We start from the raw sequence: 72,089 nt of genomic DNA on the forward strand, positions 1-72,089 counted from the left end.
TACTAACTTTCTAAAAGTAGTATTTACAAACCCAGGATATTAAAATAAACTTGACTACAAGAAGTATTTTATCATCCTGAGTTCAGGCATACTAAACTTGACACTTCTACCATGCTCTCTGAGTCCACTGGGGTCACAGCGTTGGCGTGATCCCAGCAGCCCATTCTGGCCTATGGAGAGCAGGTAGCCTTCAATAGTGAAGAACGAAAATGGCTGTAATTCACTACTAAGACATGCCACACACATCAGGGCATGTCCTACCTTATGCCTACAATGCACCCTGCCCTTGGGCCTACCAGAGGGGTGGCTAATATGTAGGTAAGGGAAGGTTTAGGGACTGGCAAGTGGGGGCACTTGCGCAGTCAGCGCGACGGTCCCGGACCGCGCACAGGGTCTGCGGTGGCAGGCCCTAGACACACTTTACAAGGCCGCTTCCGTGGGTGGCGCAACCAGCGCTGCAAGCCCACCAGCAGCATTGGCATTCACAAGCCCTGGCACCCCTGGTGCACTTTACTGGGGACTGACAGTGAATCCAATAAACCAATCGTGGACATCAATTACAGGTACACTTTACCTAGGGAGCACTTGCACTGCGGCACGGATTAGCCGTGGCGCAGTGCCCTGAGCGGACAACACCAGCAATACAATCGAGGCACACCATCAAAAAGTGGAAGGGAAACTCACGCCAAGGTGCCAGGTCTAACACGTGTCCCCTCCAGCTGAAATGTGGGGAGAACTACCCTTGCCCAGGGGGTTCCTCGTCACTAAGGCGGAAATACCTGGACAGACCGTCAGCGTTGGCGTGATCTGTACCAGGACGGTGTTCCACCGTAAAGTCCATACCCTGTAGGGAGATGGACCACCTCAACAGCTTCGGGTTTTCACCCCTCATTTGCATCAACCATCTGAGGGGCCTGTGGTCCGTCTGAACCCGGAAGTGAGACCCAAACAAGTAGGGTCTTAGCTTCTTCAGCGCCCAGACCACAGCAAATGCTTCTCGCTCAATTGCACTCCGCCTACTTTCCCGTGGAAGTAACCTCCTACTGATGAAGGCTACGGGTTGGTCCCAGCCCTCCTCAGTCATCTGTGAGAGAACAGCCCCTACACCATGCTCTGAAGCGTCTGTCTGTACTAGGAATTCCTTGGAGAAGTCAGGGGCCAAGAGCACGGGCGCCGTGCACATGGCAGTCCTCAGGGTGTCGAAAGCTTTCTGACAGGTGTCAGTCCAAATCACGTTCCTGGGCTGCTTCTTCGAAGTCAGCTCTGTCAAGGGGGCAACGATCGTTCCATAGCCCTTGACAAACCTCCTGTAGTACCCAGTGAGCCCCAGGAAGGCCCTCACTGCGGTCTGCGTCTTGGGGGGTTCCCAAGCCAGGATGGTCTCAATTTTGGGTTGCAAGGGTGCCACCTTGCCACTCCCCACTTGGTGTCCCAAGTACACCACGGAACCCTGCCCGATCTGGCACTTGCTTGCCTTGATCGTGAGGCCTGCTCGGCGCAGCGCCATCAACACTTCCCAGAGGTGGCGCAGGTGTTCAGGCCAGGTGGCACTGAACACTGCGATGTCATCCAGGTAGGCGGCACTGAACGCATCCAGCCCAACCAGTACCTGGTTGACCAACCTCTGAAAGGTGGCAGGGGCATTCTTCATCCCAAATGGCATGACTCGGAACTGGAAGTGCCCATCTGGTGTAGAGAATGCGGACCTCTCTTTGGCCCCATCGGTCAAGGCGATCTGCCAGTACCCAGACGTTAAATCAAACGTACTGAGGAACCGGGCAGCCCCTAACCGATCGATGAGCTCGTCAGCTCTGGGGATGGGGTGCGCGTCAGTCTTCGTGACTGAATTGAGTCCTCTGTAGTCCACACAGAACCGGAGTTCAGGTGTGGCTCCCGGCGCAGCAGCCTTTGGGACCAAGACCACGGGGCTGGACCAAGGACTGCTGGAGGACTCAACCACCCCTAGCGCAAGCATTTTGGAGACCTCCTCCTTAATGCAAGCTCTGACCCTGTCAGTTACCCGGTAAGCCTTGTGCTTTACAGGTAAGCTGTCTCCTGTGTCCACATCATGGACGCACCAATCTGTGACACCAGGAACCAGGGAGAATCGGTCGGAAAACTGTCCCAGCAAGTGGCGGCAATCTTCCTGTTGTTCGGGCGTCAGGGTGGGTGAGAGGTTAACTCCATCCACTGACCCATCTTTCTCAGAGGCCACTAAGAGGTCAGGAAGAGGCTCGGTCTCCTCTTCCATTCCATCATCAGTGGCCAGCAGCATGCCCACTTCGGTCCTCTCTAAGTGGGGCTTAAGGCGGTTAACATGTAGGACCCTCAAAGGGTTCCTGGGAGTCTGCATGTCCACCAAGTAGGTGATAGGACTTTTGCGCTCCACAACCTCAAATGGACCTGTCCACTTATCCTGAAGTGCACACGGCTCCACTGGGGCCAAGACCCACACCTTTTGTCCAGGTTGAAGCTCTACCAGAGTGGCATTCCGGTCGTACCACCGCTTCATCTCCTCCTGGCTGGCTTCCAGATTTGCCTCAGCAAGTTGCCTGAAACGCCGAGTCTGGTTTCGGAAGGCCAGCATGTAACTATATACATTCTGGGGAGGTTTCCTGGGAGATTGCTCCCAGCCTTCCTTTACCAAACTCAGAGGTCCTCTTACCGGGTGACCATACAGAAGCTCAAAGGGGCTGAACCCTAGAGACTTCTGCGGCACCTCTCGGTAAGCGAAGAGCAGGCATGGCAAGAGGACGTCCCACTTACGCCTCATTGGACCGTCCAGGCCCATGATCATGCCTTTGAGGGTTCGGTTGAATCTCTCAACCAACCCATTTCCTTGGGGGGGGTAAGGAGTGGTGAACTTGTAAGTTACCCCACACTCCTTCCACAGGGATTTCATATACGTGGATATGAAATTGGTCCCCCTGTCGCTCACCACCTCTAGAGGGAATCCCACTCGGGAGAAAATTCCCATCAGTGCCCGTCCCACCACGGGGGCCGTCACTGTCCTCAGAGGGATGGCTTCAGGGTACCGGGTGGCATGGTCCACCAAGACCAGGATGAACCTGTTGCCCAGGGCTGTCTTGGGGTCCAGAGGCCCCACAATATCAATACCCACTCGTTGGAATGGCGTACCGACCACAGGGAAAGGTTGCAGAGGAGCCTTGTGCTTCCCTCCGCTCTTACCACTTGCCTGGCAAGTCTGACAGGTTCTGCAGTAGGAATCGGAATTCTTGTGCATTTGGGGCCAGTAAAAGTGGGTGACAAGCCTGTCATAGGTCTTGTCCATCCCCAAATGTCCTGCTAAAGGCACATCATGAGCCAGCCCCAGTAGGAAGGTTCTGAACTTCTGGGGTACCACCAGCACACGGGCTGACCCAGGTTCAGCAGCCTTAGGCTCGGAATACAGGAGGTCACTCTCCCAGTACACGTAGTGTGTTTTGGCCTGAACACCATTGGCCTGGTCTGCAGCCTGTTGCCGCATACCAATGAGAGAAGGGCATTCTTTCTGCTCCCTGCAGAATTCCTCCCTGGAGGGACCTCCTTCTTGCTGCCAATGGGTCAGCTCAGGCAGATCTCCCAGTTCGGCAATCTGTTCCCCGGTAGGCTCCAGAGCATCCCCCTCAGGGTCTACTTCCTCCTGGGCCGTGGGAACTTCGGGGGCCGGTTTCCCGCGCCTCCTGCGCCTTCTCCCTAAGGCCGGTTCCTGGACCTCTCCCTCAGGCTCCAGGACCCTCTCAACACCCCTACTGGCTGCCATGGACCGGGTGGTCACGCACGCCCAGTCGGGTAGACCCACCATCCTCAGATGCGTGGTCTTCTCCACCTTCTCCCAAGGGGAACTCTCCAGGTCGTTCCCTAGCAGACAGTCTACAGGCATGTCAGTTCTCACAGCGACTTGTAGAGTACCAGAGACCTCCCCCCACTCAAAGGGAACTTGAGCCATTGGACAACGACTCTCTACGTTGTCAGCATTGACAACCCTACAGTAGGCATTGGGTACAATCTGCTCTTGAGACACCAGGTGTTGCCTCACCGAGGTCACGCTGGCTCCTGTATCTCTAAGAGCCTCAACCTTCTTTCCATTGATGGTCACCACCTGCCCATATTTCTTAGTGTTAGAGGGCAGGTAGGTTACAGGGACCATCTCACTGTCTCCTAGCGAGACTAGGGTCATCTGCCCGGGACCCCCACCCTCCTGGACTGCTACCTCCTCCCCAAAGTTAACACTAGCTACTTGCCGGGGTGGAGCACCAGTGGGTGCGGTCTTACCAAACAGGCGACACTTAGGATCAGAGGCAATGTGACCCGGGTCACCACACTTATAACAATTGAAGGGCCCCTTTGGAACAGGTCTACCTGTCGGGGCCCCGTTCTGCTGCGGGGGTGGGGGAGGCTGAGAACCCTTCTGCTGGTTCCCTTGGGAATTACTTTGGGGGCCTTTTTGGAACCCCTTCTGTTTACCCTTGTCCCCCCCACTCTTCTGCTGGGGACCCTGCCCACCTTTGGCGGAGTCTCCCACTTGACCCTTGTGGACCCTGGTGCTGAGCCAGCGGTCCGCCTCCTCAGCAAGCTTCCTCGGGTTGGACAGCTTGCTATCAATCAGGTGCTGGCGTAGCTCAGGAAAACATTGACTGGACAAGTGCTCCCATGCAATTAAATCAAGCAGCCCTTGATAATCACTCACTTTGCTACCCTTCACCCAACCATCCAGCGCTCTGCAGAAAAAGGTCACATATTCCACATACGTACTCTCAGGGATCTTCTTGGTCTCCCTGAACCTCTGTCTATATAGCTCAGGAGTTAACCCATACCTGGTCATTAAAGCTTCCTTCATATGGGGGTATGAGGTTTGGAGATCTAAGGGTAAATCTAACAGTGTGTCACGCCCTTCAGCAAGGAACCTTCCCCACAACCCCGCTCCCCAGTCTTTCTCAGGGACCCGGTGTGAGGACATGGCCACCTCGTAGGCCCTAAACCACTGCCCTATGTCATCCTTTCTGAAATACTCCTTTACTACATCTTTGGGGATGTACACCTTGGACTCTACCTGCGCTGGTGGAGTGCTGCCACCAGAAGGAGCGGTGTCCAAACTTTTCGCCTTCAGCTCCAACTCCTTCAATCTGATATCATGATCCATTTGGCGTTGTTGTGCCTCCAGGGCCAACTTCTGCTTTTCCATTTCCATCTGTCCTGCCAACTTTGCCATCTCCATTGCATGCGCCCTGTCTGCTGCCCTGTCTGCCAGCTCCTCTGGCGACCGGACTCTGCTGGGCTCCTCAAGGTTGTCGGGTGGAACGATGTCCCCCGCATTCCGTAGGTCTCGTGACTCCTTCCAGGCTCTCAACGCCTTGGTGTACTGGGGCTTCCTCTTGCATCCAGCATGGGGGACTCTGAATTGTACACTGTAGCCTTTCAATTGCTCCATCGTGTAGCCTTCCAGTCTCTCCCAATCCACCTCATCTATTCCAGAAATCACAGAGAGCGCTCTTCCAGCAGAGAGTGAGCCAGGCATGGTTGCAGTAATGGCCGATGTCTCAACAAAGTTCAACAATTGAAAACCTGTGGCTGCGTTACTTGGTCTGCTCTCACTATCTGGTGATTAATAACTCACTGTATGCAAATTACAAGTGCAAATCCGAAATCCCAACCGCTGCCAACAATGTTAGAGTCGGGGATCTCTGGTTGGCGCAAGGTTGCCCTTGTGTCAAGCAGGAACCCTCTCCTCCACGTCAGGGCGCAGGATAACCCCTCGCGAATGACCCTTGCTCACCCTCTAGGTGCGTGGCGTGAGCAGCCAAGGCGATTCCTCAGGCGTTGTTGGTTAAGCACTTACAATCGTACACACAGTAAATACATCAATCCCCCCAGAAACGGACACCAGACTTGGATATATATAAAAATACGATTCTTTATGTAAAAATAAGGTATATATATCTCAGCAGACTTATCACAAGACCAATAACGTTTTCGCTAGGCCGCCAGGTTATACAGCAGGCAAATGTTCTGGGTTCGTAGTTTCAAATGGATACTTTGTAGTCTCTTTACTTGTAGTTCCAGTACTCACAGAGATCGGTTCCTGCGAACGGGGGAAATAAGGCGTTGCGGGCCCCGAGCCCGATACTGGAACTTCTTTCGTGATGTGGAGAGTCGGCACAGGTCGGTGCGACTCTCGGCTTAAGAAGTGTTCTTGGGTCCTCAATCAGCAGGTGTGGGCACGTAGGCAGGCGCGGCCAGCGACCCTTTAGCACGGCGGTGCCGGAGGGTCTCCACAGCGGGGGCGGCGCGGCCTGAGATGTCCGGGGATAGCGAAGCGGGGTCGCAGGGCACGGTCAGTGCAGCTGGATGACCCGGCGTAGATCACAGTCGTCGGACGGCTTCCGGCAGGAGGGGTGATAGCGCGTTCAATGCACTCCAGTAGCAGGCGGTGACAGGGATGCAGGCGGCCTGGCCCGGGGACAGAGAGCGGCTCGGAACGGAGCGGGGCTCTCACGGGTTTGAGGCAGGCGAGCTTCTGAGTGTCACGGCCCTAGGAGGGACGATGAGGGGCGCAGTCTCTTTCCAGCGGGATGCACACACGGCTCGAATTGGAGGACGAGCAAAAGCACAGAGAACCCACTGTTCCTGGGGTTCAGTTCAGGGGGCAAGCTCAGATCAAGCCCTTGGAGAATGTTCAAGCACAAAGTAGCAAAGTCTTCTCAGTAAGTCTCTTCCTCTCCTTTCTCAGCAAGGCAAGCAGCAGGCCAGCTCCTCCAGCGTCTTCTTCTCCTTCTAGTCGGGCAGAGGTTCTTTGTGGTAAACAGGATTCTGATTTCTTAGGAGCCAGGCTCCTACTTTTATACCATGATTCTTTTGTTCTTTAGCGCCAGGGGGCCTAGGCCTGGCTCAGTCCAGTTCTGGAGCACTTTGTTATGGTGACTCTGCTCTTTCCTTTCAGCAGCAGGGCAGAGACATCAGCCGCCCCACAGGGGGTGGCGCCGGCTTTGTGGTGGCAGAGCACAGGTCTATTCAAGAGTCAAGGTGTACTCCTCCCACCCATCCAGGTGTAATCTCTCTACCCACCACCTGGCAGCCAACCTGTCTCTGGGGATTCCCCAACCCTGCTCCTTACTGTTGCTGGGCAGAACACACACACATACAGCAGAGGCGGACTGAGATGGTCAGGTCAGTAAATACTAACTTTCTAAAAGTAGTATTTACAAACCCAGGATATTAAAATAAACTTGACTACAAGAAGTATTTTATCATCCTGAGTTCAGGCATACTAAACTTGACACTTCTACCATGCTCTCTGAGTCCACTGGGGTCACAGCGTTGGCGTGATCCCAGCAGCCCATTCTGGCCTATGGAGAGCAGGTAGCCTTCAATAGTGAAGAACGAAAATGGCTGTAATTCACTACTAAGACATGCCACACACATCAGGGCATGTCCTACCTTATGCCTACAATGCACCCTGCCCTTGGGCCTACCAGAGGGGTGGCTAATATGTAGGTAAGGGAAGGTTTAGGGACTGGCAAGTGGGGGCACTTGCGCAGTCAGCGCGACGGTCCCGGACCGCGCACAGGGTCTGCGGTGGCAGGCCCTAGACACACTTTACAAGGCCGCTTCCGTGGGTGGCGCAACCAGCGCTGCAAGCCCACCAGCAGCATTGGCATTCACAAGCCCTGGCACCCCTGGTGCACTTTACTGGGGACTGACAGTGAATCCAATAAACCAATCGTGGACATCAATTACAGGTACACTTTACCTAGGGAGCACTTGCACTGCGGCACGGATTAGCCGTGGCGCAGTGCCCTGAGCGGACAACACCAGCAATACAATCGAGGCACACCATCAAAAAGTGGAAGGGAAACTCACGCCAAGGTGCCAGGTCTAACAGTCCCTGATCTAGTGGTGGCTCTGCTTCTGGTGTGCTGCCCTGTGCCAGAGGTAGTTAGTTAGTTGGGTATGTATGTTGGGATGTCGGTTCGTATGGCCTTGAATTCGATTCAGCTTGTCTTGAAGATTATAGGATCTTGGAGGGAGTGTCAATGTAATTCTTTCAGTGTTTAAGTGATCCCAAAAAATTTTGGGGCCATAATGGGATGTGCCACGGAATGTAAAATGCTTTTTAGTAGTCCCAAGCCAATGAGCAAAGCACTAATTCCATCTAGGTGGTAAAGGACCAAGGCCTCTTCTGTTATTCTGAGGTCAGTTTTGGGGGTTTCTGGAGAGAGAGTTGGTACAATGCTTGTCTTGGTTTTCTTAACAATGCATTCTATGAAGGAGATGTCTGAGATAAGGATAAATCCAGGTTATTTTTTGGGTTGGGTGCCAGTAAATGGGAAAAGCAGCCTAGATTAGTTTCGCAAAGCCAGACAGAATGTGTTGTTTTTGGGTGCTGCTCAATGTCTCTCTTGCTCCATTTTTGTCGCCCTGCTCCTTTTTAGGTCTCGCTGAGACAGCGAAAGCTGTCTCTTTGAGACATGTTGTAAGTCGGTTTTTGAAAGTGCTTCCCCTGGCATAGAGCTACAGTGCACGAGGCGTGCACGCGCAATGCAGCCATATGGCTTTACGTCGCTCTCCCTCGTAGCCCCTCTCCGCCCCCTTCCCTGCTTTTATTTCACACCAGTTTATCAGAACTCGCGCTTCTCTCCCCCACTCCCCCACCATCGCGTTGTTTATGCCTAATTAGCCTGGCCTGGTTTCCTTTCTCAAGTGTCGGAAAATTCACAGCAAAGCACACTTAATCAGACCTTTATTCACAAAACATACGTAGATCTATTACATTATTTTAACCCCATTACAAAAGCAACGTGCAAGGTATTTTCTAAATATTTGTAGCGTATTTTGAAAATTTTGTTTGCTAATATTTAACGCTACTAATTTTGGTTGTGTGTAGTTGCAAACATGTGGCTACAGTTGTTCTGTTCGACTCGTATCTCCTGCCGATAATTAACGGAATGTTTTATTCTTTTGTTTGTTGCGTGTGATTTTGTGGCCGGGGTTTTTATTAGGCGGCTGCTTTCTAAATACAATTTTGGGTGTTAGCCTGCCTAAGAAACAAAATAGAAACTGTATTATTGGGGAGGGCACGTATAAATGCAAAAAATGAGAAATTCAGCACTTGCGGTTAACTAAATTGCAAAAGCAACTTCTTTCTGAATGTACGTGTACTTAGCCAGCTGCAGTTCCTTGTTTTTGTGGGTTTAGCTACAGCCGCTATTACAGTGCTGGTTACAGCTGCTTTTATACAGCTTAATTTGTGACAGGGTACGTGCCGGGGCTCTTCTTAGGCGGCAGATTTTAAAGGGATTTTTTGTGTTAGCCTGCCTAAGAAACAGCCTAGAAACTGTACAAATCTGGAGGGCATGTTCCTTAAAGGCAAAAAAATGAGACACTCAGCACTTGTGTTTATTTTACTTTAAGAGGCAACTTCACTTACAATGCACCTGTGTCCAGCCAGCTGCAGTTCCTTGTTGTTTGTGGCTTTGCTACAGCCGCATTCACAGTGCTGGTTACAGCCGCTTTCCTACAGCTTAATTTGTGATGAAAGAGGTGTCGGGGCTCTTATTAGGCGGCACAGCCGCATTCACAGTGCTGTTACAGCCGCTTTCCTACAGCTTAATTTGTGATGAAAGAGGTGCCGGGTCTCTTATTAGGCGGCACTTTTTCTATTAAAAAAATAGTTGGTGTTAAACTGCTTAAAAATAAGCACAGAAACCGTACAATTTGGGAGTGCATGTTGTATAAAGGCAAACAATGAGAAAATCAGCACTTGCATTTCTATTAATTTTAAAGGGAACTTAACACACAATGTACCTGTGCCCAACTACCTGCAGTTCCTTGTTGTTTGTTAACTGTGAGTGGATGTACATAAAAATATAAGGCATTACATTTATATTAATTTGAACTGCAAATTATCACACAATGCACGTGTTTTACGATTTGAAACAGTATGCATTTTTTCCTTTGTGTTATGTGAGTTAGCTGTTTTATACGAGGAAGGAAATACTGATCTTTTACATAGGCAGCAGGCCTTGAACTATTGGCTCGTTGCACAACCTAGGATTACATTTAAAATCTCACTTTTTACATGAGCTTAGACCACCAGAAAATGTTGGTGTTTGGGGACACGGGGAGGCGAAACATATACTTTTGTTTGCCATATGTGACTTTTATTTTCACAGGTGTCCCTTTGGATCATCATTTGTGGCGAACAAGCGTTTCTTGTGCGGCCTTTGGAATCAGTGCATGTCCTATCCAGGCCACACCAGCCTTTTTTACACACATGTTAGCCTTATCATGTATGCCCAGCCAGCTCTTCCATGTTGCTTTTTGTCTGTGAGTTAAGGTACATAAAAACGTTATACAATCATCACTTGCGTTCAGGATAATTTTAAAATCAACTTATCACCCAATGCACGTGCACATAGCCAGCTGCAGTTCCTTGTTCTTTCCTGCTCCTGGCTTATTTATCTGCCACAAGAACTGAGGCTTTTGCAACCGATGGAAGCTCTCAACAAGGTTAACAAGCATTGGCATAGCCAATAGGTCTCGCCTTTGGGACCTTATAAGTGTTTAGCCATGCAACAGTTTATGTTGCACCAAGGATATTGTGCTGTATAACTAAACACTTATAAGGTCCCAAAAGCGAGACCTATTGGCTATGCCAATGCTTGTTTTGTATTGACAGGAGTCCTCAGGAAACCCAGCAGTGATTAGGTAATTTAATCCTGGTTCCGAAGGCAGATGAGACTATGAGATTTTGAACTGATTTATGTAATTCAGCCAGGCCAGCTAGGCTGATGGACGTTCATGTTTAATAACATCCTGGATAAACCCTGGTTTTCTAACATCATCTCCACTATAGATGTCCCAGGATTTAATGGTGAGTCAAAGAAATGAACAGTTCTCTGGTCAGGTCCATACTCATATTCATCTGCCTCATGACCCCTGTCATTACCAGGTCATGTCCTTTAGCATTAGGAATGGCTTAATGACTTTCCAAACATTGATCAAGCTGAGCAGGGCAGGTTGGAATCACTTACCATAACCTACCTGGATGACAGATAGTTCCACATTGGGCGTGAAAGGATTGTAATGAAAAGAAGAGGTGATGCACTATGCTTGTCAAGGCAGAGGCACCAGTCTGGCCTGTGTAGGCAAAGGGAAAGGTGACCACACTAAAAAATATCTCAGAAACAACGTAATGCTTTTTAGGTTACGCAGCACGCATGCGCTGTTAGGAGACCTTTAGCCATTGTGCAGCTATTTTTTGAAGCACATACTCATGATTCTGGCGGCATACACCTTGCGGGAGCGTGCAGCAGCATGCAGCAGCACGCCACAAGCACAAGTATGTGGTTAGAAAAAGAGCCGACTGCACGCGCACACACGCACGCACACACCACTCCCGGGCTTGATAAGATAAAAGTTTAACGTGTTTTCTCAGGTGCGTTGTAATCCTTACCCTATGTGCTGTCTCTCTATCTTAATTGAATTACTTTAAAATAAAATCGATTAATATAAATTCGCAATGACAAGCACAAGCATGAGTGCTTTAAAACAGCTGCTGCTTGTGCTCTTTTGAAAGATGGGAAATGACAGGTTTTCAGAACATGTGGATTCAAGTCTTCGCTATAATTGTTTCTTTTATTTGTTCTGCATGTATTTATTTGCATATAATAATGTAGTATCCTCAGAGCATTACGAATAGCCACAAATCGTTAAACTCTGCAAACATGTACGGATTTTATATTCGAACCAGGTATTGAGGACTTAGATCATTCCGTCCAAAAGACAGAATCGCGCCTTGATCAAGTTGAAAACTAGGTTGCTGTAATCTCTTACTAGCAGGGTGCACTGGGCCAAAGAGTAGCCACTTTGGAAACTTGTCAGAGGGACCTCATTGACAAGGTGGGTGATATTGAAAATCTTGCTCAAAGAAATACCATTTATATTTGGGGTGTAGCCAACGAGATTCCCAACAAAGACATCAAAAAATAGCCCTGTTCCAGCATCTCCTGCAGAACCCGTTAGCGAACCCACCTCCTCTAGATCAAACGCACAGGGAGTTTTTAGTTTACCAGAAAAGGAATTTGACACCAGGATGCTGATTCCGATCCTGTAAAACCCGGGTACAAATGGTTGTACGGAGCGTTTTCTCCGTACGACTCGTACCCGGGTGTGGGAGCCGGCCTCGTGGCGTGGTCCTATTCCCCCTCGCTAAGCCGCACGAGGTCCCATGCACCTCGGGGCTCCTCCATTTTGGATTATACGTCACTCCACGTGACCACCTGCGTGACCCCGCTTCACCCGGCCTCTGTCCCAGCGAGGCCCGACATCGAGGCGCCAACCCCTGGCCCGGGGGATACCACGTGAACCCTTCCCACTCCTGGCGGAGGACAGTATCGATGGGACCCCCAACCGTCCTTCCCCACCTAGGTGCGATCGCCCCACAGCTCTCTGTGCCTGGCGCCTCTCCTGCTGGGCGTCTGGCCGCTCCCCACCCGGCCTCTCCGCCCCCTCCGGGCGCAAGGGTCCGGACATCAAAGGGCTCCAGTCCTATATCTGGGGCGACCCGACAACAGGACAATAGTTGTATCCCGGAGTCAAGAGCCCTGCTGATCGGATCGCGGCTGACCCTACGGAAGAAGACTCATCCTGAACCCACAATCTGAGCAAAACGTGTCGCGGCTCGACCCAAGCGGAACTACCACCCGAGCCCTGCAGACGCCGTCGCGGCTCCCCACGTCCGAGCCGCTCTGAGACCAGCACTCAAGGTCTGGCGCAGAGCCCTCCCGTACCTGGTTGGTACTAAGACTGTCCCGCTACCCTATCCCTCTAACAGACATTGAGACTCTTACTGGATCCCTCGATCCCGCTGTAAATATTGAACGTACTACTTCTGATAAAGAACCAAGTCAAGCAACTGATATTGAGTCCTGTGTGGTGGTGTTACTGGGCCTAGTACGATTATAGGAGAAGGACCTCCCCGAAGGGGGCTTCTCAGTGGCGCTCGGCTATACCTTTGCGGTAGGAAGGTGCCCCGGAATAGTCTCCCCGACTCCCCGGTGGTCCTCCCTCCAACATTTGGTGGCCAGCGACGGGATCCGAGCCAGACGCAATCGTACAGGCAAGTAACGCACCCACTACCTAACCAGACGGAAAAAGAAAAGGGAACCATGGAAGGCCAAGAGGCAACCGTGGCCGCAACCTTCCAGCCGGAAAGGTTGGAAGAATACACCCACAAAGAACTGAAACAATTCTGCAAGGACAAAGGGATCCCAACCACAGGATTGGGCACCAAGGAAGAAATGCAGAAATCCCTGAAAGCCTGGACAGAACCTGAGACCACTCCACCCCGAGCCGAAGGGACCTCGGGCCGGGACGGAAACCTGCCGACCCCCACCCCGACAGATGGGGGGCGAACCGTCCCAGAAACCAGCCTTTCCCACGAAGAAATGCGAGAACGGGAGAGGGTCCGGACACACGAAATGGACCTCGCCCGACTCCGGCTGGACGGCGAGCTCCTACTGGTGGAGAAGAAAATAGCCTTGGAGCAACTACGGCTGCAAGAGGAAATCGAGGAAAAGAAACGGCATCGGGAACTAGAGGAGAGACGGCTAACCCTCGAGCACGAGAGGAGCCTTAAGGAACTTGAACTAAAAGCTAAAACGGGGGAGACCAGCAACCCCGGAGCCCGGGACGCTCTGCCCCTGACCGAGCCAAAGGTTCACATCCCCAAGGATGTCGTCAAGGAGTACTATAAAAATGACGACATCCAGCAATGGTTCCGAGCGTACGAAGTAGCCATGACCTCCCATCGGGTACCCCGGAAGGATTGGGGTGCCGGCCTATGGGGGAGGTTCCTCAGCGAGGGCCGGGATACCCTGCTGAAACTCCCCGACGCGGTGATGACATCATACGACCACATGAAAGAAGCCCTACTCACACGCTACGGACTATCAGCCGAGATGTACCGGCAGCGCTTCCGGGACTGCAAGAAGCTCCCCGGTACCACATGGGTCGAATACGTGGACTTCTTCAGCCGAGCGTTGGAAGGATGGATAAAAGGAAGCAAGGTCACCTCATACAATGAACTGTTCGACCTCATTGTCTGGGAGCACCTCGCCAACAACTGCTTGTTGAACTAAGGCAACACCTCCTGGACAGTAAACTGACCGAGCCCCGGAAGCTCGCCGCCGAAGCAGACTGATGGGTCAACACCCGGGTCCCCCGGAACCCAGTGGGGGACTACCAACGGAGTACCACGGGACCTCCCCGCCAGCGAGGCGGAGGAGGGGGGTCCCACCGCAGTCGAGAATTCCCGGCCGGGCCGCCCAGAAGCCCGCCACGAGGCCAAGCCACCAACCACACTTCCCCGACCCTGGGCTGAAGGGGGACCCTTATCGCCCGGCCTGGACCACGACCGACAGTGACCTGCTTCGGCTGTCAGCAGACCGGCCACTATGCGAGCGACCCGGCCTGCCCCGTGAACCGACGGAACGGAACCGCTGGGCCCCCTCCCCGACAAATAGCCGCCGCAGCCCTGGGGGAGGGAGAAGACGAGGAGGAAAACCACGACGACGGGTCCCCCGAGTGGGAACCAGCTGCCATGTCGCTTGTATGCCTGGGCTCCCGTGAAATGGTGCCCCGAGCTGCCATCCCAAGCAACACCCAGAAGTACCAACAGTGGGTCACCATCAATGGACGACGGGCCGAGGCCCCGTGGACACTGGGGCCAGTGTGACCGCTGTCCGCTGCCACCTGGTGACCCCCGAACAAATCCTGCCGCATGTCCTATGCCCTGTCCGGACCGCGGACAACACCGAGAGCATGTGCCGGATGGCCAGGATCCCCTTCGAGTGGGGAGGAGTGTCCGGCACCCTAAAAGTAACTGTCCGCGACGACGCCCCAGTGGACTGCCTCCTGGGGAACGACCTAGAGAGCTCACCCTGGGCCCTGGTGGAACGCCGAGAGCATCTGGGGATGCTAGGACTGCCCGAGTGGGCCTGCGCCACCACCCGGTCCATGACCGCCCAACCAGCCGCTGCCACGGCCCCCGACAAGCCGACGGGCCCCGAACTATCACCCTCCTCCGGCACAGAGGAACCTGACGAGGAGGCCGGGCCATCCGAACTTTCTCCCGACGAGGCCGCCTCCCTCAGCGAGATCCCCGAGCTGGCCCAGTGGCGCCACGACGGGGGCCCCACCCACGAACAATTCCAGCAAGAGCAGAAGGCCTGCCCGTCCCTCGAGGGGGCCTGACAGCAAGCGGCCGCCCAGGCTGCGGGGGACCCCACGGGAACCCACTGGGTCTATTGGGACAATGACTTATTGTATAGCGAGCAGAAAGTCGCCGAACTAGGGGCCGGCCGGGTGCTGGTGGTCCCCCTCCGATTTCGAGAGTTCCTCCTGAACCTGGCACATGACGTGCCCCTCGCCGGACACCTCGGGCGGGACAAAACTTACAGCCGCCTAGTGACCCATTTCCATTGGCCCCGAATGAGAAGAGACGTGGACCATCACTGCCGGTCCTGCCCGACCTGCCAAGCTAGCGGGAAGACTGGGGGGCAAGTGAAAGCCCCCCTCCAACCATTTCCAGCCGTCCACACCCCGTTCGAACGAGTGGGAATCGACATCGTGGGGCCCCTCGACCCCCGAACCGCCCTGGGGCACCGCTTCATCCTGGTACTGGTCGACCACGCCACCCGATACCCCGAGGCCATTCCACTCCGCACCGTGACAGCTCCAGTGGTGGGCCGGGCCCTGATGGGCATCTTCTCCAGGGTGGGGTTCCCCAGAGAAGTGGTGAGCGACAGGGGTACGAACTTTATTTCAAAGTACATGAGATCCCTCTGGCAACAATGTGGGGTCACCTATAAATTCACCACCCCTTACCACCCCCAGGGGAACGGACTGGTCGAGCGGTTCAACAGAACCCTGAAGGGGATGATCAAGGGCCTGGAAGAGCCCCTGAGGAGGAGATGGGATGTCCTGCTGCCCTGCCTCCTGTTCGCCTATCGGGAGGTACCACTGAAGTCCCTGGGCTTCAGCCCCTTCGAACTGTTGTATGGGCACCCCGTCCGAGGGCCCCTCAGCCTGGTCAAGGAGGGCTGGGAGGCGCAAGTCCAAGATGCCCCTCCTGACGTCTACCAGTACCTCCTGACCCTGCGGAACCAGACTCGTAAGTTCCGGGCCCTGGCAGAAGCCAACCTCGAAGCCAGCCAAGAGGACATGAAACGCTGGTATGACGAAAATGCCTCAGCCATCGAGTTCGAGCCGGGCCAGCAAGTCTGGGTCATGTCACCCGTGGACCCCTGCGCCCTGCAGGACAAGTTGACCGGGCCCTTCAAGGTAGTGGAGAGGAAGAGCCCCGTCACATACCTGGTCGACATGGAGTCCCCGAGGAACCCCCTCCGGGTCCTACACGCCAACCGGCTCAAGCCCCACTTTGCCCGAACTGAACTAAGCCTACTGCTGGCTACTGACGATGGGGGCGAAAGTGACTCCGAGCCCCTACCAGACCTCCTGGGGTCCTCGGGCCAAGACGGCTCCTTGGAGGGCGTCCGCCTCTCCGCCACCCTGACACCAGAACAGCGCCATGACTGCCAGAAGCTGCTGCAACCCTTCGCTGCCCTCTTCTCTCTCACGCCCGGGGTGACCCCCTGGTGCGTCCACGACGTGGATACTGGGGACAGCCCCCCTGTGCGACACCGCGCTTACAGAGCACCTGACCGAGTCCGAGCCTGCATACAGACCGAGGTCGCCAAGATGCTCGCCCTCGGAGTCATCGAGCCTTCCGACAGCCCGTGGGCCAGCCCGGTAGTCTTGGTGCCGAAGGCCGCCGCCCCCGGCACTGCCCCGGAACTCAGATTTTGTGTCGACTACCGGGGCCTGAACGCAGTCACCAAGACCGATGCCCACCTCTTGCCACGAGCAGACGAGCTGATCGATCGCTTAGGGGCCGCCCGCTACCTAAGCACCTTTGATCTCACCGCTGGGTACTGGCAGATCAAGCTCACTCCCGGCGCCCAGGAACGATCCGCCTTTTCCACCCCCGATGGGCACTACCACTTTCGGGTAATGCCCTTCGGTATGAAGAACGCCCCAGCGACCTTTCAGAGGCTAGTGAACAAGGTCCTGGCCGGACTAGAAGCCTTCAGCGTGGCCTACCTCGACGACATTGCAGTCTTCAGCGACCACTGGGCCGCGCACCTAAGACACCTCGGGGAAGTCCTGGCCGCTCTCCAAAGAACCGGGCTCACCATTAAGGCCAGTAAATGCCAGATCGGTCAAGGATCTGTGACCTATCTGGGCCACCAGGTGGGGAGTGGCCAGGTGGCAACCCTCCAGTTAAAGGTCGACGCCATCCAGGCGTGGGAGCCCCCCGCAACCCAAACCGTTGTCCGGGCCTTCCTAGGCCTCACAGGCTACTACCGACGATTCATCAAGGATTATGGCAGCATTGTGGGCCCCCTTACGGAGCTCACTTCCAAGAAACAGCCCAAGGCGGTGCAATGGACGCCCCGCTGTCAGACCGCTTTTGAGGCCCTCAAGACGGCCATGTGCGCGGCCCCTGTGCTACAGGCCCCTGACTACAGCAAGGAATTTGTAGTCCAGACCGATGCCTCGGAGTACGGGGTCGGGGCGGTCCTCTTCCAGATGGACGCCAAGTGCCTCGACCGACCTGTGGCTTTTATCAGCCGCCGACTGCTGCCGCGAGAACAGAGGTGGAGCACCATCGAGCGGGAGGCCTTCGCCGTGGTATGGGCTCTCAAGAAGCTCCGGCCCTACCTTTTCGGCACCCACTTCAGGGTCCAAACTGACCACCGGCCCTTGCGGTGGCTCATGCAAATGCGGGGCGAGAACCCCAAGTTGTTGCGATGGTCCATCTCGCTGCAAGGGATGGACTTCACTGTGGAACACCAGCCCGGCAGCGACCACGCCAATGCTGACGGCCTGTCCCGATTCTTCCGCCTCGGCGAGGAGAACCCCCAAGGAGATGGGTGACTCTCCCTGCCTTCAGCTGGGGGGGACGCGTGTGGGAGCCGGCCTCGTGGCGTGGTCCTATTCCCCCTCGCTAAGCCGCACGAGGTCCCATGCACCTCGGGGCTCCTCCATTTTGGATTATACGTCACTCCACGTGACCACCTGCGTGACCCCGCTTCACCCGGCCTCTGTCCCAGCAAGGCCCGACATCGAGGCGCCAACCCCTGGCCCGGGGGATACCACGTGAACCCTTCCCACTCCCGGCGGAGGGCAGTATCGATGGGACCCCCAACCGTCCTTCCACACCTAGGTGCGATCGCCCCACAGCTCTCTGGGGCCTGGCACCTCTCCTGCTGGGCGTCTGGCCGCTCCCCACCCGGCCTCTCCGCCCCCTCCGGGCGCAAGGGTCCGGACATCAAAGGGCTCCAGTCCTATATCTGGGGCGACCCGACAACAGGACAATAGTTGTATCCCGGAGTCAAGAGCCCTGCTGATCGGATCGCGGCTGACCCTACGGAAGAAGACTCATCCTGAACCCACAATCTGAGCCCTGCTGACGACGTCGCGGCTCCACCGTGCTTAAAGACCTTCACGAACCTTTGGGGCCCTGCTGACGCCGTCGCGGCCCGACCTTGTTGAACCTTACCATCAGAGCCCAGCTGACCTCGTCGCGGCTCGACCGAAGCGGACCTACCACCGGAGCCCTGCTGACCGTGTCGCGGCTCGACCCAAGCGGAACTACCACCCGAGCCCTGCAGACGCCGTCGCGGCTCCCCACGTCCGAGCCGCTCTGAGACCAGCACTCAAGGTCTGGCGCAGAGCCCTCCCGTACCTGGTTGGTACTAAGACTGTCCCGCTACCCTATCCCTCTAACAGACATTGAGACTCTTACTGGATCCCTCGATCCCGCTGTAAATATTGAACGTACTACTTCTGATAAAGAACCAAGTCAAGCAACTGATATTGAGTCCTGTGTGGTGGTGTTACTGGGCCTAGTACGATTATAGGAGAAGGACCTCACCGAAGGGGGCTTCTCAGCGGCGCTCGGCTATACCTTTGCGGTAGGAAGGTGCCCCGGAATAGTCTCCCCGACTCCACGGTGGTCCTCCCTCCAACACCGGGAATTCCACCGTACAAACCAGCAAGTACGATTCGTACAGAAATACCATTTCCGTACGAATCGTAAAAAACACTGTGCGGCTAAAAAATACATACAATTCCGATCCTGGACAGCGCGTACACGACGTCTGCACGGAGTCAGGCAGCGTTTTACGGAGCAGCAAGTACGATTCGTACCCACAGCAGTCCGCACAGCTATATTTTTACGGGAGCCAAACAGTGCCGGAAAAGCTAAGTACCCTGCGATGCATGAGGAAAAGGGGGCACGGTACGTGCCGTACCCCCACCCCGTATGTACGCGCCGTACCCTCAGCCCCCCCCGCATGTACGCGCAATACCCCCACCCCCGTATGTACGCGCCGTGCCCCCAGCTCCCCCCCTGCATGTACGTGCCGTACCCACATTGGGCGTGAAAGGATTGTAATGAAAAGAAGAGGTGATGCACTATGCTTGTCAAGGCAGAAGCACCAGTCTGGCCTGTGTAGGCAAAGGGAAAGGTGACCACACTAAAAAATATAACTCAGAAACAACGTAATGCTTTTTAGGTTACGCAGCACGCATGCGCTGTTAGGAGACCTTTAGCCATTGTGCAGCTCTTTTTTGAAGCACATACTCATGATTATGGCGGCATACACCTTGCGGGAGCGTGCAGCAGCGTGCAGCAGCACGCCACAAGCACAAGTATGTGCTTAGAAAAAGAGCCGACTGCACGCGCACACACGCGCGCACACACCACTCCCGGGCTTGATAAGATAAGAGTTTAACGTGTTTTCTCAGGTGCGTTGTAATCCTTACCCTATGTGCTGTCTCTCTATCTTAATTGAATTACTTTAAAATAAAATCGATTAATATAAATTAGCAATGACAAGCACAAGCATGAGTGCTTTAAAACAGCTGCTGCTTGTGCTCTTTTGAAAGATGGGAAATGACAGGTTTTCAGAACATGTGGATTCAAGTCTTCGCTATAATTGTTTCTTTTATTTTTTCTGCATGTATTTATTTGCATATAATAAAGTAGTATCCTCAGAGCATTACGAATAGCCACAAATCGTTAAACTCTGCAAACATGTACGGGTTTTATATTCGAACCATCCTCACAATGAAAGTTGAGCTTTAGAGTACTCACCCTAACTGCAAATACATTGCATTAATGGCTGACTCACTCTCACTGACTATCACACTCTCACTGACACTCTCACAGACTCTCACTCTCTCACACTCTCACTGACACTGACACTCTCCCTCACACTCATACTGACTCTCTCACTCTCACTGACTCACTGACTCTCTCATTCACACTGACTCTCACTCTCAATGATAGACTCTCCCACTCTCACTCTCTCAATGACTGACTCTCCCACTCTCTCACTCACTCACTCTCTCTCACTGACAGACTCACTGACAGACTCACTGACAGACTCACTCACTCACTCTCACTGACTCACTCTCACTGACAGACTCTCACTGACTGACTCTCCCACTCTCTCACTAACTGACTCTCCCACTCTCTCTCACTGACTGACTGACTGACTCACTCACTCTCACTGATAGACTCTCACTGACTGACTGACTCTCCCTCTCTCTCTCACTCACTGACTGACTCACTCACTCTCACTGACTGACGCACTCTCACTGACTGACTGACTCTCACTGACTAACTCTCACTGACAGAATCTCACTGACTCTACCCCTCTCTCACTGACTGACTCACTCTCTCTCACTGACAGACTCTCACTGACTGACTCACTCTCACTGACAGACTCTCTCACTGACTGACTCTCCCACTCTCTCACTGACTGACTGACTCACTCACTCACTCTCACTGACAAACTCTCACTGACTGACTCACTCTAACTGAGAGACTCACTGACTGACATACTCCTACTGGCAGACTCACCCACTCTCTCTCACTGACTGACTGACTGACTCACTCTCACTGACTGATAGACTCTCTCCCACTAACTGACAGAATTTCTCTCACTGACTGACAGACTCTCACTGACAGACTCTCCCACTGTCTCTCACTGACTGACTCACTCACTCTCACTGACTGACAGACTCACTCTCACTGACTGACTCACTCATTCTCACTGACTCAATCACTCGCTCTCACTGACAGACTCTCACTGATGGACTCTCACTGACTCACTCTTACTGACTCACTCTCACTGTCTGACTCTCCCACTATCTCACTAACTGACTCTCAAAACTCTCTCTCACTGACTGACTGACTCACTCACTCTCACTGACAGACTCTCAATGATAGACTCTCACTGACAGACTCTCCCACTCTCACTCACTGACTGACTCTCCCACTCTCTCTCACTCACTGACTGACTGACTCACTCTCACTGACTGACTGACTGACTGACAGACTCTGACTGACTCTCTCTCACTGACTGACTCTGCCACTCTCTCTCACTGTCTGACTCACTCTCACTGACAGACTCACTGACTCACTCTAACTGACTCATTCTCACTGACTTAGTCTCACTGACAGACTCTCACTGACTCACTATCACTGACTCACTCTCACTGACAGACTCTCAGTGACAGACTCTCCCACTCTCTCTCACTGACTCTCCCACTCTCTCTCACTGCCATACTCACTCTCACTGACAGACTCACTGACTCACTCTCACTGACAGACTCTCACTCTCACTGACTGACACACTCTCTCTCACTGACTTACTCTTCCACTCTCTCTCACTGACTGACTCTCCCACTCTCTCTCACTGACTGACTGAATCACTCTCACTGACTGACTCTCCAACTCTCTCTCACTGACTGACTCACTCACTCTCACTGGCTGACTGACTCACTCTCACTGACTCACTCTCACTGATAGACTCTCACTGACAGACTCACCCACTCTCTCTCACTGACTGACTGACTCACTCCCTATGACTGACTGACTCACTCACTCTCACTGACAGACTCTCACTGACAGACTCTCTCACTCTCTCACTGACTGACTCTCCCACTCTCTCTCACTGACTGACTGACTCACTCTCACTGACTGATTGACTCTCTCTCACTGATTGACTCTCTCTCACTGACTGACTGAATCTCGCTAAAAGACTGACACTCTCACTGACTGACTATCCCATTGACTCACTCTCTTTCACTCACTGACTAACTGACTCACTCTCTCACTCTCATTCACTCCCACTGACTGACTCTCACTCTCACTGACTGACTCTCTCACTCTCACTGACTGACTGACTCTCTCACTCTCACTGACTGACTCTCTCACTCTCACTGACTGACTGACTCTCTCACTCTCACTGACTGACTGACTCTCTGACTCTCGCTGACTGACTCTCACTCCCTCACTGACTCTCAATCTCTCACTGACTGACTGACTCTCTCACTCTCACTAACTGACTGACTCTCTCACTGACTGACTCTCTCTCACTGACTGACTCTCTCACTCACTCTCACTAACTGACTGACTGACTGACCTTCACCCTCCTGTTATTTATGCCCCCCATAACAAAACAAGCATTGGCATAGCCAATCGGTCTCGCCTTTGGGAGCTTATAAGTGTTTAGCCATGCAACAGTTGATGTTGTTGTACCAATGATATTGTACTGCATAACTAAATACTTATAAGGTCCCAAAGGCGAGACCTATTGGCTATGCCAATGCTTGTTTGGCATTGCCGTTAGTTTCATCCCATGCTTTAACAGTAGGGGCTGAGTGTCTGTAACTTCTTGTGGTTACCCTTGGAGATGCACTGTAGCACTTGCACTGCTTCACAAGGCTAGGAATAAAGAGAGCTCAGTTTAAGAGTCAAGGGATTTTCCACCTTCTCTACTCTGCCTGCGTGAGCTCAGCCAAGTTCAGGTGATGAGTCTAGGATGGAACTCTAAACAGTTCATTTACTTCAGAATGCACTCCTTGTTATCAGAACCCTGGAAGAGCAATACTTGAGAAAAGCTTCATGCTCCCATGCCAGGATCTGCAAATTGACAGATAATAAATAAATAATGACATAGGCAAGTCCTTTTGCTAAACAATTCATGTTTGGTCACTATACGTAAAAACAGCCAGGGATAGGAGTAGAAGGGGTTAGACCACTACAGCAGCCCAAGGAGAACTCCACGTAGCCAGCAAGACAGACCACAAACATGTACAAAAACCTTTCAACCCACCCAAATACCAACCCACCACTCCAGAGAACCACTTCAGGCCTCATACGCAATCTTTAGAGAAAAACATAGGCTCTACTCACTGCTTAACTGCAAAGACACTCTCAGTACAAATCAAAAATGAAATAACAAGGGCTTGGCCAAGGCATGGACCTGTGAAGACGGATCCCGTCTGAGCTCCGCAATTCCAGCTCCTGTAAGGGCGTTCTAACGCTGTGTTGGTGGCTACCGACCATGTTTCTGGATGCAGAGACTCCTGTTAGGTGACTAGAGCCACCCTCAGCATTAAGATGGGCGCCAATAGGCGTATACCCACTGACTGAGATTTCCTTCGGCTCCGCAGAGGCATCCAAGATGGCAGCTGCTATCTTCCCAGCATGAACAACTGACCTGCTGACAACCACTGGCCCAAGGCAGCATTCTAACAAGCAAGTGACTCTCTGCTGGGTAGAAAGAAAATATACTTTGGGCCACAGTCACATCTGCTAGGCGCACAAACCGGAGGCCTCCAACACGACCAGAGCCACAAAGGCTTACTCGGCAGCAATAGCCAAGTCAAATTTCGCACAACCTGGCTGAGTGTTGCCCTGCACTCCCCTTGCTATGATTTCTGGGCTTACATCAGTGTGGTGTCTCCAGTAACCTACCCACAACCACTAGCATCACTTGTATCACTGAAAAGGCTCCAACATGTCATAATACATTGATCAGCTGAGTCTAAGGGTGACTGGTGCACTCCCAACTACTCAGAAACACTATCTAATTCCGCTCTGCGTCACCACCACACTATAGCAGTGACAATAATGAAAGCATCATTGGCGGCAACATGCTACAATCTCAATGCCCTGAAAAGAGTCGGAGTCAGAAGCCCACCGACTTCTAGGACTCCGCTTTGCAATCTTCAGCCACCAAGGTGGATGGCAAGATGCTGTTCACTGAATCCGTAAGGACATGGAGGCCTGGCAACAGGACATTAACAAAGGTATTGAGGACTTAGATCATTCCGTCCAAAAGACAGAATCGCGCCTTGATCAAGTTGAAAACTAGGTTGCTGTAATCTCTTACTAGCAGCGTGCACTGGGCCAAAGAGTAGCCACTTTGGAAACTTGTCAGAGGGACCTCATTGACAAGGTGGGTGATATTGAAAATCTTGCTCAAAGAAATACCATTCATATTTGGGGTGTAGCCAAGGAGATTCCCAACAAAGACATCAAAAAATAGCCCTGTTCCAGCATCTCCTGCAGAACCCGTTAGCGAACCCACCTTCTCTAGATCAAACGCACAGGGAGTTTTTAGTTTACCAGAAAAGGAATTTGACACCAGGGTGCTGATTCCGATCCTGTAAAACCCACCGTACAAACCAGCAAGTACGATTCGTACAGAAATACCATTTCCGTACGAATCGTAAAAAACACTGTGCGGCTAAAAAATACATACAATTCCGATCCTGGACAGCGCGTACACGACGTCCGCACGGAGTCAGGCAGCGTTTTACGGAGCAGCAAGTACGATTCGTACCCACAGCACTCCGCACAGCTATATTTTTACGGGAGCCAAAAAGTGCCGGAAAAGCTAAGTACGCTGCGATGCATGAGGAAAAGGGGGCCCGGTATGTGCCGTACCCCCATCCCGTATGTACGCGCCGTACCCTCAGCCCCCACCGCATGTACGCGCCATACCCCCACCCCCATATGTACGCGCCGTACCCCCAGCTCCCCCCCTGCATGTACGTGCCGTACCCCCAGCCACCCCCGCATGTACGCGCCGTACCCCCACCCCCGTATGTATGCGCTGTACCCCCAGGCCCCCCCGCATGTACGCACCGTACCCCCAGCCACCCCGCATGTACACGCCATACCCCCACCCCCGTATGTACGCGCCATACCCCAGCGCATAGCGCTGGGGGTACGGTGCATACATACGGGGGTGGGGGTACAGCGCATACATACGGGGTGGGGGTACGGCATGTACATACGGGGGTGGGAGTACGGCGCGTACATACGGGGGTGGGGGTACGGCGCGTACATACGGGGTGGGGGTACGGCACGTACATATGGGGGTGGGGGTACGGTGCATACATACGGGGGCCGGGGTACGGCGTGTACATACGGGGTGGGGGTACGGTGCGTACCTACGTGGGTGGGGGTACGGTGCATACATACGGGGGTGGGGGTACGGCGTGTACAGGTGCGGGCTGTGCTACGGTGTTGGGGTACGGTGCGCACAGGTGCGGGGCTGTGCTACGGTGTTGGGGTACGGTGCGGAGGGGGGTACGGTGCTGACATACGGGGGCACGGTGCTGACATGTGCAGGGTAAGGGGGGGCTGTACGACTCGTATCCGGGCACAAGTTTACCCGTGTACATGTGTGCTACAGCGTTCGCTCCGTACGGGGCCTTTTACATGCGGTTGTGTATTCGGACGGGCGGTACGGATCGTACTTGCGCGCTCGGACTTCTGTTTTACGATTTGCACGTAAAAATTTCCGGCTCCCTATCGGACACTTTTCCCGACGCTATTCGGACGTAAAACTTTACGGCTCACTCTCGGACCATTTTCCCGACGCAATTCGTATGTATTTTTTGCGTACGAATCGTACTTCGCAGTTTGTACGGTACTTGTACGATTCGTACATGAAAATATACGGATACGAGTCGTACGCAATTTTTTTTACCCGGATCGGATTCGGCACCCAGATGTACTCACCAAGGTGCATTTTGAATGGATAAGGAAACTTTTCTATGTGCTACCTAGCAGCAGAAGCCTGTGCATTTTTTCGTGACACCTCAGTGTCCGTATTTTAGGACATTTCCCCACTCAAGTTTGCTAGACTCGAAGAGTTTGGATCATCACTTACCTACGGATGAGGATTCCCCTTCTGCTTACTCTTCACCCACAAAGGCACACATCATGGAGCCCAAGAGATTGGGGAGGCACAAAACATCCTTGGCCTGGCAAGCACGAGTGAAACCACCAATGAGGGAGCACCACTCTCCCAAAAAAGATGTCTGAGGAGCCAGGCACACACCTAACACCAACGAAGACTGAGACAACCACCACTTCTAGTGATGACTAATTGAAATTTACAAGCTTAGGGTCTAATACCATAGGAAAGTCCGATATCCAAAAAGATTGTTTACCCATCCACTTGTTCTGATTTGTGCCCTCCTGAAAACTTGTTGCCCTGTAAGCCGGGACTAGCTTTTGCTGCAGCACTAACTACTTTAGTTCAAAGTCAGACGGGGGTTGACGAGTTGTTCTTGGAGCTCCCCCCACATCCCATGAGACCTGTCCTCAAGCTGACGGCCTACAGACATGCTTGTATTTTTTTTTGACAATCAAATGTATTGGTTTCAAGAACAAATCACAAAGAAACATCCCTGGCAGTAAAATCATGCACAATGATTGAAGAGACACAATGGAAAGAAAAAGGGCATGGACTTGTAAGGTACTTGCAAAGAAAAGAACACATTCGCCTACGATCAATCTCAGACAAAAAGCAAGACATGCTTGTATTTAGGAATTTGTTTTAGCATCACAGTTACGTTTTTGTCCTTCCACTGTTCTTTGTTCCTTAATTATTCACTGTAAATACAGCTGCAGACTACACAGTGTTCACCAACAAGCAACATTGGGAGTACCGTGGTGTACTATTTCCTCCCATTAGGGCCATCTTGGGGAGAGGGCTTACTCGCTGACCGAGAAAGTTTGTTCACCGTCACTATAGTAATCACAAGGGGATAATTCCTCCTTCTACAAGACAGTCACAACTGCTGCCACGCTCAACGTACAAGGGCTCAACATCCCAGTCAGAGAAGAGCCTTATTGCAATGATAACAAGGTTGCTATAGCCCTCCTTCAAGAGACTCCCCATCTCCTGAAAGATGGTCTCAGGCTCTGCTCCTACTGGTTCCTCTACCAAAATCACCTCTTCTAAAATGGAGGCTTAGCCATGTTGCTCAGGCGGTACTTACCTTTTGAGTTGGAATCAACATTTGACGAAAAGGGGGAGGGCTGGTTGGGGTCCGGGGTAGATTCTGTGGCATCTCCCTCACTAGTTACCCCCTATAGGCTCCCAATGATGAGAGGGAACAGTTCTACGTAGTCACAATGCCCAAGATAGCAAACTTGTCTAAAGGCCACATCCTCATGGGAGTGGATTTTAATGCTACTCTCGATTCCAAGCTTGACAGATCTCCAGCATGTCTTGGCCAGGCGAGATCACCGCCCTCACTGATTTGGAACCTCTCAGGTCTGAACTTAGAGGACATATGGAAGGTGCAGCAACAGGAGGACAAGGACTTTCTAACGTTCACAGGTCATACACACCTATTCTCGTTTTCCAAATTCCATAGCTCTCCAACCTCTTTCCACAGACACGTGTTCCAAAACGATTTCGGACCATGCATCAGTGTTGCTGAACCTAGACACTATACTGCCCTATCCATCCCTGTCCTTGCATTCCATGGCTCCACAACGAAGTAGCATTTATGAACTCGGCGGTGAGGGACAGCATAAAGGATGAGGTTGAACATCACTTCTGTGAAAACGACAATAATGACGTTAGCCGATGCATCCTCTGAGGCAGCGGTATTAAGAGAGGAGAGTTCATCTCCCACACCACAACCTACGACAGACACAAAGAAAACAAAAGAGGGCCATGTTGGAGGGGGAACTGCATCGTCTAGAGGCCTTGCATAAACACGACAACTCACTACGCACACAAAGAAGTTTCTGCATGGGACGTGGCGAGTTAGAGCATTTCCTAATGCATGACACTACAAGGAAACTTCTTAATCTAAAGCGTACCTATTATGGAAAATGTGACAAAGCAGATAGATTGTTGGCATACAAGCTCGAACAAGCGCACTAGGAACCAAGTCCATAGTATATGCAACGAGTAAGGAACAACTCACACGGGCACTAAGAACATCCTTGCCTGCTTCACCAGATACTAGCATTGGTCTTTGTGGCTAATGGTCTCTCGCCAAATGCCCAAGATGCTTACCTACCCTCCTAATATTGGCTAGTGTGGCGTGCAGAATCTATCTCTATCTCTTGAAAAATAGATATCTGCAGAGGAGGTCAGAGAGACAATTTGCAACTTATCAGCCGGAAGACTTTGGGCCCAGATGGCTACCGGCTTAATTTTATGAGGCTGTCGCCGTTCCTCTGGGGCTGTCTATGCATTGTTACATTCAGCATAGTCACAAATTAGCTTACTAATAAAACCTAAGAAACAGCCTATCGCATGCTCACCTTACCGAGCCACTGTACTTCTCAACTTCGATGCAAAATATTTGCATCCATGTTAGTCACATGTCTGCATTCTATAGGGACAAATCTCATTTCACCACAACAAACGGGTTATTTGTAGCTGCCACGCAAGGGAAAATACCTGGCTAGCAGCCACCATCATTGAAGTGGCTGAAAGAACCAAGACAACAATGGTCCTTTTCTCGCTGTACACGGAAAATGTGCTGCTAAGACAGAATATTGAGTTGGAAATGTCGACTTACACAAATATCAAGTTGGAAATATCATGATTCAGAAATATCGACAGCAATAATATCGTGGTCAAGAATATCGAATTTAAGTTAAGAAATATAGTTTAAAAAAATATAGAAGTCATTAACATTGTTTGCAAAATACAGATGTTTAAAATATCGATTTTCTTAATTAGTGTTATGTTTTCTAATTTCTATTTTAAATGTATGTTTTTTTGTATAAGTATTGTTTTTGTTTTTTAATATATGTGTTAAATTTGTGGCAGTTATGAATTTTATTGTAATTACATTTTGCATTTTTTAGTTCTGTAGCAGGTTGTGGGTTTATAGGGAAATAGGGTGGGAAGTATGTTGTAATTTAACAAGTATGTGGTTGTAATTTAACATGTATATGTTTTCATGCAATGGTTCGATCCGTTCCTCCCTGCCAGTCCCCAGGTATTAGTCCCTCCCTTGAGTTAGAATGTTGGCGTTCCATCCTGTGAGATGGAGAGTGAATGATCAGAAATAAAGACACCTGGACTCACCTGCTCTAGAGTCTGTAATTCTTTCAACTTTATAACACTGGCGACGAGCTGCGGAGGGGGCAGCTGATCATCTCCCCTTTGTTTTCTCTCCATCAATGTGATTGTGATGCTGCACTCCAGGAATTGGATCTGCTTATTGGTGGTCTTTTACAGTGTGGAGGGTGCGCTGTTACCTGCCTACACTTTGGGTCCTGTGAGACACCAGATGCCTGGCGTTCCTGAGGCGAGGCTTGCACCGTGAATACTTTCAGCCGAGTGGAACCACGGGTGAGGAGAGGAGAATCCCTTCAAGGTCCTTACCCTGATTTCTTCCCGGCCGGTGTAAGGTGCGCTCTAGTGGCCGTTCAGTGGGGCCAGGGTGGCGCATGGTCTTCGTTGGTCAAGCCTTCAGGTCACCTTTTTTCTGTCAGAGGCGTCAGTTCAGTAGGTCGCCATCGTGAGCATCAGCTGAGCGTGACCTTCACCGGCTTCTGGGAGCGTTATTAGGAGCAGCTCCGTGGTGTACAGAAAGGCTTCTGGCATCTGTGGTAGCCTCCGTATCGGCTGATGGTGCTGTTCGAGTTGTCTGTGGCTGAGGAGAGAGTGCCATAAGTTGCGACGGCAGTCCTTCAAGAGCCTCCGCTCTGAGAGTCTCCGCGTCAAAAGCCCTCTCGGAACCTCCAGAGGTCGGCAAGCGGTGAGGTAAAGGAAGTCTCCTCAGCGTTGGCGCCCCACTTCCTGAGGGACGGGTTGTCTTTTCTTCAGCTTCCTTCCGGCAGTCCTGCAGTCCGGCGCCTCAGCCACTAGAGGGCCGTGAGACGCCGAGTCCTTTGTTTCTTCGCACTTCTGGCGCTCTAGCTCCTGAGGACAGAGTGTACTCAGTTTTCGCAGGGGTCTCCCCAGGCTGACGGAGCTCCGGCGCCCCAATCACGTGAGGGCCGTGCTGGGGTCAATCTTCAATCGGCCCTGTCAGCAGCTGTCCGGAGGACCAATTTGTGGAAAGAGGGCCCAGGCCAAGCCGTGATTGCCATGTAAATGTCGAAGAAATTACCGGCATTGCGGGGTGAGGTGCGCTGTCCCCGCAAGCTGTCCAGACTGAAATTCTGTGGTGAACTTCACAAGTAAGACTTGGTGTAGGGAGCGCCAGAGTGTGTGTCAGCCGGGGTGTTTTAACGCACTCGTACATACCCACATGTGGGGATATCTGGAGAGTTTCAAACTATCTGAATCCTTTGAGTGCATACTAGATCCTGGCAAGATTAGACTATTGTGTGGAGTGGGTATCAGATGCTGTCAGTTCTACGTGTTATGAGGTACCTGTTTAGGTCACTTGTGGGACTGCGGTTTTAACACTAGCTAGCCTCCAATTTCATACATAGTTTCCATTATAGTCATTTATGTACAAGGTCTGTGTAGCCGGGTTCCAGGGCGAGGGGGGTGTACCCAATAGGGGGTTGTGTTCTATCCAACTCACAGATCCAGTGGTGGGAGCAGTACAATCTCCATTATGGGCACCCCAGGTATCAACCAGCCACCGTCTTTTCTTAATGAGTGTGGGGATCCTGAGATTCATTGGAAGGATTGGACAAAATTATTTGAATCCTATCTTATTGCACTGGGGGGGGGGAAATTCTCTGCTCTCCGGAAACAACACTTACTATTACATAATTTGGGCGTACATGGACGTAAAGTGTATGAAACTCTACCTGAACCTGAAGTGGATAATGAGGATGATTATGATATTTACGATGTTACTCTAATAAAATTAGAGACACACTTTGGGGACAAAGTTAATGTGGTTCTAGAACGACATAAATTCTTTAGCAGAGTGCAAGGGAAAAATGAGTCCCTCAACAATTATATTGCAGCCCTGAGGGGTCTCACTCAGTTATGTGAATTTGGGGATCTAAATGACTCGCTCATTCGAGATCAACTAGTCAGATGCACGAACAATAGCAGGGTTCAAGAGAAACTACTAGCGAAAAATCCCATGCTTAGGGAGGCTATCTCGATTGCACAATCTATTGAACACACTGCTAAATGTGTAAAGGAGATGAAAGTTAAAGAAGAGGTAGTCTCCGTAGTACAAGCGGAGGCCAGTAACAATGATATACACAAGATCTCTGACAAGCGGGGCATTAAAGAAACTGCTACGGTGAAACATAGTATGGAGGGGCATGGTTTGAAATGTTTTAGATGCGGTAGCAGCAACCATCTTGCAAACAATCCTGTGTGTACTGCACGTAGTGTTTTATGTAAGAAATGTAACAGGAGAGGGCACCTGGCACGGGTGTGTAGAGATGGCGTGAGTAACACGGTTAATGTAGTCAATACTCAGGAAGAACCACAGGCCAGATTTGTGTTTCAAGTGAAAGACAGTGATACAGAGTCAAAGCCTAACTATCCCAAGTGTGTTGTTTTATTTGATAACAAACCGCTGGAGGTGTTTGCTGATTCATGCTCACCTTTTACGTTGATAAATGTCAAAGACTTTGAGGAGTCTCTAAATGGTTGTAAAATGATGTTAAGTTCGCCGGATATATCTCCGGAGGGTTACACGAAAGATCCCATTCCGTTGGTTGGCATGGTATGCAGTCACATAAATTTTAAGGGAAGGTCCATGGTGGGCAAAGTGTATGTGGTAGAATGTGGGGCTAACCTGTTAGGATGGCAACATCAGAAGGAACTGGGGATCATCTTGGATCCAAATGATAAGAATCAAGTACTACAAGTCAATATTCCTGATAGTAACGAACACCTGCAGGAGACATATCCGAATTTGTTCACTGAGAGACTAGGCAAGTTACGGGACTTCCAACACAGAATTAAAGTCAGGCAAGGGGCCAAACCCGTGGTACACAAAATACGTCCTGTACCTTTCCGCCTTAGAGAGATGCTCAAAGCGGAGTTGGATAAACTATGTGAGATGGGGGTCATTCAACCCATTGAGGCCACAGAATGGCTCGCCCCATTAGTTCTTGCATCCAAAGGCAATGGACAAGGCATCCGCCTGTGTGTGGATCTCCGCTCACTTAACGACAATATTTGGGTAGAGAGGTTTCCTCTTCCCAATATAAATGAAATGTTAAGTACGATGGGGAAGGCATGTTTTTTCTCGGTTATTGATTTGTCCATGGCCTATCACCAGGTCGAACTGCACCCTGAGTAAAGACCCTTAACAGCTTTTAGTTTACCTTTTGTGGCATATATGTTCAGAACAATGCCGTTTGGCCTCGCCTCAGCGGCTTCCATTTTTCAAAAAATAATGCAACAAGTACTGCAGGGGGTCAAAAACACACTCTGCTTCCAGGATGACATACTGATGTATGGGTCTACTGAGGAAGAGCATGACATGACGCTCAATACGGTGTGTCACAAACTCTCAAAAGCAGGCTTAACAGTTCGACTGGATAAGTGCAAGATTAAAGTTACATCGGTCGATTATTTAGGCCATACTATATCCAAAGAGGGTTTTAGGCCTAAATACAGCCTAATTCAAGCGGTAAAGGATGCCCCACACCCATCGAACAAAGAGGAACTGAAATCGTTCTTGGGTTTAGTGGAGTATATGTCCAAGTTCATAAGGAATTTTTCTGATCTGTGTGAGGGTTTACGGGAACTCCTCAGGAAAAATACAGTATTTGAATGGGAAGAAAGACACGGGGAGATGTTTGAAAGGATAAAACGGCATATCTTAGAATCTCCAGCGCTTGGCACTTTTGACCCCAAAAAGAAAACAGTACTAACCACTGATGCATCAAACAAAGGGTTAGGCGCCATGTTGTCTCAGAAAGGTGAAGGGGAAGAGACGGTCATAGCGTTTGCATCCCATACATTGAGCTCATCAGAGCGTAATTACTCAGTCATTGAGAGGGAGGCATTGGCGTGTTTTTGGGCCGTACACCATTTCAAATTTTTTCTGTGGGGCACAAAATTTGTTATACACACGGACCACAAACCTCTAACTTTCATGTTTTCACCCAAACATGCTCAAAGCATGTCTCCGCGGATAAGTAAATGGGTTCTAGGTTTGGAAAATTACTGTTTTAAAGTGGAGTACTTACCAGGTCCAGAAAATGTGATTGCTGACTATTTATCTAGGTGACCCCTATGTGGCAATCAAAGTGAAGAAGTGCTAGATGTCCCCATATTTCCCATCCATCTCACCTCGATAACCAATGATGAGTGGGATAAGGGAATGAAGGAGGATACAGCCATGGAGACATTAAAAGAATTCATCACTAAAGGATGGCCAGATAAGATTTCGGAAGTTCCCGACAGTATCAGAGACTTTTGGGAAGTGAGACTAGAGTTATTCATTCTCTCGGGTCACATACACCAGGGTGATAAAATCATTCCGCCCATGTGTATGAGGAATAAAATAATTGATTTAGCCCATGAAGGGCATTTGGGCAGGAGTCTCACAAAAAACAAGGTTAGGAGCTGTTATTGGTTTCCGAGAATGGATTCCATGATTGAGGTAAAAGTTAAGGAGTGTGTCAGCTGTGCCAGAAGTGATAAGAGTAAGATTCCACACAAAGCTCCTTTGGCCCCGGTCAGTGTTCCTATAACTCCGTGGACCAAATTGGCCATGGATATCATTGGTCCCATGGAGATGCTAGGTCCGCAGAAGAGGTTCATGTTTGTTCTGGTGGACTACACCTCTCATTGGGTCAATTTCAAGTTTACAGCATCTACTACGACTAACAGTCTCATTTCATTTTTGAAGAACATCTTTGTCTATGAGGGTATTCCAGCCACTCTTGTCACAGACAATGGGGTGCAGTTTGTCTCTGAGACAATGAAGGAGTTCATGGAAGAGCTTAATATAAGGCATGAGAAGACTGCACTCTATTGTCCGAAAGCCAATGGCTTAGTTGAGAGATTGAATCGGATGGTAAAAGAACACATTCAACTAGCAATCACAAATGGGTTCAATGTGGAAGACTCATTAAGAGAGTGGTTGTGGGCGTACCACACTGCTCCCAATGTTGTTACTGGAGTATCTCCTTTTGTGTTCCTGAGAGGGAGGGAGCCCAGTACCAAAATGTACCCCAGGTGGTTGGGAAGTGGGAAAAGTGTCTGTCCTGATCTAAGCCAGAGCAAAGAGAAAGTAGAGGGTCATCAACAGAAGTACAAAGTCTGGTATGATGTCACACATGGTGTCAAGAATGTGGATTTTGAGCCAGACACTCTGGTGAGGGTCAAGAAACCAACGCATGTGCCACCGGGGTCGAGTAAGTATGGGCCCTCCATACAGGTGGACAAGTCTGGTAAGAAAGTGGTTCGTCTGGAAAATGGCCAGACATGGAGTAAGGATAGAATTGTGAACACTTCCTGATCAGAGGTTAGGTGAAAGTAGTTATGGTGAACACTGGGATAAATGATTCAGGCAATCCTCCCCTACATAGGGAGATGTGTTGTAATTTAACAAGTATGTGGTTGTAATTTAACATGTATATGTTTTCATGCAATGGTTCGCTCCGTTCCTCCCTGCCAGTCCCCAGGTATTAGTCCCTCCCAGGGAGCTTGAGTTAGAATGTTGGCGTTCCATCCTGTGAGATGGAGAGTGGATGATCAGAAATAAAGACACCTGGGTGCCGATTCCGATCCTGTAAAACCCGGGTACGAATGGTCAGACGGAGGGTTTTTTCCGTTCGACTCGTAACCGGGAAAAACACCTTACAAACTCACAAGTACGATTCGCACAGAAACACCATTTCCGTACGAGTCGTAAAAAACACCGACCGGCAAAAAAATACATACAAATCTGATTCTGGACGGCGCATACGCGACGTCCGGACGGAGTCAGGCAGCGGTCTACGGACCAGCAAGTAAGATCCGTGCCGACGTCACTCCGCACGCAGCAGTTTTTACGGGAGCCGAAAACTGCCGGGAAATTGTGGACGACGCGAACAAGGAGAACCGGTAAGCGACGGACAGCCATGGACCCCAACCTACGCGTCATCCCGGCCCTCATAGCCTACCACCTCGTGTACAGAAACCGACGCAGACGCGGCAGAAGGTCAGAACAACCCCCAGGGGCAAAGGGTGTGGGGTGGGGTGCAAGGGGCAAGAAACATAACCCAGACCCCACAAAATACATATACAACCTGCACAATATTTACCTCCATGGTCGGCCCACAACGTGGGGGCGTGGCCACCAAGCCCACGTCCCGCCACAACGGAAGTGGACGTGGACGCGTACCCGTCACCACCACAATGGTGGTACGGGACGTACCCACGCCCCCCAGAGCGTGGGTAAGGGCCGTACCACGGCCACCCCTACGTCACACCAACAATGGCGGCACGGCCGGTACCCACGTCCCAAAGGCATGGGTACGGGCCGCACCCCCAAAGTTGGGGTGCCGCAGGGGTACGGGCCGTACCCAGGACATCAGCGCATGGGTACGGCTCGTACCACGACAGTGGACACATACAGAGGGGTGGGTGCCCATCACTCCCAGCAGTGCCCAGACACAGGAGGGGTGGGTGCAGAGTCCTCCCAGCAGTGCCCAGACACAGGAGGGGTGGATGCAGAGTCCTCCCAGCAGTGCCCAGACACAGGAGGGGTGGGTGCAGAGTCCTCCCAGCAGTGCCCAGACACAGGAGGGGTGGGTGCAGAGTCCTCCCATCAGTGCCCAGACATAGGAGGGGTGGGTGCCTATCACTCCGAGCAGTGCCCAGACACAGGAGGGGTGGGTGCAGAGTCCTCCCAACAGTGGACAGAGTCATGGGGGTGTGTACATCACCCTGCGATGAGCCAAACTGCATGGGTGCATGAAGGCATACACAATGTGCGACAATGTTGAGAGTGCCATGACCACACATCACTGACTGCAGTGTCCCACTCCCATGAGGATGGAGGTCCTTCCCCCACTGCATTACACACCACATGTGGGTGTGATGACAAATTACACATGCATACCCACCCCTGGCGGAGGCAGCACATTACACACACTGAGATCATGCAAAAAGACAGTATCCTCATGTCAAACACCACTAAAGTAAGAGAGCCTAAGGGAACACACACTGTCACCCACATACCAGGAAAGATAGAAATGCACAGGTGCCGGGGCAGTCAACAAGTTGTAGCCTCCCATGGAAGGTAAAGGGTGGAGGACACACAGATACAATGCCCACAATTGTCTGTCACATGCCCAAATACCCTGCAGAACACGTAACACATGTGTGTGAGGCAGGGAGTACACACATGCATAGTGCGGAAAAGGGAAAATGTCCACATGAAGACATGTCAATACATTCCATACACAAGTACAGTGTCCAGCAAGGATGCCACAAACGATGCAGGTGGAGACATAGCAGAGCATGCATGGCCAAAGTCGAAGGGACGTGTCGCACACCCAGGAAATGTTGACACAGCTCAGCACAAAAATTAAGAAACACCCTGCAGGGAAGATGGCAGGTGCCACAGAGTAAGGAACACACCTTGGGACAATATCACCATGCAGTAAGAGCCAACATCACCTAAGAATACATGCAGTCACCTTGTGACGGCATGCAGATACCAGGGTCCACCCCATGAGCAGCACACCACAACATTTCCCAGACACACAACACATCATCACCACCCCAAATCAGGGAGCAGCAGCACCAACAGCAATACCAGAAAAACATACTTTTGCAAAGGACAAAAAAATAAATCCACAATCTGCATGTCGAAGTAAAGTAGCTACAGTACACCCTTCACCAAGCCCATGGGCCACGCCAGATGCGAAGTCCTGGGGGAGGGACACGTAGGGACGCGTCTCCCCTAGCGTGCCTGCACAGTGCACTGTACCATATCATCCACATAGTGGGGGGCATCATGTGGGGGGGAAGAACCAGGCACCGCAGGGAAAGGAGGGGCACGGTAGGTGTCGTGGGTGCAGGGACGGACGACTCCACCTCAGGGGGTGGGGCAGCGCCAAAGGAGGAGGTCAGTATGGCGCTGCACACGGCAGCAAGCCCTTCCAGTGTCTCCCCTGCACCCGAAGGAACAACAGGCCCCAAGGAGGGGGGTGTCGGAGGGATGGGTTGCAGAGCAACTGTGGGAGGGTGTGGACAGGGGGGGGAATCAACTACCCTGCCCGGGGAATCCCTCAAAAGCTTGCGTGGTGGTGTCACACCGGGGCAGGGGACGGACTGGCCATGAAGGACTCCCTCTCCGACTGTTGGGCAGGAGAGCCAAGGGGAGTGGGTTCGGAGGTAGTGGCTCGTGAGGACTACGGACTCCTACTGTGACAGCGTGGCTGCTGTATTCCCCCCGACCCAGTGCCTGTGCCTTGTCCCCCCTGTGTGTGCGTGACAGGAGGTGTGCGCTTGGCCTCCCCTGGTGGTGTGCTGCCTGTGTATGGTGTGGTGCAAGCATGGGGACGTCTGAGTGTGCATGGGACAGGCATGGGAGTGGGAAGTGCGGATGGTTCCGGGGTAGGGGGGGAACGGAGCGCTGCAGGAGAGCCACTGCTGCCGTCAGTGACGAGTCCATGGACCTCAGCAACATCCGTTGGTCAGACATCGCTGATGACATGCCCTCCATGTACGACACCATCCGTGTCAGCAGTCTGGTGTAGCCATGGAGGACACGCAGGAGCCATGTCTGACTGACCTGCAACTGGCGCTGAGTGTCCACAGACTCTGCATGGACGGCAGCAGGGGAGACAGGGGCAGGGAGGTTGCGGAGCCTGGCACGAAGGAGACATGTCTGGTGTACCACAAACTCCACTCAGAACCCAGAACCCCTCATCCGACTAGCTTAGTGTCCCATTCGTTAGCCGAGGTTGAGCTCGGCGGTACGAATGTATAGACAACCCAGAACAAGCGACTTACAATATTCTCACGAATGCTGGGAATCAGACATACCTGTACGTCATCATTCTCAGATCAGTCCACAACAGAATATACACAGACACGGTAAAGTTGAAAGAGTTCATTCAATGAACCTCACGTCCTAAGATGCAGTACAGTGCTAACATAAGCAGACAAATGGTTAAGTTCTGAAGCATCATCAAAGTTGCAATATCATAGACAATGAAAGGAGAAATCATGAGTAAATGACAGTGGAAACAGCAATCTTCCTGTCGTCGGTAAAACAATAGAAGTATAATTCGACTAATAGAAGGTCTCCAGGCTTGAACGTGGGACCCCCCACCCTACAGATCAGCTCAGTGGTATCACATCACAGGATCATCTAGTCTCTTCCCCTGCGAAAGTTCCCCATCACAATGAAACCCAAACGTGCTGCACTACAATATGGCAAGCATTCGTCTATCAGGGATCTGCAGCAGCGTGCATGCCATGGCCAAATAGTGGGGCAATCAACCTGCACACAACAACATGCACCGTCTAGTCACCCAGAATGTTTGTGTACACAATGTACAGTACAAGCTCGCTGCTCACTGTGAAGGATGTCACACAACTGACAGTCCTCATTTGAAGCTAACTCGAGTAGGCATTTTAAAAATGATTACACGCAACTACAGTGTCGCGTGTAAAAGCAGCAAAATTGGCAAGATGGCTCACTAACAACTAACGCGGTGGTGCCAACTTAGCATTGTACATAGGGAGATAGGAATCGTGACTACACCCCCCCTTGTTCGTACCACTAACCACTAGGGGCGCTAAATCGAGAACGCAGAGTTCAAGTCTCATACAACGGAACCAAGGGTATGAACTGGAAGTCCATAGAAGGGAAGCAAAAAAGTCAGAAAAGAAATGTCAAGGATGAACAATGTTGCAGGGAAATGAACCATGTAAAAGGGGAAAAACATAACATCGATGGATGCACCATGAAATGAGCAGGGCTAAAGTCAGTCCAGCAAGGCATGGGCACAATAAGTCGCAACAGCTTCCAAGAGGAAATCATTCGAACGTTCCGCAAAATTCTCTGCCATCCAGTTCAGCAGGGGGAAAGAACACACGTGTTCCTCAACAATCGGGGCATCCAGCACCATTTGTGGACAACAGGTGGGGACATCAAGATAACTTCTGGATAAGAATTCAGTTGCAGCGGTTCCGATGTCCCAATTCCCAAGGACTCCATGCGCTGCAGCACAGGCCATAATCCCGACGCCAGAGCAGTCCAACTCATGAGCCACTAAGGGGCTCATCAGTCGATCATAATCTGGGTCAGGAGACACCGAGTTGCACAGGCACAAATCCAGAGCCCATTCGAATGGACAATCTAGGCAATGAAAGACAGGTTGCACGCAGGTAAAGAAGGGAAACCGGAAGGACAATCCATAGGCACTGCTTAAGGTCGCCAGCGGCAGAGTGCCGTAGAATTCAAGCATCTGTTTCCGAAGATGGAGCAGCCGGTGCATGGTGTCTTCTAACGCAAGTTGTGAAGCCACATCGTAGTACGCAGATCAATGATAGCACCCCAGCCACGAGTGCGAGAAGCAAAGGGAGCCCTCCGAAGATGCTAGAACAAATCGAATGATGAAATGCGGGGATCACACCAAACAGAGTATGGAAGGAGGTCACGAGACCAGAGCACACAATTCCGAAAAAAACAGCCAGGCCACCTGTTGACGAGGCATGAAAGAAAGTCTGAATCCGAGTCCCAAATATGTAGTGGGAGAGCAGTGCCCAAAAGCGCTTGCACCTCTGTGCGTGTGTGAGCTACGTGAAGGCCAAATGTTTCTCGGTATGAAGTCAACACGACTTGTTTTTGAGACAATAGAGCCCTTATTCTGCACATCTTGTTGAACTCTGCTTTCAAGGTTGGAATGGAAGGCCAGAAGGATACATCCAGCCGGTCATGCGGGGGTGGGAAAAGGACGTAATGACAGAAAACCACTCGTAGTGCTACAGTCACACGATGTGAGCAATTCCCGGAAGCATCCCACAGCAAGCCACTGCATCGAACAGCACATAATTACCATTATCAAGCAGCGCAGAAGACGGGGTCATGACTGGCACACGAATCCACTTCAGAATACAAGCTAAATCATGAGCGTGCATATGACCTGCACCATGCAATTGAATCTGCCTACACACCACAGAATGATCCAGAGTGGAAATGCACCCTTCACCTTTTAAATACACCTCCTTGCCGCCTCTCACGCACCTGTTGTCGCCTAGCACGGACACAAGGGACCCGAGCAAGTGGGAGGGCGGTGATGGGACTGGACAGGTCCTCCGCCTGACTCCCCTCGGCCTCCGTGCCACCTGCTGTGCCAGACTCCCCAGCACTGCTGGCCCCGGTGCTGGATCCCTCCCCCACGTCCGTGCCAGTGTCTCCCTCGGTGTCCCCCGACGATGCTGTGGTCAAGGTGAAGAGACAGGATATGATCAGACACCTGTATACATATGAAACATGAGTCAAAAATACATAGGACACAGCGCATTGTATGAACAGCAACATGAGTGTCATCTACAATACCACAAACACATGTAGGCCCTGCACCACACAGTTGGTTTAGCCACCATGCCACTGTGAAACAATGGGGAGCATGACACAACAGCAAATTTACTTGATATCAATTGATACAGAGGAGCTACCCTCTGTGGACAGTCGGGCACTGCATCACTGGCATGGCACAGTCACCTACACCCGCAACTGTCCCCTGATGCCAGGTACATGACATGTAACTACCGGCGTTGCACGATGTGACTATGTCATGTGTGTGTCAGGTGTTCCCATGAGCTTGCTGTAGTTGTTCCGTGACATGCATCTGCAGTTGCTGCATCCAACATGTGTGTGCGTGTCGATGGGCATGGCACACTATTACGCACACCAGGCCACATGTGGGGTCAGACGTAACAGCTGTATGCATGCATCGCACATGGCCTTGCGAGACAAGGACAAATCTGCGTATTCTCAATGTATGTGTGATCATTCCTGACTTGTACACCTTCATGGCAAAGTGTGTGGACTGTCCTATTTCAAGCACATGTGACCTGTGCATCTGGTGTCCCGCAACCGGTATGTAGGATGAGACATCCTTCCCATGCACATCTGTGGTTGTCTGTCACTCCTGTAATGCGTCTGCCTGTTCACTTACACTGGCCCACAGCTAGTTTCATGGCATGTCATGTTGAAATTGAGCACCCACGTGTGTAGCTGAATGTTGGCAGGGGTATCACCTGGCTGGCATACGTGTCCTGGATGCATTGCACAGTACAGACTCTGTATGTAGCATATGTGTATTAGCTGTTGTACATGTGCTCAGTTCATTGACAGTGGTGTAGTGCTGTACTCAATCTTCCTCATTCTTTCCAAATTTCTGCAGGGCACCGCCTCTCCCCCGACCAATGCCAGACTTGGCTGCCATGAGGGAACGTGACTGTATTCGCCGCTACCGCTTCTCCCAACCGTTGATTTACGACTTGACCCCAAGGCTGGAAGCACACCTCCAACCGCTACACAGGTATCCTACTGCACTGACACCCAAGATGAAGGTGATGGCAGCCCTACATTTCTTTGCCACGGGTACGTTTCAATTGACCATGGCTGATGTAGGTGGCATGTCCCAGACCATGTTCAGCCGTGTCCTGCATGATGTGTTAGAGGCCATGTTGGTACACCTGGATGAATTCATACATTTCCCGACTCGTGAGCAGTTGACAGGTGTCAAGGGTGAGTTCTATGCCCTGGGAGGGATACCCCACGTCATTGGGGCCATTGATGGGACACATGTGGCTTTGGTACCACCACACGCACAGGAGGTAGCCTTCCGTAATCGCAGACATTACCACTCCATCAATGCCCTTGTGGTATGTCTTGCTAACATGATGATATCCCATGTCTGTGCCCGTTTTCCAGGATCAGCACACGATGCCTACATCATGAGGTGTAGCAGGGTGCCTAAAATGATGCTGCAGCTGCGCAACGAACGTGCATGTCTTGTTGGTGGGTATACTCTGTTAGTCCTGTAGTCAGCGGTATCTTCATATCTTACTGCTTCTCCTGACCCACTTCTGTCCTTGATGTTTCCATGTAGGGGACGCTGGCTATCCCAACATGCCATGGCTGATGACGCCGCTCCGCAACCCCAGAACAGCCGCACAACACCGGTACAACGACACCCATGGGCAGACGAGGCGCGTGATTGAGAGGACGTTTTGACTCCTGAAGAGCAGATTCCGGTGCCTCCACAAGACCGGGGGCGCACTCCCATATGCCCCGGTGAAGGTCTGCAAAATCTTCCTTGTGTGCTGCATGCTGCACAACATGGCAGTGGAGAAGGCTGTGCCACTCATCCTGGATCCGGATGAGCAGGATAATCCACCCGTGGAGCATGAGGGGCTCGGGCACGGGGCAAGTGAGGATGAGGATGAGGATGAGGACATCCGGAGTCAGCTCATCCGCAACTTCTTCTCATGATGGTGAGTCCCTGTGTCTGAGTGTGCACGCCTAGGGCCTTGTGTGGAATGTGTTGCATTGTGTGTGTCGAGCTGACTGTGTGCTAAGTGACTTGGAGGTGTGTTCTGATGTGTCATTCAAGTCATGATGTCATTCCCCATATTTCAGCGGGTACACATATCTCATTATTAGCATGGTGATAACATAAATCCTGTAGAGTGCATGTACATGTCTGCAGATTACTAGCTCCTCGCTGACTTGTTGTGTGTCTGTCCTCCCCAGCTTCCTGCGGCTGTCGTCTGCTCATGTCATCATTGCACTCCTGCTATTCCTCATGAGTATCGCAACGTGGGCTGGAGCAGAGTTACATGCACAGACATGGTGAGAAGTCATTTTGGGTAAGGAGTGCAGCAAGGCGTTTTGTGAGTGGTACGTGTTTGTGATATGTGGGGACTGCTCCTGTGCATGTTGTATTACCGTGCATACATGTCGATCCACCATGGGCCACCTGACGTGTTGCATGGCTCCCATGAATTGATAGTCACCCTTCCTGACAGTCATCTGTCATGGATTGTGGATTGTGATGAAGGCATCACAGTGTGTATAACGTCCCTCAGGAACGTACGGGATGCCAATGTTGGACATGGTGTGGGACATCCCCATATGAGGCTCAATGGGGAATTGTACACTCTCCGTGTGCAGCAAGGGGTGTCAGGCTTAACCCCTTCACATGTGTCCCAGCTCAGTAGGATGTACCACATCTGTGTGTTGCAGGGGGTGTCCAGTGTGGGTCACACATGGTCAGCCGAATGACCTGTGATACTCTTCCAATGGATGAAATTCCATTTGTGTGAGGCTGAGTAATAAAGGTGTTCGTCACACTCCAAGGTGCCTCGTCTCTGTCAATGCAGGTCTCTCTCTTGCCACTTGGCATGCGGCATCTCTGGCATACTTGCTGTCGATAATGCATAGGAGTCCATGTGTAGTCTAGCGACATACATGCAGTTGCTCATGGATTAGGCTCTCTATTGGGCACAAAGTACATGGTCGTGTATGTTTTTTAGCACGGTCCACCACACAATGGGCCATCACCAGCTGCTGAGGGTGTGTCTCCTGTGCGCAGGTCGCCCTTCAGTTTCCTGATCCGGTGTAATGGCTCTTTGGTGATTGTGCATGCATTGTCTCTGGGTGTGCCATGTGACACTGGACACTCCTTACTTTACACACGCGCCTTTTGTAGTTGTCCTTCTGACATCCTAGTCTTTGTGTGCAAAATGGGGCATATTTCAGGGAGGTGGCGCCTGCTGCTGCGGGCCCTGCACATGCACCCAGTGGCCACACACACGAGATGGTGTGCATCATGTTTGTCTCGCTCCCATATGCCATGCTAGTCCACAGCATCTGTGCCTCATGCTGCAACGCCCTCTGCATCATGCACATGATCCACAGATGGATCCACTCCAAGTTACGACAGACCATTCCCAGGTCCATGACAACATCCATCTCATATACTGGCCTGCCCTCTACGGTGCAAGTACATCCGCACTCCCAGGACCCTGGTCCACTTCCAGGGGGCATCTGCACACCTCAGCTTCTACACCCTGCGCCCCAGCCACCTCACCATCCACAATTGATATCTGCGATGGATCACTGTCTGCTGCAGGATGACCTCCACACTCCCCACCCACACTCAGGAGGCAGTCCACAACCCCGACCCCACACCTACCTTGTGCGTCTGTCATCCTAGATCCCGTTGGGCCATCTCCGTGCATCCAACCTTGCCCTTGCCACCGTTCTTAACATCCACCGTACTCCAGCATACAGGACATTGTTCTCCCACCTGGCAACACATACCTGGGACTCCCTCCCCGGGTATCTCCACATGGGCCATGACCTCTACGCCTTGATGATGATCTCCCAAATAGGTGTGTCCACACAGTTTAGCAAGCCCCCCCTCAGCAGCCAGAGGCCATCACAGGTGAGTGTTGTGCTCAATGCCTATATTGAATGATACCTTGTGACCCATGTGTGTCCTGTACCAGACTCTGCTCCCAGCGTATGGATGGCTGGAGTTAGTTCAACACTCAGGCATAGTTAGACATTTCCACACACATATGTCATTGAATAATGCAAAATGACAGCAACATTTCATGTGCAGAACAATGTGATTTTATTTTTGGTGGGGTGAGTCTTGTGGTAGATGTGCCAAGGTGCTCTACCGGGGGAATAGAATCCAAAGTTCACTGGGGGAGATGGCATCCTTGTCAGTTGGAGTCATCAGAGTCCAGACCACAGTGTTGGTCATCATTGGTCAGACTGTGACCAGCAAGTCCATGTGGCAGAGAATGTCATTGGGTGAGGTGCTGCTGTTGCGGCAGAGGGCCAGGTGACCTGGGAGACGGTAATGGTCCGGTAACTCTCACGGTCTCTTACGTGGACGACCCACCTTCCTCCGGGTACCCTCAGATGCAGGCCTTGACATTGTCAGGGACGCTCCGTCAGACGAATCCTCCTCCTCCTTGTCCCTCCCTGTGTCTGGTGCTGGTCTACGCCTCGTGGTACAGGGAGGGTTTGCCAGGCTTTGGGCGATCTGACGGAGTGATTGTCCCACGTACCTGTGCACCGCCAGGAGCTCAGCCAGTCTTGCCTCCATCCGTCCTTGGTGTTGTTGATAACTGGCATGATGCTCGACCTGCAGGTTCTTGATCTCATCGAGGGTCCCCTGCATCCCGGAAAGTCTGGCCACGACCTGGTCCATGCCTCTGGTGTCACGCCGGTATGAGTCCAGGATGTTGCATATGTGTGTCAGACCGGGTTCCTGAGCTGGCTGGTCAGGTTCGCGCCTCCGCCTGCCTCCACTCCCGCCACCCCTGCCCACACGAGCCTGGCCTGCCGTTGTGGGTACATCGGGTCTCCGGGACCCATGAGGGATGGCATTTGCAGGGTTTCCTGCCTCCTCCTGGGTACCCGGAGGACCGTGTCCCTCCTGGGCAGACTGGCTGCGTTGTTCAGTGCGAGCAGGGCTCCTGGGTTTCTCCTGGGATGTGGCAGGAATGGGGGTGGTGGTTGGCACAGATGTACCTGACGCAGGTGCTGCAGGGGCTTGTACACCAGAGGGGCCAGGTTGGTCGGGGTCATCCACGGAGTGGTGAGAGTCGTCACTGCCGGTGGGATCGTCTTCACGCGATGCCTGGGACTGTGATTCTTCCCCCCCAGTGTTGGGGGGAGTTCGTCGACGTTGCCCTGTGTGTGAGAGAGAGACGATGTTAATGCTGTTTCATGCCACATCCATGTTTCATACATATTCTATTTGACACAGTTCCTCCAGGTAGTTGGATGTGCCTAGCATTCCTCTCAATGTCCACTTGGGGATGGGTATGTTGCGGGGGACAGATTGGGATGTTCTCCTGAGTGTTTGACCTGTAGATTGTTGCCTCTGATGCTTATTTGCTTGTTGTGTCACCTGTCCATTGTGGGAGTGTGTAAATCCGTTGCCTGCCCCGGGGGTGTGTGCTTTTGTTAGGGGGGGGTTGTGACCGGGCCTGGTGTTGTGTGTAGTGTGAGTTGTCATTGGGTCTCCCAGGTGATGTGTGTGTCCCCTCATGGTGCATGCTGGCATGACAGTGTACGTGAGTTCCTGTGCTAGATACCTGTGCTTGTGGAGTTGGTGTTTGGGTGTACAGTGGTCCCAGGAGGGCCTTTTGCTGCATACAGCAGGGCCCAGTGTCAGATACCTTGTCAGTACTTTGCCAGTCCCTGTGCATTGTGCATGTGTATGTACCTATGCCATATGGGCTGAGGACATTGTTGTCTGCGTCTCATTTTGACAATGTGTTGTGTGTGTCCCACCCTCCCAGCCTCCCGGACATCCAGTCTTGTGTTATTGGTTGCTGTAGCTTTGGACATGGCCTTGCCTTGATTTGTGATGGGTGAATGGTGACCTTCGTGGCATGGGCGTGGTTTCTGGGTGTGGTTGTGTGCGGTGAGTGCTTGGGGGTAGGTGCGTGCATTGGTTGTGGTTGGCAGGCGCGCAACACCCATTGGACTCACAAGGCTTCAGCCCCCCCCCCCTTCGTGTGTGGCAGCCCGGGATCAATCAATCAATCAATCAATCAAAGACATTTATAGAGCGCACTACTTACCCGTAGGGTCTCAAGGCGCTGGGGGAGGGGGGTGCCGCTATTGCTCGAACAGCCAGGTCTTCAGCTTCTTCCTGAAGGAGAGGTGGTCTTGGGTCAGGCGCAGGTCGGGAGGGAGGGAGTTCCAGGTCTTGGCGGCCAGGTAGGAGAAGGACCTTCCTCCTGTAGTCGCTCTTCGTATGCGGGGGACGGCGGCGAGGGCGTGGTTGGCTGATCGGAGGTGGCGTTTGGGAGCGTAGAAGTTGATTCGGTTGTTGAGGTAGCTCGGGCCTTGGTCGTGTAGGGCTTTGTGTGCGTGGGTGAGGAGGCGGAAGGTGATTCTTTTGTTGACGGGGAGCCAATGTAGGTCTCTCAGATGTCCGGAGATGTGGCTGGTTCGTGGGATGTCGAGCATGAGTCTGGCTGAGGCGTTCTGGATCCGCTGGAGTCTCTTCTGGGGCTTGGCGGTGGTACCGGCGTAGAGGGCGTTGCCGTAGTCCAGTCGACTAGTGACGAGGGCCTGGGTGACGGTCTTCCTGGTCTCGGTGGGGATCCACCAGAAGATCTTCCGTAGCATGCGTAGGATGTTGAAGCACGCCGAGGAGACGTTGTTGACTTGCCTGGTCATGGAGAGGGAGGAGTCCAGGATGAAGCCCAGGTTGCGTGCGTGGTCTGTCGGTTTGGGTGCGGTGCCCAGGGCGGGAGGCCACCAGGAGTCGTCCCAGGCAGAGGGTGAAGAGCCCAGGATGAGGACCTCCGTCTTGTCTGAGTTCAGTTTCAGACGGCTGGTCGTCATCCACTCGGCTACCTCTTTCATCCCTTCGTGCAGGTTGGCTCTGGCGGCGGCGGGGTCGTTGGTCAGGGAGAGGATCAGCTGGGTGTCGTCGGCGTAGGAGATTATGCTGAGGTTGTGTTGGCGTGCGATGGCCGCGAGGGGGCTCATGTAGACGTTGAAGAGGGTGGGGCTCAGCGAGGATCCTTGAGGGACGCCGCAGATGACTTCGGTGGCCTCTGACTTGTACGGTGGTAGGCGGACTCTCTGTGTTCTTCCGTCGAGGAAGGAGATGATCCATTCCAGAGCCTTCTCCTGGATTCCGACGTTGCTGAGGCTCTGTACTAGGGTGCGGTGGCAGACAGTGTCGAATGCCGCGGAGAGGTCTAGGAGGATGAGGGCCGCTGTTTCTCCGTTGTCCATCAGGGCTCGGATGTCATCGGTGGCGGCGATGAGGGCGGTCTCGGTGCTGTGGTTGGCTCGGAAGCCAGACTGTGAGGGGTCGAGGGATCCATTCGTCTCAAGGAAGGCGGCCAGCTGCTTATTGACGGTCTTCTCGATGACTTTGGCTGGAAACGGGAGGAGCAAGATGGGCGGTAATTCTTGAGTTCGGTGGGGTCCGCTGTGGGTTTCTTGAGTAGAGCGCTGAGTTCGGCGTGCTTCCAGCTCTCAGGGAAGGTGGCGGTGTCGAAGGATGTGTTGATGATGTCTCGCAGGTGGGGTGCGATGACAGCGTCGGCCTTGTTGAAGACGTGGTGAGGGCAGGGGTCGGTCGGCGATCCGGAGTGGATGGAGTTCATCGTGCGGATGGTGTCTTCGGTGCTGATCGGAGTCCAGGCGTGGAGGGTGGTGGTGGGGGGTGGTTGTTCGGTCGTGGTGTGCGTTGGTTGGTTGTTGAAGCTGTTGTGTATGTCCGCGATCTTGTTGTGGAAGTATGAGGCGAGGGAGTTGCAGAGGTCTTGCGATGGGGTGATGTCATTGCTTCCTGCGCTGGGGTTGGAAAGCTCTTTCACGATGTTGAAGAGTTCCTTGCAGTTGTGTGCGTTGTTGTCCAGCCGGTCCTTGAATGCAGTTTTCTTGGCGGCGTGGATCAGCTGATGGTGCTTCTGGGTGGCAAGCTTGAAGGTGGTCCTGTTGTCCGGTGTTGGTTCCCTTCTCCGGACTTTCTCGAGGGCTCGGCAGTTCTTCTTGGAGCTCTTGAGTTCGTCGGTGAACCATGGGGCTTTCTTGCTGCCGGGTCTGCTGGGCGGGGTCCTCAGCGGGGCGAGCTCGTCCGTGCAGTTGCTGATCCACTTCGTGAGGTTGTCGGCGGCCTGGCTGGGGTTCGCTGAGCTGGCAGGAGGGTGCTGGCTCAGGGAGGTGGCTAGCTGGTCGGCTGTGATCTTGTTCCAGCTTCTGCGGGCAGCCTGTTGCTGGTGGTGGTGGGTCGTCGTTCTTTTGAAGGTGAAGTGGACGCAGCTGTGGTCCGTCCATTGAAGCTCTGTGGCGTGGCTGAAGTCGATGTCTGTGCTGGATGAGAAGACTGCGTCGAGTGTGTGTCCGGCGAGGTAGGTGGGGGTGGACACCAGCTGCTTGAGTCCAAGATTGGCGAGGTTGTCGAGCAGGGTGCTGGTGTTGCGGTCGTTGTTGTTCTCCAGGTGGAAGTTGAGGTCCCCAGGAGGATGTAGTCAGCGGAGGGGAGGGCATGCGGGCTGACGAAGTCGGCGATGTCCTCGCTGAATTGGGTGCGTGGTCCCGGAGGTCGGTAGATCAGGGTGCCTCTAAGGGTGGTCTTCGGGTCGGTGTGGATCTGGAAATGCAGGTGTTCGGCGGTGGTCAGGGTGTTGTCGGTGCTGGTCGTGAGACGGATGGTGTTCCTGTGGATGATGGCGATGCCTCCTCCCATCTGGTTGGCGGTGCGATCCCTCCGGGTGATCTTGTAGCCCTCTGGGATGGCGATGGCGATGTCGGGAGCTGAAGAGGCGTTCATCCAGGTCTCCGTGAGGAAGGCAACGTCTGGAGCTGTGGTGTCGAGGAGGTTCCAGAGTTCGATGGCGTGTCTGTGGACGGAGCGGGTGTTGAGCAGGATGCACTTGAGGAGGGTGCTGCTGGTGTTCGACTTGGCGGATGCTGGTGCGAGGCAGGTCCGGATGCAGGTGAACTTGCAGGCGTGGCAGCTGAAGGGTCCGTGGGTGTGTCTCGGGGTGGCTTGGTGGCATCCCGGGGTTCGGCCGGTGTTGAGTGCGTTGAGGGTGGCGGCGTCGTACGTCTGGCGGGTGGGCTGGGGTCTTCGGGAGCCAGGGGTTCGGGCGCTGGGCGCGGGCCAGGCACGGACGGGCGCAGACGGGCTTACCTTTGGCGCACCTTCGGCGCTCAATCGGCGCGCCCGCTGCGCGTGACCGCTGCGCGTTCGCACGGTCGCCATATATGGCGAAGTGCGCGGGGGGGCGGAGCAGGTGGGAGGCAGGAGCGGGGAGGGTACAGAAGGCAAAAGGGGCGGGGTTTCGCAGCGGTGGCGGGAAGCGGGGAGGGAGGGTGAACGGCGGCGAAAACAGCGGCAAACAGGAAGGAAATACACAATACAGAAAAAAAACAGGCAATACAATTTAACAAAAGCAGATTGACAAGGCAAAAACAGCAGGGGCAGGTTAAGAGAGCAGGGACCACGCCGCTCGGGGGCCGGGGGCGTGGTCACGCGCCGGTAGCGAGGCAGTCAGGCAGGGAGGGAGAGCACACGCAGCAGCTGGTGGCCGTGCGGCGCGGGGGTGTCCTAGAGCTAGGTCACACTCACCTGCGTCGCACGGTCGCCATATATGGCCAAGTGCGCGGGGGGGCGGAGCAGCTGGGAGGCGGGAGCGGGGAGGGTACAGAAGGCAAAAGGGGCGGGGTTTCGCGGCGGTGGCGGGAAGCGGGGAGGGAGGGTGAACGGAGGCGAAAACAGCGGCAAACAGGAAGGAAATACACAATACAGAAAAAAAACAGGCAATACAATTTAACAAAAGCAGATTGACAAGGCAAAAACAGCAGGGGCAGGTTAAGAGAGCAGGGACCATGACGCTCGGGGGCCGGGGGCGTGGTCACGCGCCGGTAGCGAGGCAGTCAGGCAGGGAGGAAGAGCACACGCAGCAGCTGGTGGCCGTGCGGCGCGGGGGTGTCCTAGAGCTAGGGATGGGACAGCTTCCCGGCGTGCTCACAGCCGCACCCGAGCACATCACAGGTCTTTAACAGGCCATTTGCGTGTTGATGAGGCCTCGCTGTTGTTTCACCCATTTAACAGCCCCTGCAGCTCCACTCTGCCTCTGGCTTACAAGATTCATCCCCCCACGTAATTTTTTTTTGGCCTCCCCCGAAATTTTGCTCTAGTTGCGCCTCGGGTGGTTGGGGTGTGGATGCCATTCCCCCCAAGTTACATGAGTTGTTTGTGTACTCACCAGTCTCTGCGACTCCGTCCACTCCGTGTAGTCCCACCGGTACATGGTAGCATGGCCATCACCTTCTCCTCCCAGGGATGGTAGTGTACGGGTCTGCGGGGCGGCCCACCTCCAGTGATGTTGGCCTGGGCATGTTCATCATTCATCTTCCTCTTGACCGCCCTTGCGCAGATCGTACCACCTGGCTTGGCATTCGTGCCTGGTCCTTCGGACGGGCACAACAGCATTCACCTTGTCGACAATCCTCTGCCACATGGCAGATTTTTCAGCTATGCTGGTCTGTCTGACCAATGGTCCAAACAGCTGTGGCTCGACTCTGATGACTTTGTTGACAAGGTGCTCCAGCTCTGCCGTGGGGAACTTTGGATTCTTGTCTGTGGGCATGGTGTGGGGTGTGGGAGTGGGTGTGGATGGTTGTGTGTGTGTGAATGTGAAGAGGGGGATGTTTGTGGTAGTGGTTGTGTGGAGGTGGTTGTGTGAAGGTGTGTGAGTGGCGGTGTAGCGAAGGTTGCAGTTGTGTGGGGTTGCTTGTCCGTGGGGTCTGGCAGCAGTGGGTCTGTTGCAAAGGCTCATGGGGTGTGTGTGTGGGCCCTTTTTATTGGTCCATTTTTGGGTGTGGCTGTGTTTGAATTTTCGTGGGTGTGTTTTAAGTGGTGGTTGAGATTTTGGGCCTTTGTTTGCCTGTTTGGATGTGCCAGGTCAGTCTTTGAGATGTATTTTGTCATGTCGACGTGTTTTGTGTTGTTGTGCGAGTCGGATTGGCCCTCCTTGTGCTGTTATCAATTGTCCAGGTTCTGTAAGAGTATTTTTCGCGTAGGTACGATCCGTACTTACGCGATGCTGGGTGAGGGGGCTGGGGTACGGTGTTGGTGTGTGGCGCGTACATGCGGGGCAGGGGTTGGGTGCCTACATGCGGTGGGGGGGCTGGGGGTGCATTGCGTACATGCGGTGCAGGGCTTCGGTGCGTCCATGCGGTGGGGGGCTGGGGGTACAGTACGTACATGCGGTGCAGGGCTTCGGTGCGTCCATGCGGTGGGGGGTTGGGGGTACAGTACGTACATGCGGTGCAGGGCTTCGGTGCATCCATGCGGTGGGGGGGCTGGGGGTGCAGTGCGTACATGCGGTGCCAGGCTTCGGTGCGTACATGCGGTGGTTCGGCGCGTACATGGGGGGGTTACGGCGCGTACAGTTGCGGGGCTGGGGACAGTGCGGACAGGTTGGTGTACGGTGCTGACATGTTTGGGGGTGGGGGGGCTGTACGCCTCATACACGGGCATGAGTTTACCCGTGTACATGTGTGCTACAGCGTTGGCTCCGTACGGGACTTTTTACGTGCAAATCTGTATTCGGACGGACGGTCGGGATCGTACTTGCGCGCTCTGACTTGTGTTTTACGATTTCTAAGTGAAACTGTCCGGATCACTTTCGTACACTTTTCCCGACGATATTCGGACGTAGACACTTCCCGACGCGCGCTCGTAGACTTTTCCCAACACTATTCGTAGTTATTTTTCACGTCCCAATCGTACTTGCCAGTTTGTACGGTACTTGTGCGACTCGTACGTAAAAAAATACGGATGCGGGTCGTACGCAAATTATTTTTAACGGATCGGAATCGGCACCCTGGACTCACCTGCTCTAGAGTCTGTAATTCTTTCAACTTTATAACACTAATTTAATAATAATAAATTAATGATTATTTTTTCTTTATTCAATTTAGATTTTATAGCGTTAATTGTGGGAAGTAATTTATTTGTAATTAAGTATTGATTGGATGTTAATTGATGTTAATTAATTGATAATTAAATATGGTCATTGTGTAATTTATTTAGGTGCGGGTTGTGGGGTTTATAGGGGTAAAGGGTGGGAAGTAATTTATTTTTGAATAATTAATAATTAGTTCTTAATTAATATCAATAAATTGATAGAAAATTAATTACTAAAATTGTGTGATTAATTTTAGGTGCGGGTTGTCGGGTTTATAGGGGTAAAGTGTGGGAAGTAATTTATGTTTAATTATTTAATTAATTGTGGAATTTTTGTAATTAATTTTAGGTGTGGGTTGTGGGGTTTATGGGGTAAAGGTTGGGAAGTAATTATTGTTTAATTAATTAAAAACTAGTTGATCATTAATATTAATTAATTAATCATGACTAATTAGGGTATTTGTTTATATTTTTTGTGTGTGCGTTTTAGTGTTATAGGGGTACAGTGTGGCGAGTAAAATAATTTTACTTTATAATTAGTTGTTAAATACTATTAGTGTTTTAATTGAAAATAAGTTTTAATTGTGTCATTATTTTTTTTACAGTTTAATTTTAGTTGTGGGTTGTGGGGATTATAGAGGTAAAGTGTGGAAGGTTAAATAATTTTCATGAGTTTTAATTTGTTTTTTGATTAATAATATTTCTTAATTCGTAATCAATTATGTTAGTTGAGGAAGTACATTTGATTTTCTTAGATGTGGGTTGTGAATTGTGTGCTGCTATAGGGTAGTAAATAAAAAAAAGCTAATTTATGTAATAATGTTTTTGTTTTGTAATTAAAAATATTTATTTGTTTGGAAATAATTTTTTATTTTATTTAATATAATATTTGTAGGTATTTGTTATATGTATTTAACATCATATGTTTTTTTGAAAAATTACATTTTAAATATATTTGTATTTGAATGTTTAACATATTTATATATTTTTTATATTATTTTGTCTTTTAAATATTTTTATTGTTGTGAAAATGTTGTTTGTTTTCAATTTTGAACTGACTGGAGTGAGAATATTAATTGTGACTCCTCTGCAATCCAACCCTTTCTCCACTGTTAAACTCAATGGAGTGGGAATAGTAATTTCTACCCCTTCGGTATTCAACATTTTCCCTACTGTTGCACTCATTGGAGTGGCAATAGTATTTTTTACCCCTCTGCTATCCAACACTTTCCCTACTGTTACGCTCACTGGAATGGGAATAGTAATTTATACCCCTCGGCTAGCCAACTCTTTCCCTCCTGTTGCGCTAACTGGAGTGGGAATAGTAATTTTTACCCCTTCGCAATCCAACACTTTCCCTACTGTTGCACTCACTGGAGTGGGAAATTTAAGTTAGAAGATTTTGAAATAGTTTAACGGTTTAAATTATAATAGAATGTTTTTTTAAATTAGATTTTGTTATTGGTACATATTATATATATATATATATATATATATATATATATATATATATATATATATATATATATATATATTTCGGTAAACACAAGTTGCTACCTTATGTACACAGATTGATCATTGGGCTATACGGTTGTTAGCAGCAATGGATGAAGAAACTGAAAGAAGAAATGCTGCGCAAAATCTTTTTGCAAGAGCGCCCAATAGAAATAGAAACATCAACAATGAAGTGAATGCTAAAGACAGTTCTCTGCAAGAGAAACTCAAAAGATATGAGAAACTTAAGAAGTCTGAGACCTCAAATGGTGGGAGGCCATATCATTGGAGGACTACGTAGAAAAAGAAATGGTACCAAGGGGTCTCCGAATATATATTACACCAAGTCACGAATCCCCGAATCCCTCAATGCTTCAGGAATGGGCAGAGAATTCAGCCTCAAGCTCCAAACGCATGCTTATGATCATAATTAAGTATGCCTGGGAAGACAGAGAGACAATAATGACTGAACTAAAAACCTTAGAAGATGAAATAATGAAACACAAAGAACAAGAAGCTGTGAGCAAATTCATGACAGATCTCAAAGGAAGACTAAAAAGCCACTCACCGCTATCTGGTTTCTGTGAACTGCTGCTACTCGTGCCTGGCGAGGGATCTCTACCTCTGCTCACCAATTGTGTCCTGAGCTGCTGTGCCTGAGCTGACGCTGTCTCTGTTTGTTGCTCCGTGGCGCGCCTCCCCATGACTCGCTGGTGTGAGCGTGAGCTGCAATCCGCACGCTCTGCCTGTCGCTCCCAGCTGGAGTCAGAAGGGTTGAGGCTGGGCGAAAAACTACAGCGCGCCTAACCTGGGGGACTGCGAGGACCAGAATTCCAAGCTGGGATCAGCTGGTTCCTCTTCCCCCAGGCGACACGCCCACGGACACGCCCACTGACGAAACGTAGAAAAACCAATTAGCCTTCCGCGACGCAGGACGCGCGCGGGACCAAGCGCGGAACGAAGACCGGACAAAGGGCGGGCCGTCTGAGGCCGTCCGGGGACGACCGAGGACGGGACGGGCCACCCCACTAACGTTCAGCACACGAGGACACTACTCAACCAAATTCTGAAACCGACGTAAAAAAAACCCCCATTTCTTACTGATCAACTGAGATTGTGAGATAAAGATAAAGTTATTACAAATACACAAAACCTGCTGCGACTACTATAAGCTATAAAGTAGATTTCCGGTCCCAAGTATGAGGGCTCTAAAAAAACTACGCTCACGGACAATCTACATGAGGCGTATGGGGACAGACGCAGCTGTAAGAAAATCTGTTGACAAATCACTAAAACCTGGTCAAATATCAAGTACTCCAGCTATAAGACAATACTTCTCTACCCTCTCCAAGAAAAAGTATCTTTCTCCATATTCAACTGATGATCAAAATAAGCTGGATCCTTCAATAAATAAGGTTGAACATGATTTGTTACATTTCTCAGATCAGAAACCCAATAAACAAGGTCAAATAACAACTGAAAGTAATTTGGCAAATTTCTCTCTCTCGGAAGAATGTCAAAAATCATTCCCAGATACGTCTCAAATAACATCTATAACACCTATAAAAAACCAGGACAACGACTTATTCTTCGATGTATCTGTAAATCATAACACGAAGACCGAAGAAGAAAAAACAGAAATATTGCTAAGTCAAAAACATCCACTAACCAGTTCACCAGGAAAATCGCCTAACCTTTATTCTAATCTGGCCAACCTATCAGACCCTAATTTTATAAATCCAAATTCTGAAAATACTGCCTCTCCCCTGTCAAAAGCACTTTTTTCATTGCAAGAAATTTTGGAATCAGTACTAACTCATCTTGGTCAAATTTTAGCTAACTCGGACGATACTTTAGACGTGCAAATAGGAATACTTAAATTCCTGTTTGAAGAAAAAAAGAAAAAAGATCTAACTAAAGTCTCACCAAAACAACCCGGAGCAGTCGAATCACAACAAATAGATGATTTTCATAAAAATGGAAGTGCGACCCCAAAACAACAGGAAGCAAGCACGCAAACGAACGACGTACTAATAATTAAGACTAAAACTAAGGGACTAAGAAATAAGGAAAAACCTCTTATCACATATTCACTTAAAAAACTGTTCAAAGAAGAATCGGAAACCATCACCGAAAACAAAACTAAACATTATCCTATCTTTTCGAATAAAGTATCCGATAATAATCGTGATCAGATTATCGGGGAAAATAAAGCAGAGTTTTCGGGAGTTACTGCCGAACAGGATTTCAGCCAAGGAGGACAGTCTGAAAAAAGTAACACTAGGGGAAAAGTAAGGGGGAAGAAGAAGAGAAAACCCTTGAGGAGAATACAGAGGAAAAAAGGGAATAAGCTTAAATTCCAAAAATTCACTCCCGTAAACTTGGTGAACTCTCCAGAAACTCAAAAAATACCATCAGAAAAACCCTTAAACCCAAAAGCAGACGAATTTTGTCCTCCGATAGAAAACAGATCAACAACGCAAAATATCATGGATATAAAAGAACTACATGATAATAAATCTCAATCATGGGAAGTAATTCCATCTAAACACATAACTATCGAAGAGCTATTTCCCTCAGATAAGGAGCCGTTTAATCGTGGTAGAATAATCAATCTCTTACAAGAAATACCATCCCTGAACTCTCTGACAAGTAAAGAAATCGACCTAGTACTCTTTCCAATAAAAGAAAATAACAAACTAGTACAGGTATCCTTTTATTCCCCAGTTTTGCCTGGAATAATAATCAGAGAGAAGGAAATTCTTCACAAAAATGGCTATGATGTAATCTCGGTGGAAGATCTTAAAATCAACAACCTAAACAAAGGTACATTAGGACAAACTAATAGAAGAAAAGAAAACAATAGTTTTAATTGGGGAGATTCAGCATCAAATATTATGAGGAAAGATTCACTCAAAATACAAGTAATACAAGGTGAGAGGTCAGTATGGTCCCGGAATTCAAGCTCTAGTAACACTGAGAACTCAATAAAATCGTGGGCATGGTTATCAGAAACCTTAAACAGCAAAAAAACGGTGAATTCACAACAACACCAAGTTTAGCAAAGGTCTGATGTTATTGTCCTGGAACTTGGCAGGGAAAACTGATTTAAAAATGAAACATGCAATCAAAAACTCCCCTGATATCATTGCCCTCCAGGAAACATGGTTAATTAATACCTTTATTCAAAAAGGATACTATGTATATGAAACGTTGGCAAAAAGATCTAGAAGGGGACACGCCAAGGGTGGTCTGGCAATATTATTAAAAGAAGATCACTCTTGGTCACAGGAAATAATCGATACAAACATAGACAATCTACAATGTTTAAAAGTATCCCTTAGAACTCAAGCGTCAGCCAAACTTGAAAAAATATTACTTTTCAATATCTACGCACCTCCCAGTAATAATAATGATTTGCTGTTTGACCGCCTAATGGAGATTATCACCCATATCATTGAAGATCAATCTCACTTGCCATATCTTATAATGGGGGATTTGAACGCTAAAATTTCAAACTGTGAGATAAAGAAATGGGCTCGTCTTTTCAAAGAGGAATCTTTGGAAACATCACTCCCTGAATTCCCAAAAGGATCTAAATCAGATAAGAGAGGACGCGCACTATTATCTTTTCTCAACAGCATTAATGGGACTATATTAAACGGTAACATCAACGGTGACATACCAGCAACATACACACGGCAAGGAAATGGATCTCCCTCTACCCTGGATTATTTTATATGCGGGATCGAAGAAAAAGAACAAATGATTCAACTTTCAATAATATTCAATGAAGAAAGTGATCATGCTCTTCTAAACCTTTCAACCCATTGGATTGAACAGTCCTCTTCTTATAACCAGCCAATATTTCTTACAACAAAAACGGAAGTAAACATAACAAGGCGTCGCATTTATTGGGGGACAGAAAATCTGGACTATCTGAGGCTATTAATTTCCGAAACCAATATATTGACTAACATATATTCAGATGATCCTATAAAGAATTTCGAACAATTAACGAATAATCTCAAACAAGCTCTGCAAAGTAAGTTAGAACACAACAGATCAGTAAAAAGTAAATGGAGAAATAAGAATAAAAACTGGAACCAACCAGTCGTAAAACAACTCAATAGGCTGATACGCGCCCAGTATCTGAACTTCTCGTCAGCAAACAAAAAGGAAATCAATAGATTAAAGAATCAAATACGACGAGAAAAAACTAAACAGAAAAAACTGAAACAGGACTTCAATTGGACTGAAATCCAACAAGCAGCGAAACAAAACAACCAGCGCAAATATTGGACACTGATTGCAATAATGACGGGATCCAAAAAAAAGCTGGAGGCAACTCCTGTTTCAGAAGAAAACTGGGATATTTACCTTCGTGAGCTATATAAACAGAATAAGTCTATTAAAAATGAAGAGGCGGGAGAACAAATTGTGGAAACTAAAGATACTAAGATCAATAAAACGTCGGCAGTGTCAGTCTCTACGAATATCAGGAAGGCAAGGAGCACGGGTGCATCTGGCCCCGATCAGATACCTATCAAGGTCTACCAAACTGAACATAAAGAGTGGGGACTGGTGCTCTCGCCGCTATTTAACTATATATTCGACAGTGGTCAAATGCCAAACTCCTGGAAAGGAAGTATTATAATCCAGATTTACAAAAAAGGAAAAAGAAACATACCGGGAAACTATAGGCAAATTGCCCTCATGGATGCTGCCGGGAAGATTTTTGCAGCAGAAATCCTGGATAGGCTGAAAAATTGGGCCTTCTCATTGGGTCTAATCCCTAAGTTTCAGTCCGGATTTCTCTCAAACCACTCAGTCACTGACAATGTAGCAATCTTCCAAACCATTTTAGACAAGTACGCAACAGGGAAAAAACAAACTATTTACGCAGCGTTCATCGATTACTCGACAGCTTTCGATCGAGTGGACAGACCGACCCTGTGGTCAAAGTTAAGAAGAATGGGCATTCCGGAGCAGCTATTACATTTGATAGTGAACCTACACAGTGACACCTGGTGCCGTGTCCAAATGGGGAGTGACAAGGGCCTATCGAAGATAATACGAACATCAAATGGCCTGAAACAAGGGTGCCTCTTGGCTCCAATTTTATTCTCACTGTATTTAAGTGACCTACCTTCCCAACTGCAGCAAGGGATATGCACTCCTCCTAAGATAGCCACTGAATATATTCATTCCCTGCTGTACGCAGACGATATAGTCATGTTTGACCTAACACCTTTCGGACTACAAAATCTTTTAGATATTTTATATAAGTATTCTATAATAAATGTTTTAACCCCAAATACAAACAAAACCAAAGTGGTTGCTTTTTCAAACCAGAAGAAAAGGGTAAGGTACGAATGGAAGTTGGGAGGTGAGAAGCTAGAACAAGTAAAGGAGTATACATATCTGGGCAGAATTTTCTCACAAAACATGAGTAACATCAACCAAATCAATCACCTGAAAAGGAAAAGTGACCTACATGCTGGGGCTTTGTCCCGCTTATACTCGGCCACTGGACAAAGGCATTTCTCTGCACTAATTCAAGTCTATCGAGCCAAAATCAAACCCGTCCTGTCTTACGCCTCGGAATATATTCCTTTTAAACAATGGACCTATATGGACTCAGTAGAAGGTAAAATATTGAAAAAACTACTGAAGATTTCTACATCTACCCCAGTACAGGCATTGAGACTGGAATGTACCATCACGAGTGCATATGCTGCAGCCATAGCTAGTATTATAAGGTGGGCCTATAACCTTCTTCATTCAAAAGAAGGCACTCTAAGAAGTTTACTAAAAATAGAGACATTCGAGACCAGCTCTACCCATATTACCTTTTTAAAAAATATGCGAGAGGCCCTACAGCTTGCAAAAGTTAGTGTGGAAATTTTGTCTATGTGGTCACCAGCCCAACTCAAACTTTTTCTAAAAAACTTCACTCCCAAACTGAGCTACGAGATTGACCGCTTACATTGTAATAGACTATCGTCATATAAGATCTATGCAGCCTCCCAGGAATACAAACAATGCCAGCCTTATTTAGAGTATACACTTCAACACGGTGCAAGGCGTGCAATTATGATGTTGCGCCTGGGAACACTTCCTGTACAAACCTTTACTTCCTCCTGGAGGCCTGACAGTTCTGCCTTTTGTACCCTCTGTCAAGGGGGCAACCAGAATTTGGAACACTTACTTTTTATATGTCCAAATGCAGAAATTGTAAACGCAAGGTTAACATGTCTTAAGCCCATCTATCGGTCCTGTAGGATCGTTAACTCAAAAGACTTTTTATCATTATGCAAAAGCCCTCCTAATGAATTTGTCTGTTACAGAATTTTTAAGTTTTTGAAAATCTCATTGAAAATGTATTAAATGGAAAGTATAATGTATATTTTATTTTGTGGTCCTCGAAAGAGTACTGTAACAAAAATAAAAACTTTTGACTTTTTTGACATGAAGACGACATTAAGGCAAGAAAACAACGGAAACTACACCGAGATTGCTGTGACTACGAAAGTGGGAGAATACTAACATACAGCCACAAATATGATCACATGTACGAAAAACTTGCACAAGGAGTAACAATTGAAGAGGTAGCTAGAACCCCAAGTGGCGCTAGTTCTATAACCAGCAGTGATCCGGAAGGGGATGTACAGGAAGGAGGCACTAATGAAACAACAACCACAACAAGACAACAAACGAATTTTTTAGAGGAATATCGCCTCATGAGAACAGGGAGGCAGATTCCGAGAACAGTACAACCACCGAAAATGAGAGGGAGAGGGAGAGGTCGAGGACTCCAAACAAGAGGAAGAGGAAGAAACAGGGAAGAAACTGGCGAAGAAGACAGCGATTCCGACAGAGAATCAAGAAGAGGGCGAGGACGTGGATACAGACCAATGGGAAACAAAAAGAGTGGTCAAACACAACAGAAATAATGGAGGACGCAATGGTAAACAAAACTATTGTTAACTTATCATACAGACCACTTAACATGGAAGAAAAAAGAACACTATGTTTGGGTCTTTCATTTTGTCCCACTAGTAACTTCAATTACCCAGAAACTAGAATTGACATTTTTAAATTTATACGCAAGCTCAAGCTAAAAAAATGGCACAACAACAGATGGGTAAGACCACCAAATGAAAGTGAAAATAGCTATATGGGAATGGAAGATACACATTACACCAATATAGGAGATTTCAACACATTAACAACGTTAGTGGATCTATACAATGATCCCGAATGTACGACTAATGTAGAAGAAGAAATTGTCACTGATTGTCCAGCTAAAACAGGATTTAAACCCAAATCTATTTTTTATCCCACGACACCGCACGATAACATAGATGCTTTCCACGAAACAGTAATGAAAGATCTAGTTACTTTTCGTATGAAAACTAAGAAACCCTCTTACAAACAACCTAAAAGGAATTTCACTAAAAACCAATGGGATTTTGTTAAATCATTAGCAGAAGATGACAACATAATAATCCGTCTAGCGGACAAAGGCAGTAACATCGTCTTATGGGATCGCAGTCTGTACATTAATGAAGCACTTAAGCAGTTAAATGATGAAAAATATTATGTGGTAAGCAATATGGAAGAATACAATGACAGTATAATAAAAATCTGGGCAATGCTAACAGCATGGAAAGACCAAGGCCTTATACAATGGGAAGAATTCTGTTACTTGAAAAAAGACTACCCAAAGTTACCTAGTTTCTACCTATTGCCTAAAATCCATAAAAATGCCACTTCACCGCCAGGGAGACCAATAGTTTCATCGATTGGCTGCGTTTCAGAAAACATTTCTAAATATGTAGACTATTTTCTACGGGAATACGTGGTAACTCTTCCGTCATACACCAAAGATACCAAGGATTTTCTTGGCAAAATAAATGACATCGTGTGGGAGGAAGATTATCAACTAATCACAATGGATGTAAATTCACTCTACTCCATAATCGACCATGAATTGGGGTTAAAATGTTGTTTTCACTATTTGAAAAGAAGAAAAATTTGCTTTTTGGACCACACTATGACAATACTAGAAATGATAAAATTCTGCCTAACACATAACATCTTTTTATTTAATGATCAAATGTTCAAACAAGTTCTCGGTACTGCTATGGGGACTTGTTTTGCCCCAAGTTTTGCCAATCTCTTTCTTGGGGTGTGGGAAGAAGAGGTACAGAGTAAAATTACCCAAACTGAGTCAGGAGAAAAAATAATTAAATGGCTTAGGTACATTGACGACCTTTTTATTATATGGAAGGGGGATGAACAATCAGCAATTGCATTTATAAACAACTTGAATGTCAATGATTACAACCTAAAACTGACATATAATATAAGTAAGGTAGCCATAGAATTTCTAGATGTCACGGTGGAAATCCGCCAGAACAAAATCTGCACCAAACTGCACAGAAAAGAAACAGCAGGGAACAGTCTTCTTCATGCCCTGAGCAGCCATCCAGAAACTTTAAAATGGAGTATTCCATTTGGAGAACTGCTCAGGGCAAGAAGAAACTGTAGTAGCATGGAAGATTTCTGCATTGAACAAAATATAATGCTGGAGAGATTCAAAGAAAGGGGATATCCCAAATGGGTGCTAGATAGAGCGGTCGAAAAAGTGAAAAACATCTCGAGGGAATCAACTCTGCAAGAAAAACTTGAGGAAGAAAAAGAAGGAACAAACCAACCTTGGGTTATCCTCACATTTAACGCAGAGTCTAAGAATATTGCCAAAATGTTGAATAAAAACTGGAACACATTAAAGACGGAACCCAGTTTGGTCAAAGACTTACCCACACGTCCACTTATCACCTACAGGAAAAGCAGAAATCTGAAAGATATTCTGATGAAAGGGGATATTTCTAAACCCCAAAAAAACACACGCCTTAATCTAAAGGGGTTTTTTCCATGTGGCCATTGTAGAGCGTGCCGCAGCAGTCACATGCGGAAAAAATACAGTACACCTGTAGGTGAAAGGAATATAGATCAATTCCTTACATGTGGAACTTCATTTGTTATTTATATCCTCGAATGTCCTTGCCACTTAAGATATGTGGGTAGTACCACTCTGGCAGTAAAAAAGAGGGTGTTGGAACATATGCGAGCTATCAAGAATAAAGATCCACATTACCCTGTGGCAAGACACTTTGCTAAGTACCATCTATCCAACAACTCACTCCTATCTTTCTTCGCTATAGAACAAATAGAGTACAACAGAAGGGGTGGTAATAGAGAATTACAACTCAGACAGAGGGAGTCTTGGCATATCATTAACTTACAAAGTAAACATCCAGGAGGATTGAATCAAGATGAGGAACTAAGTGTGCATTTACGAGAATAGGATTCATTGGATGCTGTACTCTGTATATCTTATTGATCTGTATATCTGTGTACGAAGAGGTAATTGATTAGAATTTTAATTGAATAAGTGTATCTAATATATTTATAATTTGTTTTATTTTAGGAAGAAAGGAAGGGGCCGACTCCGGAAGGGAATCGCAATTCACCCCTACCCTTTTCTTCCAGAAGAAAATTGAATCACATGACAGATAAGAGAACCTCCATATTCCTATTGATATGTTCTAGTTCTTTTCTGTAGTGTATAGATTATATAAGGGAAAGGTAGCACAGAATTTTAATTTTGTTGACTTGGGTGTGGATCTTTTTGGGTGGAGCAGGGATAGATTAGGTCACGTTGCTTGAGGAGACTGTTTGTTTATCGGACAATAAGAATGATACTGTATCAGAAACTTGTATAGTTTATACGTACCATTATACACACAAGAACTTTACCTCATGTACAGACATATCATAGCACTATGCTTTACGAAGAATCTATATATATTGAGGATTTACATACAGGTCACAGCACTAGACGGAATAGAGGATAATTTTCTTTTCAGCTGATTGTATAAAGAAAGCATGTATTGTTTGCAACTATGAATCTAAATAGTTCTTATTCAGAGCACTATGCTTTATGAATAGTGTATATTGTGTGCATATATTGAATACAGCACTAGACTGTATACAGAATATTTCGTTTCAGGTACAATGTATAATTGATATCAACATGTAAAATAAGAGGACACAAATGTTTAAAACTATGATTACAATAGTTTATAAAACTAGAAATTACATGTAGTAGACCTTATAGAGCACTAGACTGAATATATGCTTTATGTATAAATTTGACTAGCTCAAAATGGCCGCAACAGAAACACACTTGGTTGATAACAGTTTTTAATGTTGTCCGTTTTCAGCTTTTGTTTCCCTGATAGTATAAACGTGTACTTATCCCACGACTCCGTGTGTGATCAAGCCTGCTGTGTCAGGCGAAACGCGTTACCTAATAAATTAGATCTGGTGATTGTAAAGCTCAGTGGTGGTCGTTATACTTGCTATATTTGATAATCTTGAAGTCGGCGCGCTCCGCCGACATCGTACGACCTGCCTGCCTGGGGCGTGGGGAGACAGAAGGAGCAATCGGAAAATGAAATATATATATATATATAGATATATGGTGCACAGACATTATAACGAGTTTTAAATATCAACCTACATTATTATCGAGTTTTGAATATCGTACGGACAGAATATCAACATCAAGAATATCGACAACCAGAACATCGACCGGAAGATAGAAGAAATGTGTTAATATAGAAGTTCGTTATATCGACAGCAAAAATATCGATGTTAATAATATAGATGTTTATACTAGTGCTATGAAATTTAGTATGTATTTTATATGTATGTATTCTATATTTTGTGTTAAGTGTTGTGCTGTTTTTTTAAATATATGTATAACATTTTTAGAAGTTTGTAATTTTTTTTTATAGTAAATTATGCGTTTTAGTACTGTAGCGGGTTTTGGGTTTATAGGGGAATAGGGTAGGAAGTAATTTAATTATAGTAAACTATATAATAATTTTTAGGAGTTTTTAATTATTTGTAAATATATTTTGCGATTTAGTTCTGTAGCGGGTTGTGGGTTTATAGGGGAATAGGGTGGAAAGTAATTTAATTGTAATTAAGTAAATATTAATTTTTATTTATTGATATTGATAATTAATTTATTGTTAATTGATTAATAATTGTAATTAGTTTTTATTAATGGATTAATTGATAATTATATTAATTGTATTAATTTATAATTGGAGTGGGTTGTGGGTTTACAAGGGAATAGGGTGGGAAGTAATTTAATTGTAATTAAATAATTATTATTTTTTATATTTGGGTATTGATAATTAATTTATTGTTAATTAATTATTAATTGGTAATTAATTTTGATTAATTATTATTATTGATAATTAATGTATTGTTAATTAATTATGGATTGGTAATTCAATTTTAATATTTTTTATTTATTGGTATTTTTAATTAATGTATTGCTAATTTATTAATAAATCATTTTTTAATTTAAAAAATTATTTAATTTATAAGTATGTTATTTTTAACCCCTACGCTATCCAACACTTTCCCTACTGCTGCACTCTTTGGAGTGGGAATAGTAATTTTTACCCCTACGCTATCCAACATTTTCCCTACTGTTGCACTCTCTGGAGTTGGAATAGTAATTTACCCCTACTCTATCCAATACTTTCCCTACTGTTGCACTTTCTGGAGTTGGAATAGCAATTATAACCCCTACGCTATCCAACACTTTCCCAACTGTTGCGCTCTCTGGAGTAGGAATAGTAATTTTTACCTCTACGCTATTCAACACTTTCCCTACTGATGCACCTTCTGGAGTTGGAATAGCAATTATAACCCCAATGCTATCCAATACTTTCCCTACTGTTGCACTCTTTGGAGTGGGAATAGTAATTTTTACCCCTACGCTATCCAACACTTTCCCTACTGTTGCACTCTCTGGAGTGGGAATAGTTATTTTTACCCCTACGCTATCCAACATTTTCCCTACTGTTGCATTCTGGAGTGGGAATAGTAAATTTGACCTCTACGCTATCCAACACTTTCCCACCTGTTGCACTTGCCAGAGTGGAAATAGTAATTTTCCCCCCTACGCTATCCAACACTTTCCCTACTGTTGCATTTTCTGGAGTTGGAATAGTAATTTTTACCCCTACTCTATCCAACACTTTCCCTACTGTTGCCCTTTCTGGAGTTGAAATAGCAATTATAACCCCTACGCTATCTAACACTTTCCCTACTGTTGCACTCTCTGGAGTTGGAATAGCAATTTTTACCTCTACGCTATCCAACACGTTCCCTACTGTTGCACTCACTGAAGTGGGAATAGCAATTTTTAACCCTACGCTATCCAACACTTTCCTTACTGTTGCACTCTCTGAAGTGGGAACAGTAATTTTAACCTCTACGCTATCCAACACGTTCCCTACTGTTGCACTCTGTGGAGTAAATATATATAATATTTTTATATGTTTAATTTATTTTAACATTATGGGGCCGATTCCGATTCCGGCCGCAAAACGAACCGACCGACACGGACCCGGACCGAATACCGACCGACACGGACCAGTGCCGTACGACCCGTGCAGTATGATGCAACGCGAGTGAATTACAACCGACACATACGGAATACCAGCCGTACGACCAAGCCGGAGGAAAAATAGTGATCCGGCCGGAAAACCGACACAATTTTCACCGACCGACAGAATGAACCCGACCGACCCGTACCCGCGATGTACGATTAGCGCAGTATGATGCAATGCGTGTAAAACCAGACCGACTCGCACGGAGACCAAGCCGCACGACCGACACGCACAGACAACTGGGCCCACAAGCAATAGAGACCGCCGCGAACTACGCATTCCAAACACAGAAGACAGGCAGTGTGAACGAGGCAGAGAAGCCCGCACAAGACAACAGCAGCGTCCGTTTCCGTCACATGAATGTCTCCTTCATGCCTACAAAACACAAAGGAAAAAAGACAAAAAAAGGACCAAACAAGCAATGACTAAGCCAATAAATACTCCCCCCAAAAAAATTGGACAAAGACACACCCACAACTCCAACTATATAAAGGACTACAATCACTACCATCATCCCTTGTAAACAGGAGACATTGCCAGCAGCAAACACCAGTACACAGCAACCACAGACACACTCACAACTCACCCATCACACAACTCACACACCATCAGCACCTCATACAAAAGCACACACACACACACATAGCAAAACCAACACCAACCCAAAATCACTTGCACCCTCACACACATCCCCCACCACCACCACCCATCACCATGCCTTCAAAGAAGAATCCAAAGTTCACAGATAGTGAGTTAGAAGTGCTGGTAGACGAGATCATCAGAGTAGAGCCACATTTGTTTGGTACATTGGTTCAAAGGACCCCCATCTCACAGAAAACCAAGATGTGGGTGAGGATTGTGGACAAGGTGAACGCACAAGCACCAACGTTGCGCACAAAGGACGATATCCAGAACCGGTGGTATGACGTGCGCAGGAGGGTCAAGAAACTCATTGAGAAAGACCGCGCCTTGAGTCAGCGCACCGGCGGTGGCCCTCCTGCCAAACCAGTCTACTTCAGGACCTGGGAGGAGAAGGTGCGGGACATCCTACCACCATAGAGCGTCCATGGCCTAACACACATCCCAGAGCCTGGTGAGTACACAAACAACATACCCAAGATTGTGTGGCAAGGGGACAGTGAAACCATGCACCGCAAGCAAAGCTACACTAACCAATAGATAATCAACCCAAGATGTGTATGCCAGTCACACAAACACAATACCTGCCATCTCATAGTGACTAGGGACTGTGTCATGACATGCACCAACCTACAAACAAATAGAGCAAGCCAGTGGCACTAAGCCAAATACACCCAGCCAGACAGTTTGCCACCACAAACACACCACCTCACAGTGCAGCTGACTGTCAGGAAGGAATAGTGGGGATGCAGGTGAAGTGAGTGTAGCCAAAAGCATGATGGGGCCTGTAGTCACAGATAATGCCCCCCCCTCCTGATTGGCCCATCAAGACCCCTCTGAAACATGCCCACATCACAGGGAGTGGAAAATGACTGACAAGATGGCTGACACTGGGTCCTGCTGTGGGGAGCACAAGGCCCTGCTAGGGCTTGTGTGCAAATCAGAAGCAGGACACCCCTGACTGACATCCTGAAAGACAACTTTCACGCCCTACAATGGAAGCACGTTTCATGATGAGAAGGAGGACTGACAGTACTGACCATAATACTCAGCATGGGGAGACACCCCCCCAACACAAACTCCACACAACTCACCGGGTACAATGCATTGACACACACCTCATTGAAATATCAGCAAAAGATACCCCGTACTGGGTGCTGCTGTGTGAAGCACAGGGGCTCACTTGGGACTTGTAGCCATACAAACACCAGGATTTCACAGTCAGCCATCTTGCCATTGATGTCACACCCCCTCACAGGGAAGCAGAGTCAAGAGGGAGGAAGCATGGGCATGCTGGGAAGGGGGGTGTAGCCAAGAGTATGATGGGACTCGCAGTCACAGACAACCTACACCCACCCACATGGCCCAGCAAGATCAAACTGAAACATACTCGCCTCACAGGGAGTGGGAAGGGACTGACAAGATGTCTGACACTGGGCTCTGTTGTGGGGAGCACAAGGCCATGCTGGGAAATGGCCAACATCATACATCAGGACTACACAGTCAGCCATCTTGCTATTGCTGTCACACCCCCCCACAGGGAAGCAGAGTCAAGAGGGAGGAAGCATGGGCATGCTGGGAAGGGGGGTGTAGCCAAGAGTATGATGGGAGTCGCAGTCACAGCCAACCTACACCCACCCACATGGCTCTGCAAGATCAAACTGAACCATACTCGCCTCACAGGGAGTGGGAAGGGACTGACAAGATGTCTGACACAGGCTCTGTTGTGGGGAGCACAAGGCCATGCTGGGACTTGTAGCCAAACAAACACCAGGATTTCACAGTCAGCCATCTTGCCATTGCTGTCACACCCGCTCACAGGGAAGCAGAGTCAAGAGGGAGGAAGCATGGGCATGCTGGGAAGGTGGGTGTAGCCAAGAGTATGATGGCACTCGCAGTCACAGACAACCTACACCCACCCACATGGCCCTGCAAGATCAAACTGAACCATACTAGCCTCGCAGGGAGTGGGAAGGGACTGACAAGATGTCTGACACTGGGCTCTGTTGTGGGGAGCACAAGGCCATGCTGTGACTTGTAGCCAAACAAACACCAGGATTTCACAGTCAGCCATCTTGCCATTGCTGTCACACCCCCTCACAGGGAAGCAGAGTCAAGAGGGAAGAAGCATGGGCATGCTGGGAAGGTGGAGCACAAGGCCATGCTGGCAAATGGCCAACAACAATATCAAACTCTGTCTGTGACAAGCTGGGAAAAAGCAGTGTACAGGCAGGCATCTGTTTGAAAAGTAGAAAATGTCATGTTTGTGAACCAGCGATGCTTGTAGAAACATAAACCACATTGTGTGTCTCTTCCAAACACAGGCCGTGCTGGGCACCCTGACGAGGATACCCAGTCCCAGACTCTGGTGGACACTGAGATCTCTGGTCTGACTCTCTCACTGTCCTCTTCGGATGACGACGACCAACCTGGCCCCTCCGGTGTGAGCCATCATGCAGCACCAGCAGCAGCAACATCTGCCCCCCTGTACCCACGCCTCCAGCATCTGGACACCGACAGAGCACCCCCGCCAACATGGACAGACCAAGGACAATCAACACTCACAGCACAGGGACACAGGACCCCCCGGAAGCTACAGCCAACACCACCAGCAACACCACCCAAGGGGTCCCAGTGTCACATGTGCGTACCGCCGCTGGTCCTGCCCGTGTGGAGAGGGGTGCTGGGAGGGGTGGGAGGCAGAGGGCACGCCTTGCAGAGGGGTCTGGACTGCATGCTGACCCCCAACTGGCACGCATCTTAGATGCGTACCAGGATAGCACCGGAGGATTTGGCCAGGTAGCGGGGATCCTCAAGGACATGCAACACGAGCAGGTCGCCCACCATGCCCGCATAGAGGCCAAGTTGGATGACATCACTGCAGTGCATCGGGACATACTACAATGCCTCCGCCAGATCAACACCAACCTGTTCCACACCCCCCTGTGTGCCCTCAACATCTGTCGCAACACCATCTGCCAGCGCCACAGGGAGGGAGGAGGACTCTGGCGGGGAGTCCCCTGCACCGCAGAGGCCTGCACATGAGGATCCCCCCCCCCCCCCCGGAAGAAGAGGGGTCGTCCGAAGAAGGACATGTGAGAGGCAGATGTCCCAGCACATCCCCCAGGGCCTCCAAACCTGTTCTGGACAATGTTCTTTGTGCACAACCTGTTCACCTTGTCCAATCGCCCACATTACATGGAGGGTTCATGTTGGGCCAATGTAGCAGATGACTGTGGACTTTACTCTGGACATTTCATCTACCAGCACTTCCAACTCCAATGTGAACTTTGGATTTTCAAACCACTGTACAGCACCCACCATCCTCTGCACTTCACTCACACATGTTTGTAAATAAACTCACCAGTACACCATACTTGCCTCTATTGTGATTCCAACTTGTCATGTTCAGGGAGATGTTGATCTGCTACACAACACAGTGCATGCCAAATACTGCAACAATGTGACCAACGTAAGGTGAGGCATGGGGATGGGACACATGTGAGGGAGACACACCACTATGGCAACACAAAACATACTAACCATGGCCATGTTACTCATCACACACAATGATGTTGACCTGAAACACATTGGCATGCACAGACACACCACCAAGCACAGTCAGTGGTAACAAGTCCACAGGTGAGGTAAGCAGATGTCACTCAGATGTGGGAAGACAGACAACGCACATAACAAGTGTCACACAGGTTCATTACACATCAGCAACACGTTTATTCCACACTAGTTGCACGGTAATTCAACGTAACAGTGGACACACGCTCACAATATGTTGGAGAATGGAAGTCCAGGGATGTGTGGTACATCAGTTGATGGGAATTGTCATCTTCCACACTGGTGTTGGCTTCTGGGTGTTGGGGTCAGTGTTGACCACACAACAGGCAATGGACCCTGGGAAGGACAGACAAGATACAGTCAAAAGCACAGAAGAACAGGAGAGAAATGCAATACACATGCACAAAACATGTTGCAAAACACCTACACAAACACTAGTGCGCAGTACTTCCCTATTGTGGAGCACACACCACCTGAATGGACACATCACAGCACGCATCCAGTCAAGTGGCACACAGACACACTCAGACAGCAACAGAGCTGGCGCAACACATTCCAGGCTACTTCCATACATTCACATAACAACACTGGAAACTTACATTCAGGTGAAGAAGTTGTTGATGAGCTGGAGCGGACGTCACCATCATCTTCATCATCACTGGCATCTTGGCCCAGGCCGGGATCTTCCACAGGTGTCGGACGTTGGTCGTCGTCATCGTCATCCTGGATGAGAGGCACCTCCTTCCGCACCGCCATGTTGTGTAGCATGCAGCAGACCAGTATTATTTTGCACACCTTTGCAGGCTCATATGGGAGGGCCCCTCCGGTCTTGTCCAGGCAGCGAAAGCGGCTTTTCAGGAGGCCGAATGTCCGCTCAATCACTCTCCTACTCCGTCGATGTGCCTCATTGTAGCGCAGCTCGGCTGGTGTCACAGGGCTCCTGAAGGGTGTTAGCAACCACGGCATGTTGGGGTATCCAGAGTCACCTACACACACAAAAATGAACAAGTAGCTGAGTTTTGTAGGAGTGCGGAATACAACACTGACAAACACACACAATGAGAAACAGTCAGTACACACCGACAAGCCAGGCACGCTGAGCTGGCATCTGTGACATCAGCGTTGAAATGCGACTACTCCTCATAATGTAGGCATCGTGCGCCGAACCATGGAACCGTGCACACACATGTGTGATCAACATGTCTGCAAGACAGACCACCAGAGCATTGATCGAATGGTAGTGCTTCCTGTTCCGG

This window comes from Triturus cristatus, chromosome 3_2 (genome assembly GCF_964204655.1).
Source record: "Triturus cristatus chromosome 3_2, aTriCri1.1, whole genome shotgun sequence".
NCBI lineage: Eukaryota > Metazoa > Chordata > Amphibia > Caudata > Salamandridae > Triturus > Triturus cristatus.